Source organism: Manacus vitellinus, unplaced genomic scaffold (genome assembly GCF_001715985.3).
Source record: "Manacus vitellinus isolate BGI_N305 unplaced genomic scaffold, ASM171598v3 scaffold_28_pilon, whole genome shotgun sequence".
Taxonomy (NCBI): Eukaryota; Metazoa; Chordata; class Aves; order Passeriformes; family Pipridae; genus Manacus; species Manacus vitellinus.
Window position 1 is genome coordinate 3,840,314 of NW_021940122.1, and position 69,156 is coordinate 3,909,469.

General features: G+C 38.5%; 2 protein-coding genes across 3 annotated transcripts; both read right to left on the reverse strand.

The window, feature by feature from the left end:
• Positions 1-7,057: 7,057 nt before the first annotated feature.
• On the reverse strand, positions 7,058-41,737 carry F5 (coagulation factor V). 2 transcript variants are annotated; one of them, XM_018074677.3, is made up of 25 exons: positions 41,481-41,737; positions 38,331-38,422; positions 36,846-36,968; positions 35,344-35,556; positions 32,354-32,497; positions 31,201-31,422; positions 30,427-30,592; positions 28,496-28,673; positions 27,673-27,775; positions 27,097-27,308; positions 26,187-26,337; positions 25,277-25,489; positions 21,542-23,471; positions 19,484-19,649; positions 18,052-18,288; positions 17,347-17,557; positions 16,144-16,323; positions 14,958-15,074; positions 14,437-14,508; positions 13,304-13,398; positions 11,881-12,036; positions 10,902-11,046; positions 10,596-10,744; positions 9,640-9,822; positions 7,058-8,863 (listed from the first exon to the last, which is right to left on the reverse strand). In XM_018074677.3, the coding sequence occupies exons 1-25, from the start codon at positions 41,639-41,641 to the stop codon at positions 8,675-8,677; spliced, it is 5,808 nt and encodes a 1,935-aa protein (XP_017930166.2). In that variant the 5' UTR covers positions 41,642-41,737; the 3' UTR covers positions 7,058-8,674. The 2 variants fall into 2 exon arrangements, with proteins under 2 accessions (XP_017930166.2, XP_017930168.2); XM_018074679.2 differs by lacking the exon at positions 38,331-38,422 and having other exon boundaries at positions 41,481-41,564.
• Positions 41,738-48,611: 6,874 nt separating this feature from the next.
• On the reverse strand, positions 48,612-67,325 carry ATG3 (autophagy related 3). The gene is made up of 12 exons (XM_029960633.1): positions 67,239-67,325; positions 66,734-66,775; positions 63,432-63,481; positions 62,240-62,310; positions 60,414-60,521; positions 58,362-58,411; positions 56,330-56,411; positions 55,777-55,811; positions 54,914-55,069; positions 54,146-54,273; positions 50,495-50,563; positions 48,612-48,833 (listed from the first exon to the last, which is right to left on the reverse strand). Exons 1-12 carry the CDS (start codon positions 67,323-67,325, stop codon positions 48,752-48,754), a joined length of 960 nt encoding a protein of 319 aa, XP_029816493.1. The 3' UTR covers positions 48,612-48,751.
• Positions 67,326-69,156: the final 1,831 nt, after the last annotated feature.

Below are 69,156 nucleotides of genomic sequence, written 5' to 3' on the forward strand. Positions count from 1 at the left end.
TTGTGCTCATTCTTCCTTTCCTGGCCCAAGCACGTTCAGCTGCTGACCCCTGCCACATTGTCCTTTAGCATTATAAGAGCTGGAACGGCTTCTGTGGTTTAATGAAGCAGCACCCTATTCATCCAGGAGGAATATTAGACAAGAGGGGAAAATAAAACTATTACATTCAAAGTCATTATCTAAAGCTTTGCCCAGGACTACTATTCTTAAAGTTTTGCCAATATGTTAAACAATTTGCTGTTTTGCTCCTCAATCTATCCCACATTTTCTTTTTATCTACTTGTTTTGCCTTTCCCTGTGCTCCACTCCCTTGATCTCCACCACATTGCTACCACTGCTAGGGCTTCCCACTCTATACCTACAGTTTGTTCTACAAATTGGCTGATGCCATGGAAAATTCACACCAGGGGTCAGGCCTCCCATCTGTGCAATTGCATATCTTGCCTCCTACCTGGAGTCAGTAATCAAGGAAGCAAAATGAAAGCTTTTCAGAGGGCACCTGGCTATACACAGTTGGGTGGGCAAGAATAGGTTCCTCAGTCCCAGAACAGAATTTCTTGAATTGCAGAATATTATTACTATCTCCATCATCATAGCTTAATAAACATAGCGATGAAAGGGTTTAGGGCCATAAGATTACTCAGCTGTCTGTAAAACACAGATAAACATTTTGGTCCTGTATCATTTGGCATCAGTGGTTTGCTGCTTTCTGGCTATCTTCTGGGTCTAGCAAAGTTTCCATTGTTCTGTATGTTCTCTTTTGTAATAAACCTGCAAGGTTTATTAGAAAAAAAATAAAGAAGAAGGAAAAAAAAAGTCAGTGGCCATTTCACTACACTTTAGCTTGAAGCAAAAATCTACATAGAAAGAATCAGCTCCTGTTAATATTGAATCCATCTCAGCCATGTGCAAGGAACTGCTGGTCTCTTAATGTGGCATGGTTAGAGTGAAATGAGCCAAAACGATGACTGATAAACATATAACCCCGGGGAAGTGAACAGAAACACACAGTTCCCTCTCAATTAGCTCTTAGTTAAGCACCTCTGTCCTGCTGGCATGTGACTCAGTAGCAGGTGATAAAGGGATATGGGCTGTTAGCAGGAGGTGTAGAGCATTGCTACTGATCTGGGTCATCATTTCATGCCGAGCAGATGCAGGAGGAAAGAATAAAACCTTGGGGTTCCCATGGTGTGCCCTGCTGAGAGACAGCGGTTCCCACAACTTCCAGGCTCCTCACAGGATCTAATGGGTGACCTTGGTCCCTTCCAAAACAACAATCCCTAGTGTTGTGCCACGGGAGCTCAACTGCTGTTTCCAGGGGATTGGCAAGAGTTGTTACATTCGCTCAGCCCCTTTCCTTGAGGAGATACACAGTCGGTCTGCCAGGCAACCTAGATTTCTCCCCCAAAAACTGCATGAGAAAAAGAAACTGCAAAAATTTTGGTTTAAGTACTCCAGGTTTTCTCAGGGTTTCTTTTGTTCTCAAAAGAACTCACCTTATTTTGTTTTCATGGAATACTTTCAGCCTTTGGAAACAATATAAAATTTGATTCCCTGAATTTTTACTTCTATCTTCCCTAGCCTTCTTCCACATTTTCTCTTTTCATCTCCCCAGTCTACTAGAAAAAATAAGGAAAGGTTAAAGAAGTTTGATAGTAACAACCTCAACATTTCCAATAATTTTTTTCTAAGATGGAAGACACAAGTTGTGAAAAGTAGGGTTTCTTATACTTTCTTTCCTTAATTTTACCTACTCCCTTCCTCTCTCAGCTTCTGGCCCGCAGTGTACTGTGGAGGAATTTACAAAATATATGTGCATGAAAAGTTCTCCTGAAGTTTTATCAAGTTGTTTGGAGAAATGCTTCTGTACGTTAAAACCTGCACTCTTGTGAAGCTGTTGTTCAGAATGCTTTCTCAGTTGGTGAGAGCACTAAGATGGTACAAATATTTCAGGAACTATCCAGAAAGAGGGAGTAAAACAGATTTGTCTTTTGCTGAGCATGGAAAGAATAAAGGCCCACAAATGCGACAAACAGCAGCAACTGCTTTCTTTGTCTTTATTATTTTGGCTGTTGTAATTAATCTGGGGAAGGAGACTTAACTAGTATTTATGTTGGAATGAAACAGAATTAGCAAGAACAAAAAAAAGCCAAATTATTTATGAAATACAGCATGATTAGTTTAGAAAAAGCCTACAGATTACAGTTATCTGTAAGAACAGTAGATTGGATATAACCTTGGAGGCCTGTGCCCTCTACTTCTCCCTGCCAGTTGATCCTTTGATAATACAGAGGCTTTGAACAGGAGACTTACAAATATTATGCAGCCATGAAGGGTCAGCTTAAAAGCTTTGGCATTCATTACTTTATTCTGATAGCATGACTTCATTTCTGTTACTTCCTATTCTGCAAAGGTTTGTTAGTTCCAGACTCCTAAGATGTCACATGTTGAGTAAATATGAGCCCACATTCAAGGCTACCAGCACAGAACATGTATTTCTCTGATATCAGTACCAGTGGAACAAGGCTATTTCACAGGACCTTAGCTAGTAAATTACTGTTTTTAAAAAAGACAACAGAATTGACTCCGCTTCTTGATCCCTTCTTCTTAATTCTTTTAAAATTCCTTCCCCTCTTCAAAAACTAAAGATGTATAAATCCTACTAGGATATTCTTTGAATGCCACAGCTGTTTTGGAGCCATTCTGGAGCCATTCCATCTTTTTGAGAGCAAGAAAAGTCTCAGGGTTATGTTCTAATTTTGTATTGTAGAGAGGTGAAGGGAGGGTCAGCAGTCATTGTCATAAATATATTGCTATAACTGGATCAATTATCCACGCCCTGTAAGAAAATGTCCCTTGCTAAGAGAATGCAACAGATCTCTGTAGCATGGGCAGGGCATATTTTCTGCTTCTATTTTACTATACACTATCTGGAAGTCCAAGATATTTTTGTACTGTAGTTCAACACAAATCCATGCTTTTAATCTTTCTCAGACTTCAGTTTGTACCTGTAGTTCACGCCTTGATGTCCACACATTCCACCCTGTAACTCCTCCAGCTCTGCCTTCATCACCTAGAGTTCCATACACACAAGATCTTGCATTTAACAAGACTGGTAGGCCAAGTATGTCCTTAAACTGTGCAAGGGTGGGGAGGGCTGGGGGGGAAAGCAGCACTGCAGTTTACTGGAACACAGCTGATAGAGAAGACAGCATAAAATTCAAGCTTACCGAGACCTGCAGAAGCATTGGGACAAACAGCAGCCATCAGTATAGGACTCATTAGGAGGCAGTTTGCTATCAAAAGAGACTGGCAGAGAACTTCCTTTCTGCCCCACACTCCATAGCAGGCTCTGCATTGAACACAATGCAGACTGAAGCAAAAAGCCGTTAGAAGTAAGACATTTATGGCTGAGTCTGTGGAATCGCGTGCCACAGGACATCAGAATAACTCCTGAGCTAATATGGATCATGTACAGCACTATACACTTCCATTACAGACATGACATTTTGAAATATTTTGCAGTCAGCTACATGGAGAAATAAAATGGAAAAGCCACTTAAGTCTGCTACAAACGGTGGACAAATTTTTGTGGGAAGTGCTTAAAAGAGATTACAATAGTGGTGTTACAAAGAAAAACAAACACCTAGAAGAAACATATCCTGTACTTTCATTAATGTAGAAGCACATAGGTTGGTCTGAATGACTTGGTGCTTACTGTATCTAGGTCACAGTGGGCTTAACACAGTGTTGCTCCCAGTAGGAATGGTGTTACAGATGTGCTGAGGAACCCTGAGAATGATCCCATGGCCTGTTTTGGAGAGTGCTGTACAAACATTCAAGAAGATGGAGTCGCTACCTGGAGAAGATTATTGTAATTAATGCATGATGCAAGCACTGGGTGTAGCAAACAAATGGAGAATGGGGTACAGTAATGATAGGAAAGTGTAGGTGGATAAACTGGTTATGATGCACAGCTAGCATGAATAAACATAGCAAGAAGAGGATTATTTTATGCTGATTAAGTGGAGTAACTGACTCATACAAACTGGCAATTGGTCACCATAGAACAGTGTTGCATCTCATTTCTATGGTATTTAAGAGTAACATATTGATAAACATAGTCTTCCCTAGCACATATGTGGGTATGGGCATAGCCTCTACCTTCCTTCCTTAGGTATGTATCAAAAAATTCTTTTCCCATCATGGAAGACACCTCATGAGCATCAGTGCTTGTGAAGTTGCAAGCCCTCTTTTTTCCCTTTAGCAGTATCCTAAAATTCTGATCACCCACCAGTGCTCATGGCCATTTCAGGGGTGCTGGAGGATGTTCAAACGGTTGGCTATTTGTCTGGAGTCCCAACCAGATTCCTCCTTGACACTTTTTCTGTAGAGTTCTCCTGGCACTTCACATAGGCATTCTTTTTCCATGCATGCTTGCTGATGTTTCTAATATGGGAAGTGCCCAAATGCCCACATTCACATTTTCACCTGCGTTGATGCACAGCTCAGAAGGTTTCTGAGAGAGTGAACACAGAAACATGATCTGCATTGGCTTTAATCCATGGGTAATATGCGGCTTTATGTCTCTGTTATGCTTTACTATGCCAGTGGTGTGGAGGGAACCATCCAGTTTGCAGACTCCTGGGAACCTTGGTGAAGGTGAGCTGGCTCAGCTTCAGTCCAGCCATTCCTGCAGTGCAGGTGTCATGGTCAGAACCATTCGCAGAAAAACTGCAGAAATGGAGGTGACATCTATTCTATAAGGAAAAGTTGTGCTTACAATTCACATGAGGCTGCCTGTATCAGCTTTACAGGGCAGTCTGTAAAAACCTGTCTGGATACTGGACTAATGCATCAGGATCTGAAGAAATTACAGTGGTGCTGCTGTCAGTAACTACTTTAGAGCTGCTCAACTCTCTTTACACATACTTCCAACTCCTTTCCAATCCAAGTCCAGACATGACCAGTTTCACAATGTCTGTGTGAAGGAGTACAGTCATCACCTCTGGAAAGCAAAAGGAGACACTTGGTGGCACCTTGTGAGTAAAGCACAAGACCAATCACAGCGATCCCTGTGCTTTCATCACCTACAGATGGTCAGCTTTGGGCATCCTGAGTCCTCCTGGAAGTTGGAACAAGCATTAGAGGGCAGCAACTCCATTGTAATGCTGTTGGAGGCCAAAAGCTGTTGACTTTGGCCCTTTGATCAAAGGGCCAGTGTGAAGGCATCCATCCAAATTTGTGAGTGAAGAAATTATTGGCTCTATTACTCTGAACTTTGTCACCACATTTCTCCCTCAGTCCAAAAAAGCTTGTGTTTGCTAACCTTCACGCCGCCATACATATCTTTGAGAAAACTGCAGGAATTCTTACTCTCCTCACATATTTTGCAAATAATCCCGACCTACAAAGGATTTCATGCCACAACGTGTAAAAGGTTCTGTAAGACTGACTGTTTTAACTACGAATTTCCAAAAGCCTTGACAGATTCAATCTAAGCTGTTTGCTTCAGAAAATCAGTAGAAGTTCTTTGTTTTCCAGTCATCTATGGGCTCACTAAACATCACTGTGGTTTGGCAGATCCACTGCAGATATATTTTCACATCTTCCTTGCTGTAAGCACAGACTAAGAATTTGCCCCAACATTTGCATTTGGAAATAGTTTCTGTACATGATCCGGCCAGGATAGAGTTAAATTTCTTCACAGCAGCCTGCATAGTGCCTTGCTTTGCATTTGTGACTAAACAAGCATTGATAACATACCATGTTTTAGCAATTGCTGAACAGTTTGCACAGCAGCAAGGCCTTTTTGTTTTCCCACCCTGCCCCACCAAGTGGGTAGGCTGGGGCTGCACAAGAGGCTGGGAGAGGACACAGCTGGGATATAATATCCCAGATGGTGTGACATTGTGCTCAGCAAGAAATGCTGGGGGAAGGGAGGAGGTGGAAGGGAGGACGTTCAGAGTTACAGTGTTTGTCTTCCCAAGCAAGTGCTAGTGTGCCAAGGCCCTGCTTGCCAGAATGTAGCTGAACACCTGCCTGTTGATGGAAAGTGGCAAATGAATTTGTTATTTTGCTTTGCTTTGCAGCTTTGATTCACTTACTAAACTGCCAAACCACAAGTTTTCTTTCTTTTACCCTTCCAATCCTCTGCAATCCTGTCAGGGGAAAGATATCAGGTGACTGAGTGGGGGCTTAGTTGGCAGCTGGGGTCAATTCACTGCAGTCCTTTCTGGTGTCCAATGTGGAGCAAGAGGACTTTGAGATAAGACTCGTGACCAGAGTGTAGAGGTAGAATTTATAGCTGTTGTTAATTGGCAGGGTTCTGTGCTTGTTTGCCTTACTGTATATTAGAGCCTGGTGCTTGTTAGTAACTGGTTTGGACTTTTGATGTTTATTGTAGCACTTACAATCTTACTCTGCTGTGCCAGAGAACATTTTACTATCAGCGATGGCCACATGCCTGGTTTGGCACAGGGCCCAGGCATCACTGCTCTACCTGGACAGGCTGGAATATCAGTGGTATGGGGTCGATTCTCAGCATAGCAACTCACGAGGTGTTGTGTTTTAGATTTGTGACTAGAATAGTATTAACAACACAGGGGTGTTTTAGCTGGTAGTGAACAGTGTTTGCACAGAGTCAAGGCCTTTGCTTTTTGCCCTCTTTGCCCTGCCAATGCGGAGGCTGGGGGTGGACAAGAGGTTGGGGAGGAGATGCAACCAGGACAGCTGACCCCGGCTAACCAAAGTCCTATCCATTAGTAAGCAGAAGCAGAATCTTCAACTTGTAAAATTGATGCAGATATATTGAGTCATGCTCCTGCAATCAGTTTTGCATTTGTGTGACTTTACATAGACTCATACACACACACACTCACACACACACATATATAAGAACTAATTACTTATTTAGAATATTTATGATCATGGCCTTCTTAAACATAAGTGGTTTCACAGTTTTCACATAAAAACTTGGTTCTGCTGAGGTTAGAAAGCATTTATTAACTGTTTTCTAGGGTAAATTCTCATCCCAAAGTTTACTTTTTTTTTTTTAAGTGACTATGTCTTGGTATTGCAATTTCATGGCAACAAATATAAATTAAGCACTATTACAAAATATTTAGAAACTGATCTTTTAAGAAGAAGCAATTATTCATACAATTTCACTGTTCGAAATTAATTCTAATTAGCACTGAAAATTCCCATCAAGCTGAAAATTTTACTTCCATGATGCAATATTTCACTAAATATTGCCAAAGATCTACTACTGTCAAGGCTAATATACAAAATAAAATGTTGATGCTTTTCATGCTACAATATTATCTTTATTTTCCAGTGGAAAATGACAACAGTTTGTAACGCAGTATAAAAAAAAAGAAAAAAAAGAAAATATTTGTTTAGTTTTTACACTCTTTTCACTCACATTCTAAATCTTCTCTTTGAAATGCCTGGTCTATGAGACAAAAAATTGAAAAACTACTGAAATAACTTGGATAACACCATCCAAGGTTCAAAGACAAACCACTTTGAAAAATCCACCCTGCTGAATGCTACCTAGTGTGTGATAAGTGAAATGCTGCAGTTAAACAATTTACAGAACAGAATCCCAAAACATGACTGAAAGCTTAGCTAGAACTCTGGAATAATGAGTTCATGGACTGTGTATCTACTTTCACCAGATTTAGCCATCCTGGGAAAAATCCATGTAAGCTCTATGCACAAGAGTGAAAACACTGTTAAAGTGTAAGAGAAGGTGAAGATGTTTCTATTACCCAGTTTCATCTGATCCTCCTCTGCCATCCCCAGGTTGTACTGTCACTGAACAGCTACAGTTCTCAAAGCTTTCCTAATCAAGGGAGCCCCTCCTCCCCATGGTCTGTCTGTCTGGGACTGAGTGTCAGGAGCTCTGGATTCTCGCTTTGGTCCTATCATTGCTGTTCCATGACCCGCAAGGTTAAATCACTTCTGTTCTCATTTCTGGGATGGAAAGATACTGCTGATTCTCCCTCCCCTTGCCAGGGCGCTGAAGATGAATTATGTGAAAACCACAGCATTTCAGGTGTGCTGGGTATGCAAGAACCAAATCAATAACGTGAATCCACATTCTTTGAGAAGAGGTTTGGACATGACTCAAATGCTGAGATGTGCTCTACTGTTGTCACAGCGTAGATGACAGACATGTGGAGGTGAGAACACCCCTACAATCATTTCTTACCAAGGCATTGCTGGAATGCAGCACCACACAGCTCCAGATAAGCACTGGTTTTCCCTCTCAGCCCTATGTATGGAGAACATCCACCTGATATAGCTTTCTATTCCTCCTCTGTGCTGCAAAAGCATTATCAAATGGACATAATCAGGGCTCAAGATTAAGGTCAAAGTCTCCATTCCTAGCTCTAGAACTTAATATTAAGTAAAAAGTAAGATAGAGTACTGGTCAGAATGAAGAAGTGATAATACAAATCAGAAGGGACCTTTATTTCTTCCCAGAGAAAAGAAGCTGTTTTCTAAAGTGTGTGTTTGTAGGAATGAAACATCTACCAGAGAAATCTCTTTCAATTCCCGCTGGCAAAACATCAAGGTTCTTTGATGATGTAACATTCAGACTACTATGCATGACTGTTTTAAGGGTTTTTCAAAAAACATGTTCTGCGTGACGACTGCTGAAAGGTTAAGAGCTCCCAGACTCGTCAGTCCTTTTCACAGCCAGACCCCCACCAAAATCACAGCCATAGAGTTCTACCCGAAGGGCAATGCCACGATACCATGTTCTTGGAACAATGCGGATAAACCTGGACAGGATGGGGGGGTTAAAGAAATGCTTGACATGCCCGTTGCTGTTTTCATTACCCAAGAAAACCTGCAAATACATAAACACACAGTCAGTTGAAAGGCAGCGCTTGAAAAAACCCTGTGGTTTTTTTTTTTTTAAATGTTTCCAAGCTGTTGTATTATCCATTGAGGATAGATGGACTGGCTCATTTCTGATTTTACAGAAGACACATCCAGTCTCTTCCTAACATGCTGGGTCAAAAGTAGTTCAGATCAGCAAGATTTGAGTCTGAATGAACAAAAATAGCCTCATTTCCACCCACACCACAAAATTTGCCATTCTAATTTCTAATGGACCCAAAAAGCCAAACTTCCCTTATTTTACCTCTGCCAATAGCCCTTGTGGGTTAGGTTGGTGTGAGGTGACATAGGCAAAAATATAAAGTGCTGTGTCTGCCCTGTGGGTACCTGAAGTTCTCCAGCTCTGTTACAGGAATACTGCTCACTAACATTACTTGACCTTATAAAATCAAGCAGAAATAGAAAAGAGGCCCCGCATTGTTCATTCAAATTAAATGCCCTTGTGCATTCAAATTAAATGTCCTCCTTTACAAACAGTGTCAGCTCCTTTTATCATGTTGACTGCCTTCTCTACAGATATGGCATTCTTTCCTTCTATTATTGTTAATTACAATGACTAAAATCAGATGGATATTGTGACATTAAAATGCTGGGGAGCTGGGGTTACTACAGATAAAGTCCTGTGAGAATATCAATTTGTCTGAGCATTCTGGCTTTGAGCCTTGACACTGTTCAGCATCTAAACCCAAGCAATGATACAATGGCCTGAGCTGAGAATGATACCTTTGCCACTGAGCTTGAACCTTCTGTGTAGGATTTCCACTCTGAGCCTTCATCGCTGTATAGGATAACATAGGTTTTCACAAAGTTTTCAGTAGACATGGACGTGACCCCCTGGGTGGCAATAGCAGTTATCTTCTTAACTGTGAGGAGATCAATTTGCAGCCACTGTTGGTTGTTGTTAAACTATAATTGATAAAGAAGTTTGTATATTAGAAAACATGTCTCTGTCTGTATTTGCTTAAGTGAAAAATCTTGTTTAAAAATAGTTAAAACTGCATCAAAGTGCATCAAAACTGTATCAAAGAAGTGCAGAAGAGTAAAGCTGAGGCAAGTCACAAGCATTCTTGGTGAACCATACAATTGACTTCATCTCTGCAGGAGGTATACTTGCAGTCTTAAGATTTCCACATTAATTTCGAATATATAACAAAAACAACACAGATTTACCTCAAGTATTAAAACGTTACACTTAACACTAATACCAAATGCTTATACAGAACAGTAGCTTCCAGCAAATTTCAAGGTGTTTCGTGAAGAAATGCAGCTCCATTTCGAAGACACAGAAGCTCCCATGCCTTGCCGAAGGTCATCTACCCCCAGATCCACTGCACTGCTTATAAGCCAACCCCAGGAAAGGTTTTTTTAACCCCTTTGAAATGAATATTCAAGTTGCACTCATCTCCTGATATTAAACAGGCTATTCCTGCTTGGAAATGCTGAAGCCTGTGGCCCAGAGCACACCATCCATCTCTCAAAATATGATTTCAATGTTGCTGCCAGAAGTTCAACAAGTTTTCTACTGGAAGAGGTGAATGGGCTTCTTCCCAAAGGATGGCTGTGAAGTAACCCTGTCACGCTTGGCTCTGGACACAGTGAGCAGTAGGTGCAATGGTCACACAGCAGCACAAATTTATTAACTACCTGTCCTGTTGCCATCCCTGCTTTTCACTTGTTACCTTGGCTCGCCAGGCATTCATCTTTCCTTTCTGATTGAGACGAGCAAGTGAAGGGTCCCATGTGTTAAACCAGGATGTCTTAGCAGATGAGGCTGTTATCTGGCTATTCTTGATCTCTCCATTTTCCATTCCAAGTGGCAAAGAGCAACCTGTTGAGAGAAGCACCATGTTATCCTCAGTACATCCAAGTAACCACAACCTAAGCAACAATGTTGGAATTGAGAACACCCCCAGTTTTAGCTTCATTTAAACGATTAGGTAAAAAATTTGTAAGAATGGAAGCGCCAGCACGTGACTCCTTCTTACCATCTACTTCACAGCCCAGAAGCTCCATGCGAAGAGTAGGCCTGTTGTAGACCTCGGTGGGGTAGAGTCTGATGTACCTGGCAATAATAGGGGGATCAATGATGTTCTCTTTCACCTCATAGGCATTGGAATTACCTTCAAAAATCTGTAAAAAAAAAAAATCCACATATAGTTAATTTAATGCAGACAGAAGCTTGGATGCTGAAAGCCTGCTCTGTTACAAATATAGTCTTTTTTATGCCATTAGCCCCACCCACAGTGATGGACCACGCTGTGCTGCAGGGCAACTTGAAATATCTCATGGTCCCATCTTAGCATATTTGGAAGCATCTGAAGGCCTCAGTTTAAATAAACAACCCATTTCTATATAAGTCTGTAAGAAGACATGAGCAAAGAGACAAAAGGAGAGGTAAAAGACGAGAGGTTTTCAATTTGGGAGTTGTACCATAGAAACCTCAGGGTAAACTGAAGGGAGCTGGTGATAGGTAGGGCAGGAGCAGCTGGGCATAAGATGAACCTCTTTCAGGGTACAACCAATTGTACCAATTGCCTTCTGCAGGCAATTCAGATAGCTCAGCATTCAACTGTTGGGACAGAGACAGGGAGGGACAAGAAGGAGGATCTAATCCCAAATGAGGTAGGGCCTGATTTTTAGTTCAGCTTCCTACTTGCTTTAAAAAACCTGACACAGGCTTAGGAAATAAAAGGAGGGAGAGATGCTTGTGAGAAAGCCAGACTCTATACAGTTCAGGTCTCAGGGCCAATCCAAGCCCCAGTCTAGGTGGTTCTTCAGCTTACAATTTGTCTTCTGGTCTGAATTTTATTAGTTTGGTAAATGCTTGGAGCCCCAAGCTGTATTAGTAAGTCTCTGAAGGCCATAATTTTTTCCACTGTCTCTTAACATAAAACAAAACTGTCACCTCACTGCATCATCCAGTGATGCCACAAGGTTGTTGCAACCCCTGTGGCACGGACAGACCTTTTGTACTGGTGAGCTGTCTCCTTTGAAGGTGTTCCAGGTCCGTTTGTCTTTGCTGTAAACAAGAAAAAACTTCTGGATGTACAAGGACCTTAAAAACTGCTTGGCTCCCTGTGTCTGTATCCCAGTTAACAAAACTTGTCTTTGAAAGTCCACCTAGAAACAGCAAACAGCATTTATAAAGTCAATAATGCACAGCAAAATCCGTATCATTCTTCGACATTTACACAATAGCTTTGAGCCTTGCCTTTTAACACCCACAACACTAACATTCTCAAAAGGAGCAACAACCAGGTGCCAGAGTCCAAGTTAATGCTGTCTCACTCTCATTTCATTTGTGTATTTATTCATGTGCGCATTTAATTTCAGAGGCCATTTTACAGGGTTCAGCACAGCACTACAAAGGCATCTCAAAATTATCTGCATGTCTGGGTAGGCAGAATTCCACTAACCCCGTTTTACAGATAGGAAAAAGAGCACAGAGAAATTAAAGGTTCACACTTTCATAAGCCACTTCTACTTTTTGGATATGTAGGCTGTGAAAAGGCATATGACATTCTGAAGTGCTGAAAAGCCACCATTCCAGCTCATATCATATCCAAGCACTTAGCACATAAAAACAAATCAGCAAGATGTTCCTATCAGTAGTGAAACTCATTCTTTGGGATATGTCTCCACATGTCTGCAGTAACCTCAGCTGCTAATTACCATGGCCTGCTATCTTTCTCCTCCCAATGTTATTTCCAGTTCTGCATCAGATCTCCCAACCTTCTCCCCCTACTTGAATCACGTAATTTAGTAGCAAGACAAACACAACAGCCACCTGCTGAACTTAAACTGAAAACACTAGCTTGAGTCTTCCTTTTCTCCCAACTGCCAATTTTAATGAGACTCGTAAGAAATCAACTATTCTCCCTAAATTTGGGTGCAAATTGGCTATCTGGTGCAAAAGTCACCGGGTTGGAAGAAATGATATATTGCTTGAAGTCATAATTATAAACTTATTTCCCTGTGAAGCCAAGGACATAGAAGCACACAAACCAACCAAAAAACTATTTGAAGCAATGCTTGAGAATATTACACTTTAAATGATCACTCAACAAACACATACATATAAATATGTATCGCTAGGTAGGCAGAGAGCAAAAAAAGAGTAGTAGAAAGAATGACTGTTTGCCTACAAAATGGTTACAATATAAATTGTGAGGGTAACTGTCCAGTCAATGGGCCTCAACAGCAGCAGAGACTGTGTTACTGCAGAGAGATGGACAGATATGACATCACCACAGCACCAACTTGTAACACCTTCTCAGTTTTCCCCAGCAGTTTTCTCAGTGACAGCAAGAGCAGCATGACCTTCTAAAATAAACTCTTGGAAAATCAAAGCTCAGTGATGGTCAAGCACATGTTGTACCAACCATACCTGGATCCAAGAGAGTTTTTCTTCCTTCATTATAGTACTCCAAGCATTGTATGTTCCAGAATTGTCTAATCGGGCTAATTTAGGTTCCCAAAAGTCTAGACAGAAAATATGAACAAAGTAAGAAATTTAAGAGAAGCACTGAAGAAAAAAGAAGGCTGTAACTAGCTACTGATCTTGAGTGCTTCATTTTTAACCCCCAATCTGTCTTGGGGAAAAAAACCCCCACCAACCCAGCATCAAGAGATTCAAATCATAATCTAGGATAATTTGGATATGGTCAGCCACTGAAAATCAGCTGTTATCATGCAAAGCTTTATAGCTGGCAGAATGACTTTTAAAATAGCAGCTTTTTATGCAATATACTGTCTGCTGATTTGGAATCAGGGTCTAGAGTTTGCTAAACAAGTTTTGGCTGCCAGCAGGATCAGACACAAGATGTGCTCTACATTCATGGAAGACAGTTCCCCTCTGCATAACAAGGTTTCCATGTTAACAACTGGTATAGAATACATAGACAAAACAGCTTTCAAGCCTTCATAAGACTTTGTCAGGAAACAAAGAAAGAAAACCAAACCCACAGAAAATTAAGTTTTACAAAGTAAATAGTTTATTTGTTATTTCAAGGGAAAGGATGTGTGTTCCTGCATGTGTGTGTAACCTGTACATCCTGATTTGACACTGTCCGTGTAAAATTCTAACAACTTCTCTACCAAATGATCCCACTTTTATACCATGGGCGAACTTGATAAATTAAAGACTCTGTGATTGCTCTGGATGCCAGGGTTCCCAAATCCTTCATAACAGATGTACTTGTCCCTTCACATCTCACCTCACATACAAATCTCAAAAGCTTTTTGAATGCTTGGTGTTCATTTTCAAGCAGGGAACCCACAGGACTCTCAAGCCTGTGATACTGATGGCAGACCTGTGACATTGTTAAAACACAACGATGATGGCTACCTAATACAGCTCACAGTCTCTGCTTCCAGCATTGGAGAGATTTTTAACCTGACAGCTGATTCACTGCTGAACTGATCTTGTAAGAAATATCATGAGATGCTGAAAAAATATGGAACTACACTTTTCTGGAGATATTTAGGAGCATGGAAGGACCTTTTCAAGTATTAACTCACCTATGTGATCTGAAGCTTCAATCTGTGAATCGAGTATAACTCCACTTGCCAGACCCATTGGAATCCTGCACTCTAAAGAGAGCATAGTAAGTTTGTTGTTAAAGAAAATGAGTGATATACCAGTATATATTCTGGTGAAATCAAAGACAACATCACTCAGAACAATTCTTAGTAATACTATGACACCACTCCCTTCCCATAGAAGTCCAAGTTAAGGTCTGCAATTTCTCTCAACAGATTAATCCACTGGTCACTGTGGGGAAACCTTGAATTCAAAGCCAGTACACTAAAGGAGTAAAGCTAGCATGCTAAATAATTCAAAGCTAGTATTGCTAGAAGCTAAAAATTTTTTCTTTGAGAAGAAATTTACAGTAACCACTCCACCCTCTCTCTGAATGCACAGGTAATCTCCTATATTTTTTTGCAGAAAAATCTCCCAAATTTATTTTCAGTGATCCTGAAAGGGTAGAGAAGACTCCATAGCTTGACTCCTCCAGCCAAAAAACACCTTAGTTCAGTACCTTTCTCTATAACCAAATAGGATGTCTGCATTCCTGCTTGCTGATATTCCCCCACTTCAGTGTCTAAAAGCCACCAGCCAGGCCTCTGTGGCTTCATTTCAATTGTTCTAAATGAACCTTAAAAAAAAGGAAGAGAAATGTATCAGAAACATTATATTACAAGGTTGATGTAAGTGAGGCTGAATGTTAAACCAAAGACCATGCTACGACTTAATTCAGAAAATTTAAACACACATCACAGAGAGAGCAAAAACTACCACCATCTCAGTGATTTCTTTTCTTAGTGAGGAAGTTCTAGCTGGAGACTGAGATTAGAATTGAATGATCAGATCAAAACCCAACCTTTGCTGCTGGTGCAAAGTACAAAACCTTGGATGCCTGTCAGATATATCTACATACTAACTACAGTGCTGAGCTGTGTAATGAACAGCGCTATCAAGTTTATTACATAATGCAGAGATGTTAATTCTGTGGTGCTGGTTATAGTTCTCATTCCTGTTGCCCCAGTGGGTTGTTCAAGTGACATAAAGGATAGATGAAAAGAAGCCAAAAGTAGATGGGGGAGAACCAGATCTATAGGCCTTCCCCTCACTTTCTGTATGACCCAGGAGTGCCAAGGATTGAGCAGGAAGCAGATACTGTTTTGGCTGCTTGCTGCACTCTTTAGAAAGCACAGTACATGCCTCCATTGCTTTTCCTATATTCCTAGTTACTGCAGACATGACAGTTCTAGTTCCCATTTAAACAAAAATATGTAGATTTCATAGTGAAAAGCACCACCTTAAAAAATAATGAAATAAAGTAGTGAATAAACTACCAAATGTTCACTAAGCCAAAGTCCTATTATTCCAATCTTGTTTTTTTTTAATTTCCTTGTTGTCTTCTTTTTTTTTAAACTTCTTGTAGCTGGCAATACAGGCTTCATAAATGCTGTTATTGCAGACTTGCACTGCTGACAGCGATGGGGCAAAGGAATATATCCTGTAGCCTAACGAATACTTTTAGCCTATTTCTTTTCTCCCTGGACATAAGAATTCTCCTATGGCTCACATTTGTTCTTTCTGTTCTGTATCACACACCTTGACACTACAAAAAAAGCTCTCACCATAAGGAGACCTTGACATTGGTATGATGAGGACAGACTGCCCTGGTCACTCCACAGAACTTGCTCTGCTCTGATACTTACCTGGAAGGAGTGTGTATGTACCAAGCTGATGCTCTGGCTCTCCCTGTTCTATGAAAGTCTGACCATGAAAATGAACAACATGAATGTCTTTTGGACCACCCATGTTCAGCAAATGCCATCGGACCCGTTCACCTTCGTACATCCTCAAGCCTTGCAAATTGTGGGTAATTCCATTAATGGCTGAAAAAAAAAAATTGTTAGTAAGGAAAACTGCTCACAAAACAGGTCTCAAAGTGCTAGAATGGAATTATTAAAATTAGTGAAATATTTAATGAAGTAATGCATTTGAGAAAAAAGGCACCTTTTCTCCTATTCAAAGTGCAACACACTTTACAGTCTATGTATATTAATTCAGAAAATCCAGTGACCTCTTCAGAGGATTTGAGCTAAGTTTGCTAGCAACACATGGCAGCCAGGAGAACAAAGAGAATTAAATGTCAAATGGGAATATCAGGTCCAAAAGGACAACTTTCCAAAACACGTTCTCCAGCTTGCATACAGGCATACAGATACAACTGACCTCTTTGGTTAATAATTGATTTTACAGACCACATTTTCAAAAGGTAAATTCCACTTGTCAACATGTCCTTTTAAAACATGGTCACTCACAGCACACAAGCATCAGCTTTCCAAAGATGTAAACATAGAGTTTCACTACTGACCATTATTTCACAGAGGAAAAAGTGTTACCTTTGAACATTCAGCCACTCACTTAACTCTACAGCACTAAAATCTCTATAGCCACAGAGAGGTATATTAAGGGTTGTTCTACAGCTGCTTCGAATTCCTCAATAGAACTAGCCAATTTGTCAAATTATTACAATATTTTTAAAAATTTCCTGCAAAATGTTGTCAGGGTATTAGCTTCTGAAAAGAGGAGGCTTTTTCGTTTCTTTTTTCTTATTTTTTTTTTTAATTTTAATATGGGGGTAGATGTATGTAAGTGGAAGAAAGAAGCTTCCTATTGAAAGTTTCAGTCCAATATGTCCTTTCTTCATTTTAATAGAAAATTTTCAGTCATTGCTAACCTTTACATTGCTAAGCCTGACGATTATGGGTACAATGGATAACGACAAAAAACCATTCACATAATTAACGTGTAGGATTTACGCACGTTGAAGAGGACTGAGAGCTGAGACATCTCCCCCAGCATCTTTCTCTCTACCCCAAAAAACTGAATAACTGGAAAAAGGAAATAAGTACCATAAAATTTGTGGCATTGCTGCATTCCTTGTGTCTTCTCACTACAAGGCCTTCTAGCATGTTTGTCGAAGTACCAGCTTTTCTCTTCATCGAAGACCATAAAAAGCAAGAAAAAGTCTCGGGTAGATGTCCCGCTGCTGTTTGATTTGCTGAAGGTTCCTTTTTGACAGATCAGTATCGGCCCAATCAAACCAGAGTGAATATCTTTCTCCTAAAAGGTAATAATACATCCACATTAGATGTAGAAGTGGATTTCCCAAAATGTGTAAAAAATCACATAGCATTCTGCAGGATTGCATCAGACCCTAAAAATCTAAAGCAGACTCCAGAATTGCTGTTGCCTTGTATTTTTACTGTCCCCTGCTCAGTCTACCAGAGTTCCCCAATTTGAATTCCTCAACAGCTTATGTCCTGCTTTAGCTGAGTGTAAGAGATTAAATGTCAGATGGGAACATCAAGCCCAAAAGAAAGGACAGCTATCCAAAGACGTGTTCTGCATCTTGCATTTCTACAGCCATAAAGTAACATCATCTGGAGATATTCAAAACCCGACTGGACACAATCCTGGACAACCTAGTGTAACCGACCCTGCTTGAATTGTGGGAGTGGACTAGATGATCTCTAGTGATCACTTCCAACATAAATGCTTCTGTTATTCTGTGATCAACCCCAGCAACACTACCACTTCTATTTTGATTTCCTTACCATATTTAAATCCGAGTAGTAGATCCATGACCGACAAGCTGCTCCTGACTGCACAGGTCCCGATCGCCTGCTTGCATACCATACATATATGTAGCTGTTATTTGGTTGGACTTCATCATCTTCCTTAAACCAAGCAGTAGATTCGTCATCATAAATGCTTCCCTCAGAGGACTTTTCATAGAGAAGCCCATGAGCATGGAGGGAATATGGTCTGGAAGCCAGATTCTTAAAATGAACCTAAAAAAAAATAAAATAGATACTATTCAGCAAATTCAGGCCTAAAACAAAGTCCCCACAAAATACATTCCCATATCCTCAAACCAAGGTCTAGATTTGTATAATGATTACAGGCTATGTTTTACATGGAAAAGCTGGCAGGGATAGCTTCTGACATTTCCATGCTGAGTCACCATCTTGATGTAGTAGATAATGAAAAATCAGAAAGCACAAGTCTAGCTCCCTGTCTTCCACTGAGTCTAGGCTCCTAGGACTTTTACTGCTGCCCCTCATACCTGGAACGGTTTAGTTACTGCAAGCAGGGAGGCAGGGAGTTCCTACCTCTTATGCTTTGCTGCAGTTGTGCTAAAGAAAGGCACAAATTGGTAACTCTAGGCTCTGTATGTATCATTCTCACTGAAATCAGTGCTTCACACTTGTCCCATAGAAGCACCAGGGTAGGCAGATTATATATTTACCTCTCCCTAGAGAATGACACTCCCAAGCTATAAAAGCCTTTTTCTTTTCTTTCTCGTGTTTTAAATGTAGCTCAGTGTGCTCCTGTTGCACACTACTCCTACTGAAATAAGCAGAAAGCAGTGAGATCTACTCTCCCTATCTAAGTTCATCCCTATGTGTTGAAAGACTGGATGAAGAAGTAGAGAGGGGACTTTTTATAGGAATGTGCTTCCTACTGCACTGTATCACCAGGGATACAGTATCTCTCATCCCTGTTGATTGTACTAGAACTATCCAACCCATTTACAGCAAAGGTTTTAGAGGAAATTATATATTTTTCAAAAAAGTTTATATTAATCTTGAACACAAAATTACTAAGTTCTTTAAAAAAATTAAGAAGTTCTCTTTACATATAAAAAGTAATATTTCCAGTGCAATCTGAGTTTAGAAAACTCATTTTTCATTAACATTAAACCTAAATATCATTTTACATTTGACTGATAAGTCAGTATTTAATGTTGGGAAACATAAGAAAGAAAAACAGAATTTAATTTACTGTGGATAGAAGAGAAAAAGGATGTTTTTAAAGAAACACATCAGAGTGCTTGCAAGTCCACAGTGCAATTTCTAGCTTTGAAAACTGTTTCCCTATCATTATCTTTTAAAAATCTGTTGTTTTTTTAGATCTATTCCATGTCACATTCTAAGACTACCATAAGAATCTTATCCTGCACACACATTCAAAACATTGACTTACTAGGATAACGTCGTCCACTTCAGCTCGGATAACTGGCCCCAGGATGCCAAGGTGTTCTGTGTATTCATCTCCATCCTGAAGAGTCGTAAAGGTGCTGTCTGTATAGCTTTGGAAAATCACCTTATATCTGGTGCCATCTTTACAGGTTTTGTCACTCATCATTGGACTGAAAGGAAATCCTCAATTAAAAACCCACACAGTGAAACAGAAATAATAGCTTTGATGAAACCCGAGAACCAATATGTAGGAACATTTTAGAATATAAAGAATAAACACTCAAATGGCCTCAAGTTGTGCCAAGGGAGGTTTAGATTGGATACTAGGAAAAATTTCTTTACCAAAAGGTAAAATTGTCGAGCCCTGGAACAGGCTGCCCAGGAAAGTGGTTGAGTCACTAGCCCTGGAGGTATTTAAAACACATGCAGATGTGACACTTATTGGACAGAGTTTAGTGGTGGGCTTGGCAATGCTGGGTTAAAGGTTGGACTCTATTATGATCTTAGAGGTTTCTTTCCAACCTAAATGACTCTATGATTCCATGAAATAAGTGTCAGATGATTCTGCAAATCATGACTTGCAATGTTTAAGCAATTCTAGCTCTACAGTTGTATGAGATCCTTCAACAGTTTGGTCAGCTACCACTGAAAGACTCCAACTAGTCTCTGAAAATCCACTGAGCTCTAATTTTCCTTTTATACCAAGAGCCTTAATGTGAATGAGAGCTGAGCTCAGTGTAGTGAGCATACCACCTATATCCTACTGTCTCACAGATGTACCTTCTCTTCAACATACTGAGAAAATATATGCCATGGGCTCTGCTAAATTCACTGGTACTACGCACCTCACACCAGCTGAAGATGAACCTCACCGGAGAGATCTATACAGAGCTTTAAGCATAACATTTTCCTTATTTTGCAAATGCCCAAAGAAACTGTCTGTGGTACTTTTGCAAGTGCCATTTATACAGACTGAGATGAGGCAGGAAAGTGGAGGGAAAATATCCATCAAATAAAATGGAAATACAATTTGAGAAATAATATATGTTTGGAGATTAATTTTGTAAAACGAAAATTTTCTTGCTCCTGTTTTATCTACTTTTGATAAAAATCCAAAGTTGTGGCAGTTTTGGTCTTGTTTATTTCAAGGGCCACAAGACTTAGGATTTTGTTGAAAAGTGACAAGGAATTCTATGCCTTGTAGGGTGAGCACTGATCCTAACTTGTATGAACTAAGATAGTAAATTTTTAGTACAGTGTTTTTCTCAAGTCACATATATTCTTTACTGCGGCATAGTGGTCAGTCTTTCCTGTCAAAATATAAGAAGACCCCTCAACAATAGGGTTTGTGATCCAGTCACCTTCTGATTTCTCTAAACAGCAGGAACAACAATGCAATAATTCATGCAGCTTTGCTTTTATTTTACACCCGGGTGGTTAATCACTTTGCGGATTTCATATACTTTTCAATACTGCAGCCTTGTGAAGCTCTAAAGTGCTTTATCCCGTTTTACAACAGAGAACTGAGACACTAGAACCATTTCCTGCTAGTGCAAGAAACTGTGATTCATCCTGCCTATAAGCTCATCCTGTCTATATCACATCAGTTAGTCCGCTGAATTCCTGGAAAGACTTTGCTCAAGGAGGTCTCTGTCCTGTCTCTAGCACAGGTACCAACAATTCGAGTTGGAACTAAAACAGGTCATTCAAGTAAAACAAAACTAACTGCAAGTTTCCCTCTTACAGTGAATTTTTTAACTTCTGTATTAAAGAGTGATTCTAATGAGTCTATAAAAGGGGGTTAAGAAAACAAAAAACAAAAACCCCAAACAAACAAACAATAGAAGAAGAGTTCTTAGCTATGCTCTTGATTATAATAATATCTATCACATTTCTAGGGGGTCCAAGCCTCCCATGAAAAATTCTTATGATACCACCACTGAAACATTGGAAATCACATGGCACATTACAGATGCTTTTAAGTTTATCAGCATGTGAATCAACATTCTGCTAGTGTGTGTCAGGATGGCGTGCAAAATGAAAACAAGCAATTTAGCCAAACCTTTGTTTATATCCTGCATAGTTCCAGCAGACCTCTTCAGCTGCAATATAGTATCTCCTCTCATTCCCTCTGCTGCGCAGGTAATGCTCGGCAATGTTCTCTGGGTTACGGTGCTCGTTGATATTCAGCTTGGGGTCTGTCATGTATGGGTCATCCACGTTCACATAATGGTACTCGTATTCAACACCTGATGTTTCCTCCCTGTCAGATTCTCCCGTGAGAATCTCGTAGTCTCCATTTTCTTTGGGAAGCCCAATTGTGATCGATGGCCTAAGCTGCCGCGGGGTGAGTGCGGAATTTTGCAGCTCTCTGTGCCTGGCTCTACTCAGATCCATTGCATGGTTGGCCTCACTGGGTGCCCCTGTGGTGTTAGTGGTGTTAGTGCAGCATGGCAGTGCTGTGTGGTTGGTCTCACCCGGAAACATCCCTGCCAAAGAACTGGTGACTGTTTGGGAGTTTTTACTCCTTGGGCCCAGCGAGTGGATCATTTTTGGATCTTCCTTCTTTTTCCTTCGGATCTTGATGGAGGTTCCAGAGGTACTTAAAGTATCATTCTTGTTTTCTTCCTTTCCTTTCTGAGTTGGGTGCATGTGGCTCCCTTTCTGGTTTTCCCCCACTAGATGTGAGAACTCTTGATACTTCTTCATATCCTCCTTATTTATGAATGTTGTACCATTTCTGCCATGATGATTTAACTTACTGCCAACAGATTTATCTAAATTTGCCTCTTCTCCCAGATTACTCTTTGCAGACACCAAATTCCATTCCTCACTAGTCATTTTAGATGAATATTTCCCTACTCTGGGCAGTGATGCTTCTAAGTTCTTCACTACTGCAGGGTTGGAATTAGGGCTTGTATCACCTAAAATATGATCTAAAGATAAAGCATCTGCTAGTTGATCTTTAGATATTCTGGGTTCATAAAGGCTGGATGCATTAGACTCATCTCCTGCTATGAGGTCCAAAGCAAGTGTCAAGTTAACTGCATGCACAGCATTTTCCATCTTGTTTTCCTCCTCTACCAGTTCATCACTATAATCATTCAGAAACTGGGCAGATCCCACCATGGCTATATTGGAGGTGTTCTCTGTGTGATTCACAGAAGGAAGTGCACTAGTCTTGTCAGAAAATGAGACATTTTTATTTCGTACGTGATTTAGAAGGGCATTCATTTTTTGGACAGAGTAAAACTTCATGGCCAATGAGCTTCGTCTTTTCCTGTTAATGTTATAATTTCCTCTTTCTGTGGTTTCCACTTGATGTTCTTCTGAAAAAAATTTACTGTCCTTTCCACCAGCTGGAAGCTCTTCTGCAACATTCATTGGACCTTCCCCATTGCTCAGCAAGTGTTCACCTGCAGACATGTCACCGTGAGCTATTTCATAATTGCTTTGGCTTCTATTCTCAAACACCAAGTCAGCCGTTTCATCACTTGTGGTAGCTAAAAATAAAGCCTCTTCTGCTGCGATTGATGTGTGATTTGACTGGAATGTTTCAGCCTTGATTAGGGGAAGAGGAGTGATATGAGTTTCTAAGAATTTAGAGTTGTGTGTTGATTCACTACTATTTATAGCTGTCAGACCGGAGCCAGCTGCCACCTCAGAACTCGTGGTATCAGTGCCTTCATACTGATCCCAGGCTAGTGCTGTAAGGTTTTCTTTTTCTTCATCATCTGCTGGCTTCCTTGAGCTTCGGATGGCGTAAAGAGAAGCCAGGTATTCCTGATAATCCAAGTCCTCTGGATCTTCCTCTTCTTCTTGCACATCTTCCTCAACTGAGGCAGAAACAGCCTTTTTTTCAGTCTTGATGTGAGTGAAATCCACAACATCAAACGTGTAATCTTCCTCATATTCACATCTGGCATCTCTGAACCTCAGCCGCATGCCGTAACTCATCTCTGAGGTACCCCAGGATGCTAAAAGCCAAGTACCTGCAATGGAAATAAAAGTGTTATGAGAGTGGGTATTGTCTATCATGTAAGTGGCCAAGGCAAGTGGTTGTGTTTGTTTCTACAGCACCTGCTATAGCAGAATGCTAATTTTCATCTGGGGTTTTCATGACCTCTCATTGCAATGAAAAGTAATTAATAAATGTAAATAAATAAGAGCACATATAAATAAATACATACACCTAAGAGATGGAACTCTTCTCCACAGATTGAGCTGTATATAGGACCTGAGTCCAAACATAACCCATGAAAGAGATGGATATGGAAAGAAAGAAATAAAATAAAGGATCTTACATTTAGATCAGCATCTGAGATTGGGACCTCTTGAGATAAAGTTTCAGTTTTATCCTGTCCTTAGTGTTGTATGCACTGCCACACAGACAGAACATTCTAAGCAGAACAAATATATTCTGAGGCAATGCTGAGAAGCATCTCATGCAGTGTTTTAAAAGCTTTTGAATGCATAAAGGATAATCTTTAATAAGTATAAAAAGAAAAAGTAATTTGAATTTCCAATCTGACACAAAACATTAAGTTGCCAAGCTGAGGCATCTTAGATTAACTTAAAGGTTTTATAATTCTTCCAAAACCTAGTCAGAAGTTGTTCTCTATTTGAACCTAGGATCTGCAGAGAAGAAAATACAATGTTTCCCTAAACAACATCAAATCGAGTTCTTTGCTTGATACTATTTGCTTTTGGAATTGACAGAATAGACAGAAATAAGAGACCTTGAGTAAAAGAGTCTTTTTTATTCAAGAGATCACATAAAATTTTTCCTCTATTTATCAGAGTTTAAAGTGGCCTGCATAATTTTCCTGATTTCTAACAGCAGCAAATTTATCAAAGAAAACATGTCCTAGATGGAAAGAATAGATCACATAACAAAATCAAGCAAAGTACAACTTACTACCGGGGAGGTTTCTCTGAAGTCTAATGGAGTTTTAATGATTCCTGAGTCTTGAACAATAAAAAGCACTTAGCATACCATACATTTTTAAGTTATAAGGTCTTGATGCTGTGTGATCACCGAAAACAAGCTTTGAGACCATGGAGAATTTATTATTTAAATAGATAAAATATACAAAAAAATTGGTCTTTTAAATGGGATAAGGATACCTAAACTTTCTGGGATTTTAGATGATCACTAAAATCTCACAAACTTCAATGATGAAGAATCTCTGTCCTTTTGGAGGTAATTCTTAAAGTGTGTACTACATGGGTTCTAGCAACCATTTTTCAAGATATGCTGTTAATCCTAGTTAGATGTTGAGATGTATCCGACAGACCAGTGACTCCGTTCAACCAGGCAGACTTTACTGTTGTTAAATGACCACAAGCCTAAGCTGAGGTGTAGCTATTTTGTCCAGTAATGACTAGCATAATTTGACAGTTTTGGCCCATTTTAGCCTGCTCAGGATAGAAAAGTATGTGGCAAAATTGGAAATCATACAGTGCAGTCGATACTGGATCGCTTTGAAGAAGAATCTTAGAATTGCCTTAAAATGATCATTACTAAGCCCAATACTAATTGTGCAGTGGAAAAAAAAAACAAACTACAAGACAACCAACAAAAAGAGCCTCAGAATAGCATACAATTATGCTGAGTGCTAAGTCTGTGTAGCCAACAAAACTCCCTATACATCAGTTGCAGTGGGGCAATGATTCAACGGTTTCCAGCACTGTGTTCATCTGAAAAGTTTTCTTTCCTGTTTAGGTAAGTCATTATAGATTGGAGATTAAATAATATCTTAGAAGAGCTGTCAAACACTATAGTTCTACCACTTACCACCATTGTCCATTTCCACTGTGACTGATTCTCCACTCATCGGGAAAAGGTTCAATGTATCTTCATATTTCCCTCGATACAGAAAAGAGTGTCCAGAAAGGCGAACAGAGACAATCTCATCATGAGTGCCAACACTGGAAAAGTGCCACTGAACCACAGTATCTTGGCAAAACCCAAGAATTTCACTGCTGTCAGACACATAGCCATTTATTGCTAAAAGGAAAACAAAGTAAAAGTGATCTCAACATTTTCAGAGTAAGACTTTTAAAACCTCCCGTTCTTTGATGTCAGTCCACTGAACTGGACTCACTGGAAAGAGGCTGGCACAGGGATGAAATTGCAGTAGCCTTGATGGAGATTCCATCTCTGGAAATAGTAACTCTAAGGCAACAGGGTGTTGTATTGAAGTTTAATTAACCCTTGCCTTTGCTTCAGGGTCCAGAGCAAGCCTAGTCCCTATTGGCAAGGTGGGAGTTGGCCTCTTCTCACAGACAGCTAGTGATAGGACAAGGGGAAATGGCTTCAAGTTGCACCAGGAGAGGTTCAGGTTGGATATTCAGAAAAATTTCTTTGCTGAAAGAGTGGTTAAGCATTGGAACAGGCTCCCCAGGGAAGTGGTGGAATCGTCCCTGGAAGTGTTCAAAAAACAAGTGGACGTTGCACTTTGTAGTATGGTTTAGTGGGCATGGTGGTATTAGGTCAAAGGTTGGACTTGATGATCTGGGAGATCTTTTCCAACCTTAATAATTCTACGATATTGCATATTTATGTACAGTGTCACCTGGCATGGTTAGAAGTTCCCTGACCCTCTAGAGAATTCCCTGATTACACATACTTCTAAATACAAGCAATCACTGAATGCTCAGATTAATATAAGCTTTCATATTATTCATCTTGATATCCCACTCACTGTGCATTACGTTTGAGTTATAGAACTTGGGATCATCCCTTTTAACACTGGCTGGGTTGCTGCAGTACTCCTCGATGTTATCCTCTAGGTACCAGCTCTTATTTTCATCGAACACAGCAAACATTGCCTGCTGCTCCCCATCTGCCTTTTTCTGAAAGACAATCAATACAGCAGTCAGATTTTATGAGCAGACACATGTATTAAGGACTCAGTCATACAATCTTCCTTACTTACTATGGGAGAAACATAAGCTTCACCAGAGTCGTGGTAAGCATGATCCAAGGGCTGAGGAAAAGGGAGCAGGGGGTCTAAATTTTAAGTTGTGGTGGAGCACTGAGCAAGCCACTTGCACTGGTTATACACAGATGGTTTAAGACTGGGCTCTCTGTAAGAGTACCAGACTTCTGACTTGGTCTGAGCATATACTTTTGACATTTTTTTTCTCCCAAGTGATGTTGATGTCTTTGCCAAGCAACACTTTGATGAATGGCATGAGAACCACTCTCCCAGAACTCTCCCATGCTGTTTGGGTTGTTCTGGGTTAACTGATGTCTGAGATTGTCAGATGCTGTTGAGTTATATTTGTTACAGAAAGGGACCAGGTCTGATCTGAATGTCTTTAGAGTATGAAGATATAATAGCAGCAGGAAAATTTATTATCAAGTCTAGAGATACACTTTCAAGTCAGGCTGACCTTTTGCTGATATGCTGCTCTTGCTAAGAAAAATATAATTCCTGTACTGCTGCAGACAGTTAGAGGACTGTTTCTTTGAGTGATTTCTTCAGGAACCTATTGGTTTAATTGTTCTCTACAGAACAATTCTCTAAGGGAAGCAAAACCAAATTCACTGTAGATCAAATACCATTATTTGAGCCAAATCTGTCTCTCAGAGGTTGCCAAACATGTTACCTGCACACCCTTCTGCGTCAGTGCTTCACTTTTGCAAATCAGCAGTGGGCCAATCAGCCCAGAGGCTATATCTCTCTCAATATTTACAGCACTATGATATAGCCTTGTAATACATTGAGCATCCTGTCGAGTGGGTTGGTCTGTTTTAGAGATTTTCCATTCGTAAGTGAACGTCTTCCCTGGTTCAACTCCTCTACTCTGGGTGCCATTGCCTAAGGAAAAACAAAGAAGAAGAACAATAATAACACAAACTGAGAGCCAGACCTTAATATCAAGCTGCACTTCTAGGTGCAGATAGGCCATTTCAAGCTGCCTTGAGATAACTGAATGAATTTTTTCTCTCTCTAAGATCATGAACAAGAACAGAAAACTAAGACATCATAAAAGGGTATTTGTCTCTGCTTTGCAGAAAATACCTTGGTGTCTCTATAAGGCAACACAACAGGTAAGCAGAGGCAGAGAACAGAACTGAAGTCTCCCAGTCATGCACATTCCTAGACACAGCATCTCCTTCAAAGCAACCAAACCATCCACAACAGTCAGTGACAGGCAAAATATATTTCACAAATTTTTTACTTGTGTGGTCCAGAGGATAATCAGCTCCTTCTGCATTCTTTGAAAGTGTCACTCCATGGAAGTAAATGCTGTAGGGTCGACTGGCCTTATTTTTGAATACAACCTATATTGGTAGGCAAAAATAATAAAAAAAAAAATTAGTATTCAATAAATCCTTGTCTGAATACATAACAAAGTTTCCACTATGGTAGAATTTGCCTGGTTTCAGCCCAGGAAGTGCCAGAAAGGCAAAGGGATGTAATAAATATTGTCTGATAATATAAACCCACAGTCTAAATGATGCTAGTACCCTGCTTCTAGACTTTGTAGACTCCACTGAGTGAAGTTCAGCTGCTTACACTTGGTCTCTGGAAGGTCTAAAAAGAACACTTGTTCTTCCACTTACTAGGCACACACTATCTCTGGAAATACGAAGTTATTGACTACACTTCCTCATAACCTTCAATATGGGAGAAAACAAATTTAAAACCAAATCTTGTCCTCAGTTCCAAGATCCAATGCGGATATGCAAGGAAAAGGCAAAATGTCCTGTCTATTCTTGATGAAAACAGGAGGGGAAAAAAAAGAAAAAAAGGAAAAACCCCCAAAATGAATGAAGCATGTTTATGTTGTTAAAATAAAGCACAAACATGGAAAATATAGAAGGAATGCCAAAAAATGCAAGCTAAACACTGCCACTTGTGATCATACCTTTTAATAGGGCAAATATTTATAACATTTGCTGTTTTTGACAAACAATACAAATCTAACTGGTTCTTTTGTATTTCTGCCCCAATGAAAATTATGCCACAGTATAAATAATATCTGCATTTATGTTACTTACTTTGACTTTGTCATTAAGTTGAGCTCTGATAACAGGGCCCAAGATCCCAGTTTCCTTTGGGCGGGGATTTTCCAGACGTTTTGTGAAGGTGGCATCGGTGTATTGCCTAAAAATAGCCTTTTTATACCTTTTACCTATGAGATTTGAGAAGTTGTCCAAGTGTTGTGTTTTATAGTGTCTTAAAAATAAAGGAAAAGACAAATGATTAACAAAACTTGAATAGTAACATCTTTTAGAATACAAAATTAGTACTCAAGTAACTGGTAGAAGCTTCACTGCTTGAAAAAAAAATCCAAACCCCAAACTGACCTAACGCTCTTCACCCCAAATTCTAACCTAAATTAGGTAAGAAGAATCTTGGACCATTACTTGTGTTCCAGTATCACATATGACCAATTAGTATCAGAGTTTACATTTAATTTAACAGGGTATACATGCAAGAAAGAAACAAACTGAAGCAGCAGATACATTTTCAAGGTAAGACAACAGAAATTACTGTTCTCCTTTTACAAAAGCATAGTTGAGCATAGAAAAAAATAAACAATTTGCTTACAGTAGCAAAGTCTCCAGGTGAAATAGGAACAGATAATCTTAATGCCAGTCAAGCACTATACAGTCAGCAGTGTTACACTGAGGTTTAAAACATTGTTTTAATGCTGAGAGCAAAACTAGGATAAATACTGGGAAGTTACACAGAGTAACATGTTCATCATCACTTGCACTCCAAAAAAGGTTAATAAACAGGGATAAATTCTGTAGTTTTGAACAAAGGGGGGAAAATCAGAGCACTAAGGTGGTTAAGTAACTGTGTGACTAGCAGGAAAGATGTAAAAGTTTGTTCCATACAGTCCAAGAGCAAATAAGGGAAGCAAATCATGCCAAAGGAGGAGGAATTATGTGAACTCTATATTTCTAAGGACGTATAGGAGACTATAACCCTTACAGAATAAGGAATTTGTCTTGTTCTGCTTGATCCTTAAAGGTTCTTATGAATACCAGCTTGTAAAGGCTTGTAAAGACACAAATGGCACTGGGGAATTGACAGACTGCAAATTTAACCTTACAGTGCACTGGTAGCACTGTATACTAAAACATCATGTATGTTACAGAATTCCTTCTATTTATCTGAAGCTGAACAAAATAGCCCAATATGCTTACTTATTATGACTTCTACTACATCTACATTGATGCCATGCAAAGTTCATTTATAGAGAGATACCTCTTTTTCCCGGTCCCTAAACACTTTATTGCACTGAACTTCTAAAAACTTTTAATCTCCAGAAATATTCCCTCCCTCCCTCCCTTTCCTTTCCTCTTAAGGATTATTTATTTCAGCAGAATTCATGTTAAAAAGTATTTTAGAAAATAGGCTTATATGCTACTTTGGGTAATTCCTAGAGTCATATTCCTATTTTGGGCTCCCTTTGAGAGACAAAAGGAGGTGTCCACTTTTGGGTTCCTCAGCTAAGAAAGTCATTGACACTGGTGGCAGTCTAGTGGAGGGCCACTATGGTGATCAGAGAGACAGAGCACTTGATATACAAGCAAAATCCAGATTTATTCAGTTGTGTGAAGACAGTTAAGGGAGCATCTTATTTTTATCTTCAACTATCAAATGGAGTATTATAGAGAAAGTAGGACCAGACTCTTCTCAGAGCTGCATACCTAAGAGATGAGACACAATGGACACAAAGTGCAACATGAGAAAGGCTGATTAGATATAAGGAAAAACTCTTTCACTGTGAGGTTGCAAAGGTGCCAAGAAAAACTGAGGGGTCCGTGTCCTTGGAGACAATGAAAATGCAACTGGATAAGGTCCTGTGCAACTGGATCCAACTTTGCTGTTGGATCCCCAGAGGCCCTCTCCAACCTGAATTATCCTGTGATTTCATGTTAATATTCCATATTATGTTCACAAAGTATTACTTTACCTATCAAGGCTGGCTGGAATAGTTGGGGCATAATCCCAAGTAACTTCTTCTGCAGCAATGAAATATTCCCAGTTTTTGACCATAAGACGTTCTTTATAGGAGAGCTGACTCCTCTTCACCTCTTTGTCCCCACAGTCTCTTACAGTGAGGTAACCATGCATTCCAGCTAATTGAGAAGAAACAGTACCACAGTGATTTCCCATTTGATGAGCTCTTACCACTCCAACTGTGTTTCTCATTCCTTTAGCTAAGGCTGCCAGTAAGCCTTTGTTCATTTGACTGCCATCTTTTTGGGCCTGAAAGCTACATTTTCCTGTTCCCCCCCCCTAACCCAAACACATCTTCAGCTCTTATAAGACAGACATTTCTCTCATATTTTAAAACACTATTGCTGAAAGATACCACTTTCAGATGATAATAGCAAATATTTTCATCAGATTGAGTTGCCCTTAGCTGAAATTACTCAGTTTCTCAGGAAACAGGTGGTTCCTTACTCATTTTATAATGGTGCTTATCTGAACAGCTCACAGAGACTTAGATGCTGGAGTATTGATTCACTGTTGCTCTGTGACCTGCACACAGCAGGTAAGTCTTTTAGTTCATCATGCATTTTTAATTTCAACAAAATGCCCTGTTCTCCAGTGCTTTCTTAGTGAAATTACAAAACCCCCTGAAACAGATTAACTGTACTGTTGCAAAACAGTAGAAGCTATTTGGGACATGAACAAGAGAAGGACAACTCTACAGGTGCCTAATAAATAGATGTTCCCTTGCCTTGCAGGTGCTTTTGGACAAGAGAAGATATGAGCCACCTTCCTTCCTCAGTCACTGTCATGTTTACTGTGGTTGATGCTCCTCCCACCAGGTTAATGGTAGAAACTCGGTGATGTCTTTGCTCCATGGACTGGCCATTGATATGAATGGAGAAAATTTCTGGCTTGGAACTCATTCCTATCAAGTGCCAGCTAATGTTGTCATAAGCACAAGCCTCTAAATCTGAAAGAGACACAAAAATAGCATTCAGAATACAGGAAAATCATTCAAGTCCCCTATGCACACTAAGTTTGAAGTGAATCTTCACTCAAAACGCTAAAAAAAAAAAAAAGAAATCTGACTCCTGGGATCACTGTTTGCAACAAGATGAAGTTTCAGAAGGTTGTAAATGGAACAGATACCAAAATGTTGTATGTTAGTGAAAGATAGGTGTTTACATCTTATCTGGAAGTGACCACCTAACTTACAGCGAGGTGGCACAAAAGGAGTGCCCTCTTTTGGAAAGCTGATCTGTCCTTGTTTGGGGGGTGAGAGGAGGAGCAGGGCAGGGAAAGAGACGAACAAAGCAAGGATCCAAGCTAACATGGTATCTAGTGACAGTAACTATCCTAATCAATATTTGCTTAAAAAACCCACTTAAGACACCCTTTTGTATTTGCTCAATGGATGGGAGAGAGATATGAAAGTAGTTCCTTAGAAGAACAAGGGAAAAACACTAGCAATAAAATAGCCCCATTACCACCTTCCTGGTCTTCTCACTTACTGGTAATTGACTTTCTACTTCCAGGAAGTTCTTCACCTAGTATGTTCTATATGCTGTAAAACAAACCACTTAACCACATTACTCTCCCCCCATCAGCTGAGTAAAAAATTGAGGGAATTTTATTTCTTTTTAGAGTTAATAATCCTGTTCTTCAAGCAGAATACTTCTAAGAAGTAATCTTATTGTTCCTATCAGCAATTTGTCATGACTTCCTTCCAGCAACACAGCTTTTATTCTAGAATTTAGATGCTCACAGATACATTCTAAAAAAAGGCTATAGCCTTTTTCTACCATTTTTCCACATTCCTATTTACATGCATGAAAAGCAAATAAAAGTAATATTAAATGTTCATCAATGTTAATTTCATTTCACACAAGCCTGAACAGTACCTGGTAATGTTCCATCAGTATAGCCATTAATTGTGTACTTGACTGATGCTGATCTTTGCCAACTCTTGTTTTCATCAAACACACCAAACATCAGTACATACTCCCTGTCAAAAAGTTTCTGTGACCCATCCTCATTTAGGCTTCCTATGAAGGAGAAACAACAGGTTTCAATTTGAAGCAGAAGTAAAGCAGTTTTCACATCCATGCAGTTGCATTCATGTACATTTAATAGCTTGTTCCCCTGTTACCATGTAATGGCAGAGCCTGACCAAAATAAGACTTTGAGAACACTCATAACATGATTTTATTTCTGAAAGTACTTTTGGGTTGGGTAACCACAAAATCAAAAGTCTGTAATATCCCAGAAGAGATAAACACCATGCAATGAATTGTGTCAGACAATTCTGGCAACGTGTTGTAGGGATTGCCTTAATGAATGGGAGTGCCAAACACCTTCTGTTCACAATCAGGTGCTGCCCTCCCTTTTGAGACTGTGAGGCACAGAGAACGATGGCAGAGTCACCAGCAGTGTGACCAGTACCTTTTCAAGAACTACACTGAGGTAATCGGCACTTTTAAAAAGCTTAAAACTCACCAAACAACATTTACATACAAAAGACTTCAACAGATACTGCTGAAATGGATCAGGTACAATAAATTGTCCAGTTGATTTTGTGATACAGGTGCAAATTCTATCAAGAAGCAGAATTCATTCTGGACATGTCACACAGAACTGGTGTTATTTTACTGATCTTTCTGTGGATTGCTCACATCAAAAACTTCCATTTGCTACTTTCAGTACATAATCTGGTCCATCTGCACTGCAGGGACTAAAAATTTGGGAACTTGTTGATAATTCTGCTTAGGAAAAGAGGCAGTGGAAGCAATTATCTTTAATACAATCCCTTTTATTTATGAGAGGCTACAAAGTCCTGTTTTCTTTCACAAAAGAAGTCTCAAATTAACAGAGGAATTTATTTACTTGTCATGCAAAGAACATTCAGGCAGCGCTTTAACTCAAAAGTCCACTTCTTACAACCTTCACCACCTATGCTGCTCTTAATGTGTCCAGATGTGATGAGCTGACTGCAATGAGCAGCCAAACACACGCACAGCCACTTCAATGCCTTCCCATCCTCAATAGGACAGGAGAGAAAACAGGAAGAACAAAAATTAGTAAACTCATGGGATCAATGAAGATAGTTCAAAGGTGAAGGAAAGATGGATAAAAAACAGCAACACAGAAGAAATCACTCATTATCTCCCACAAGCTGACCGACGCCCAGCCAGTCTCTCAGGAACAACCACCCTGGAAGTCAACAAGTCAACACGCCCCCCTTCTCCCCACATTGCTGCTTCTTCCTCCACCTCCATTTTTTATTGGATAATGATGTTGTATGGTAGAAAATATCCTTTTGGCCTATTTGGTTCACCTGTCCAGATGGGTCCCCTCTCAACCTCTTGTCCATCCCCAGCCAACTAACTGGGGAGGTCTGAGCAGGAAAAAGAGAAAGCCTTGACACCGCGCAAGCTCTGCTCAGCAATAGCCCTAGCATGGGTGGGTATATTATTAATGCTATTTAGCCACAAATCCAAAACACAGCACCATATTTGCTGCTGTGAAGAAAATTACCTCCATACCAGGCAGAACAAACACACAGATATATTGCACACCTGCCATATACAGGGCCCAGTTAAAGCAACTGTGTTCAGAAATCTTAAAAATGTGCATAGTGAGCTGTTTGTCTTTGCTCTAGCTAGAAACATATGGTCAAATTGGTTTTAAGGTACTGGTCACCCAAACATATTCAAATTCATATCCAGCAGAAGCCCACAATATATGCATGAATTCGAGAAGCCTGAAAAGGAAATAATTTCAAAGTAATTGTCCAGATTAGCTCCACCGGAATACCATGAAATGCATATAATCACAGAAACACAGAGAAAAAAATGAAACCCTAAGAAATTAGGAAAATAACAAGTCCTAGATAATACTAAAAGCACCAATTCTCAAAAAAAAAAAACAAAACAACAAACAAACCAGAAGGAAGATAATTAATAGTAATGCCACTCCTTTAAGGTGATATAATGGGTATCTATCAGTCAAGAGAGTGTTCTTGTGTAACCCCACACCAAACTAATTTTATGTTTACTTTCAGGAAAACTTTGAGGTCCAAGTCCATGCAGTCTACAGTCTATACAAAATTTTTGACTCAAACTGCAGGAAGAGGATCGAGCCAAATAACTCACAGTGCTTTCACTATAACAAGGATATACAACTTGGAAAAACTTATAATTTAAGGGACTAGCAAGAAGTTTAAGTAGCTTACAGGATGGCGTACTGTTTCAAATGTCCCTCAAACCAGTGGTATGTATCTAGCAGCTATTTACAAATCCTACAAGATACCAGATTAGTGGAGATGGAATTCAATGGTTCAGACTGCTAAAATCTAAAGTCTCTGATTGCATGCAAAAACAATTTTAAGACTTGTAATCTGTTCAAATTTGTCCATATTTTCAAATGACTAGCAAAAGACATATTGCTCTGCAATTTTAAGCTCTTACAGAAGAGAGAATGCTCCAGGCTCTTGATCAGATAGCCTTTAAAAGACAAGGGTAAAACTATTATTTCTTGCCTTATTCTCTGAAGTGGCTGAGTCATTTTGAATGAAGTTTTAAAAAGTATATATTCTAAGACAGGCAATTTGAGGTCATATATTTAGCAGTTAAGCAACTGAAAATGCAATCAATACAGGCAAATGTATCTATTTAATAATGCTCTCTGCACATCCTATAATTATAGGATGCATGAAAGCTGGCATTTAAAAACTTTAATATCTAAAAGAATGATGTTAAAACCCATTTATTTTACACTGAATGCAAAAATGTGAAAAAGAAAATAATGTATCTTCCCTCAATATCATACAGCCTTAACTTTGTTAAGAAATGAAACTGTATTACCTCATGGTAGTCTTAAAGCATTTCATTACCTTTCTTACAGATAAGCAGTGCTCCAATCAAACCAGAGTTAAAATCCATTGCCATGTTCACATGAGAATAATAAGCATAAGTAAGACAAGGAAGGTCAGCTTCTCTTGGACCAACTTCTTCTGATATATCCCACACATATGTATAGACCTGGCCTGGAAGTACAGCATCATCTCGTTTTTCTGCAGATGATGTTCTGTCATCATACAGGGAGCCTGCCAAGAAAAGAGTCAGTAGGGTGGCATGAAGACAAAGAGCAATTAAAACAGCTGGAATATCCTCCTACAATCAGTTCCAAAAGCTTTGTGTCTTGCCTATGTGATACTTCAGCTTCAAACAGATAACTCATGATTCCACTCACAGTGGGGAGAGTAGCATGGGGAGAGTAGCTACCCCACCATCCTGATGGATAAAAGATTTCCTAGAACTGTCACCACTGTCAAAAGGTTGGGCTCTTCATTAGTCTGACTAGGCTTAGGATGGCATGAAGCTTCAGCCTCTGCCCACTGATGCTCTGCAGAGGAATGCTGCTCACTTTGTCACCTTCCTAACTGTCATAAAGCCACTGTGTGGGCTGGCATTGCCTTGCTGCCTTAGGCCTTTTGTACACTGCATTTCCAGATAATGAGCAGTAATGGTTCATATCTGTTCCTGCCATATCCAACAGATTTGCAATATTACAAAGGGGAGCCAGAGAATCAAAATCCTAGGTGCAAGAGGCACATTAATAAGTCAAACTGAACCACCTATCACTTCCCATGAGATGTTCAACTCTCTGAGATGGGGTTGCAAAACTCTTTTTGTACCCACACAGCAAACAAAGCCTTGAATAAATTTGTAAACTGCAGGTCAGAGCTCTGCCTCAGTACCCAGGGCAGGGCAATCCAAGAAGCACGAGCAATCAAACTTGCTTTGTGCTGGTGCAGACATTTTACTGTTAATTTAGTCATAGTTTATGATCTCTTTTTGCTCGTCTCATGAGGGTTCCAGGAGCAAAACACCACAAAGCTGAGCATTAAATGCTGAGTATCACAGCAGCATGATCAGCATTGTTAAATGCCTTTACCAATAATGCCTTGACGTATACTATTGAAAGGGATTTGGAAAAGGTTTTTACACCTGTATTTAAGAGTTTACATGTCCCAAAATAAAATATTTTGCAATTACATGGGGGTGCACCAGATGACCTCCAGAAGTACCTTCCAACCTTAACCACTCTGCGATTCTGTGGAACAGTGTCAGCACACAGGCAGCTGGTCAGGAGACTGCACATGTCAGGTGACACTAATATTCCTAGACACTAATATTCCTGGACAGTGTATTATTAGATTCTAATAATACACTGATGAACAAGAAAGGAGCTAACAATGGATGTGATGTTTCAATCCAGGATCAACACATATTTGTGCTACATGTATCCTCTAACATCTGTCTGGACCTCTCTCAATATTTCATGCAGTACTTTACAAGTAAATGAACAAAACACAGTTTTTACAGCATTTACCTTCTTCATGTTTGCTGTAAACTAGGCCTTGGGGATGAATACTGACTGGTTTGTCAGCCATATTTTTAAGGTGAACTACTAGAGTATCTCCCACTTCAGCACGCAGAGTTGGTCCCAGAAGTCCTGTAGTTATTTAAGACAGAGGAAAATATGAGCAAAGCATTATGGTTAGTGTAACAAAGAATTCTCTCCCCCATTAAGAAATATCAGCTCTCAAAGTATAAGTTGCAAAATTGATACAAAGAATGTAATATCACTGCAATGAAGATTTACCCGTAAAAAGGCATATGGGGATTTAAATCCTGCAGCTCTTAGCTAGGAATGTTATAAATTATATATCTTGTAACTTGCAGTTAAAAATCACAGGAAATAATAGATTGGGGGGAGGAGGGAAGTTATTTCCAGATACAAAAAAATTATCAAAAGATTCATGTTGAGGTTCATTAGAAATTTATAGCTATTCTTCATATACAATTTAATTAAACAGTTTTAGGAAGACAGATGTTTTACAGTTTAAGACTTTAGAGAAAGGCATTCAAGCACATTTCTCTGAGTAGTACTCTCAATGCCAGAAGTCACAGAACAAAAAGATCTTTCCATCCCAAAATGTTATCCAAATAAATAATCAGATCCATGTTGCAAATTTCTTGAGGCATTTCCTGCAAAAGGTTTCAAGAGGAGCTTTTATCCCTACTCCCCATGTTGCAAAAATAAGCAATGGATGAAACTGCTATGACAACTTGTGGCTTATTAGGCTCTTTTCTTGTAAACTATTTTGTAAATTAGAAAGAAGCGGATTTGGAAAACACGGGAGAACAAACAAAACTGAAAGAAATCAGATAATAGACTAGGTCTTTCAGGGCAACTTGTCATAATTTCATATCAGCAACCTCACACACATTTACTTTGAAATCTAAATCTGAACGTACAACATCTGAAATTATTTTATCTATTAATATGAAACCCAGACAGACTACATAAGCATTCTGCCTAAGTACACAAGTACCATACTTATGTATGGCATGAGTATGAGAACTTGCTTCCATCCACTTAAAGCATCTGCAAGCAGTAACAGACACAAAGGCAAGGGGACATCTTTCACACTCATCCTTAGAGTTTTTCCTTTTCACTGATCTCTCAGAAACATACTTAGCCTCAGGCCTTGGGCTCTTTCCATGTGAATTTACAGTGACACCATTGTGACAGTGCCATACAAATCTAAATGCATATGGGAAGTCTCATCAGATGCTGAAAACAAAGGGAGCAACTTTGTACACTGCAATTAATTTGCAGACAGTCACAGCCTCTGAGAGTCCAGCCTCTCTATGGCCTTTGAAAGCCTCGTGCACTGTGGAGACCTCATCCTCTGTGCTTATTTGGTTTATGTGCAAACAATGGACACAGAAATACAACCTTGCATAGCTTGTCACTGGATTTAAAACAAGCAACAAACAAAAATACTCAGAACATTTCCTTCCTGTTTACCTGCAAATGTATTTGCTGGTTTTTCTTTTTTAAAATCCCCTTCATATTCTCTGTAAGAAATTTTCTTAAACACAGGATGTGGGTGTTCCAATCTGAAACCAAAAGAGTTACAAAAAAAAACTTTGAAAGGACAAAGATTCTAAGAGATGCCATTGCTGCTTAATGGATATTCTCAGAAAATGAAGCCTGGAATTACATTTAATCACTTGCACATTTTGCTGAAGGCAAATCACACAGTCTAACTCTTTGTAGTGTCTTCTTCCTTCTTACTCTATTGAAACTATGATGTTCCTGAGCTAGATCATTTCATATGGGACATTCAATTACAGTACCTAGCACAGTTCACCCCTGATTTTGCTGGTGGTTTCTGTAGGTCTTCTTGATTCTGGGATGAAGATGTCTTTGTTTTGTCCAAGGCACAGATGAAGATGTCTCGACCATGCTTAAACTAGCAAGCATCTGACAAAACACAGTGAAAGAAACCTGACTTTCTTTTTACTCAGCCCCATGCTTGAACTTCAAGACTCACCAGAAGGATTCTACAACAGCATTAATAGCAAGCTCCTGTCACAGCAATGACCTTGGAGGCAAGCACAAAATTCTCCTCTGACAACAATTAAGGATCTCACAGCAAGTTAGAAAATGAGAAACGCTGCAAGTGCCCTTAGTCTTCTTACATAAATAATTTGGCACCCAGTAGACCACACAATGTTTTCTTAGAAAATATTTAAGCAAACAGAAGGAAACCAGCACACCAAACTTTTGTAATGGAAATAATGATGAGAAGAGGGCTGGAGGGATAATAGCCTTTCACATTTATTGGTTGATTTATTTTAGTATGTATGATGACTGAATCCAACAGTAATTCCACTTGCTTTCTTTGCAATGCCCTTTCAGTCACATTTGACAGTAGGGAGTTGATGGTCTGCTCAAGCATGGAGAGGCTGAGCAGAGATATCACAGGGAGTTCACTTCAGTGACATCCAGGGTCCATAAGGGGGAGATCTCTTTTTGAGAGATCTTCTGTAAATTCCTCTGTGACACTCACTCGCAATAGCAGAATCAGGCAGAAGCAGGTCGTGTTTCAATCCATTCCCCACTTGTTAGTCACTGATAAAACTTTGTTTAACTGTTTAAAGAGAAGGACCTGATCCATAACCTACACTGACAAGTGCTGCCCTAACGTGGCAATGTTCAATAGGATATGCATGTAAGACCAAGGGGTGAAAGAGGAAATTTATCAGTGCTAATTGTACAGCTAGAAGGAACAAAATACATAGCTCACTAACACTTCAGAAATCTCAGACTGCAGGCATAGTTACATAACTTTTAGGAACTGCAGCAGCAACACTGCATTCACAGAATAATACATTTTCACTTTGCTCTTAAGTGCCTTATAAATATCACTTGTACATAGTAACAAACCTCTACGAAGGTAAGACCAACACTCAGAGAAGTTAGGTATCCTTTTCTAGTCTATATGATTAGAAAATTAAGAAAATAGTTCAGGAAGAATCCATTTTCTTTTCAGCCTCTCTTCAGTTATTTAGAACTAAAAGCAGCAAAGTGTCAGGTTCTTACCACTGTATTTAGACATTCAGTTTGCACTGAAACCAGCACAAGTTACAAATCCTTTGGAATCCAAGCCATTAGTTTTTTCTCAGTGAGTATCTTTGTATTGGGTTTTTTGGGGGGACGTTGCTGGGGGCTTTTTTGTTTGTTTGTTTGCTTTGGTTTTAAGTTAAATTTCTATAAGCTCTACAAAATTCATTGGTCATTTGGGATGGGACTTGCTCTAAATATTTATGACAGATAACTCAATAGGCTTTGTGTATGAAATATTCCTGAGTTACCCCAGAGTACTTCAACTGAGGTTTGAGACAGTCTTGTGAGTCTGTACTGCATGAAACAGTCTATCCACAACGTGACATTTAACGAAACAGCAGCTGATGCTTATATTGATGCACCCAGTGCAGAAGGGAATGAAGTTCTAACTAGTAAGTTCACATGCCCAGGTCAATACTTAAAAGATATTTGGCTTCATGTTCCTACATTTAAATCCCATTTTCTTCTGTCTTGCCAGTTTGACATTATGCTTATACCAGCTGTATTTAATTTCCAAGTGGGGTTTTAGAAATCACAGAAACTTTGTTTTAATTAAGTCTTGAGAAAAAGAACAGTTATAAAGTCACAGTCTGAACTGGAAATATCTTTTCCGTATTATCCCCAAACACAATACATGTTTAGAAGAAAAAAAATTACAAATGCAAAAAATAAAGAAAACAAGTAATTCATCGATATATATAAAAAAGCACCAGCATCCAAATATACTTTCAATGTAGGAGAACAAGTAATTTTAAATTAATTTTAATATTTAATTTTTAGTAATTTTTTTGCCTAATTTAAGCAGAATTCTAAATTACATCCACATTCTGTACTCTGCAGCATTGTACTTGCAGTGTTTATAATCCTAAGGATAATAGTGGTAAAACAAATAACATATTTTATATGCTTGATTGGTGTATGCAGGTAGGCTGGCCATTCTGCAATGCCCTCTGAAAAAAAATGAAATTAGTAGTTTCACTTAAAGTATAGCAATGCTTGATCCTTTACTCGGCAGAACTCAGGACGTACATTTCACAAAACTACTGAACAAGTCAGAAACCACATAGCTAGTTCCAAAGTTCATCAGGCTTTGATTTAAGTGAAAGTGACAGTATCCAAACTGGAACATATTTATTCCTTCAGCAAATTCTAAAACATGACAATTTTTGAAATCTTACAAACCATGGCTCAACTTAACATTGCTCAAAATCCATATACCTAAAATAAATACCTTAGAAAACCATGAACAACAAGCATTGACCTACACAGAAGATGACAAAAGCAAGACCTGGAACATATTTAACAAAAGCACTCTGAAAATATAAAAATAATTCTATCCACTAATGAAACAAATAAAAAGGAGCTTTTAATACTTCACTGGCTCTAGTTCAGATCATGCTGTTTAAAGCAAACCAAGCTCCTCTGAATTCAACAGGCTCTAAAGTCCTCCTGGGCTCTAGAATTCCACAGGAGACGGGAGACACAAACCACTTTTCAGTCACAAGGGAGGACTAGTTTTATCCTTCTTATTCTGTACTTTGTTACCTGGACTTTTCCTCAGACTCCAGTTTGTAGGTCCAGCTAGTGATCTGAGCAGCTATATAGTGCTCCCTGACCTTCACAGCTCCCGCCACACGTTTCTCTGAGTCTGGCCACCACGAACCCAGCACAAGCAAGAGAAACAGACCCATGCAGTGCAGTGTCATGGTACAGATGCCTGTTGATGCTGCTCTGGAGGACAAGGCAGAAACTGCTGCTTTTATTGCTGTTGCTGCTTCTAACTTCCCCTCAGAAATGAAATAATTATGATGCAAGAGGGTAACAGCATTTGCTACGCTCAGGTCATTGCTCTTCACCTCCTCCTCCCCTTACTGACAGGGATCCAAAAGAGATAAAAAACTGTTTGAACTACCTTCCTTCCCCTCCTCCACATCACCTTCAGCAAGGGACAAGCACCAAGGAGGAGCAGCCAAAGCCCCACTACAGACTGTGGTTGGGTCACTGTGTACTGAAGCAGCAGGATATCAGAGGCAGAAGACAATTATTTGGATTACTTCAATTACAGGATGTTTGACTTGCATGGTTAGGAAGAAGGGGGGGCATACTTTCTGTCTTCCCAGAAAACAGAAACCCAGTACATGGCTGGCACTGATGGAAATTTCCCAGGTAGATGCTACGCTTCCTAAGAAATAATTCCCAGTTTAAAAGCAAAATGCTGAGGCATTAGGTGTGGGAACTACAAGTGGGTGCAGAGCTAAATCTAGTTCACGTCACCATGTACTGCATAGTAGCAAGCCAGTAACCTTTCCAAACATGTTGTCAGCTTCAGTCTGGTTCCCACTACACTCCCAAATACCTCATGTAATGGGTAACGAATGGGTTTCTCAGTGGCAGCTAACAGGTCAGCCTGGAGACTTTTCATCTAGTCTTGACTACGGTCTGTTGACATTTATCTAATGAGAAATCATTAGGAAAATACCTTTCGATAAGCTCATCACTGATGTCACAAAAAATGTTTCCCTGTTTTTGCCAGTGCTGAGAAGTTTGTCAAAACAAGAAATGTGTTGATCATGTTTCCTGCACGCTCAATTACTCAAAAAAATTAAAATCCCTATCTATTTTTTTCATGGACAGAAGATGAAAACAACTTTTTCAATAATGTTTTGCTAATGTTTTCATGAAAAAATTACCTAAACCCTCAAATCAAAATAATTCTACTCCAGAACTAGACAAAAAGGACAACATTTTCTCAGAGTACTTCTAAAGAAAACTTGACCAATTCTTGATATATTGTTTAAAAGCAGAATAGCCTAACTAGCAGCTTGGTTAATTCTATCCAAACTGTATGATACTATATGGCCTTATAAAAAATAGGGAAGATGGTTGGGAAAAAAAAAAAATGATGAAGACAAATAGCTAAATGCTCCCTACCAAACTTCAGGGTCATTTCATACTTAAACCTGAAAGCAATTATGATCACTTAGACAGCATAAGACTACAGACATGGTGGTATATTTTTCACTTTAAGCAAGTCTTCCTGTGATTCTGTTTAATGAACTGTTTGCATTTGAAATTTCCACTATAAGAAGATTTCTAATAATTCTTCCCTGTAATAAAAATCTAAAATATTGCAGGCTAGAAATTAATACCCAGAATACCTGTTTAATCCCCCTTGCTTTGTGTCTGTGAGCTGGGCATCATTAAAGCTGACATCAATTTGTTATTTCTCTTTCATCAATTTCTATGAATTTGGGAGTTTTATTTTTAAATTTCTTAGTCCATGAATAATGCAGTACCAATCTAAAGGTAAAAGTAATTACTTTTTTACGTGTGACTGATAATACTGACAGTTTTAAAGAACAGTATAACATTAGATTAGATATACTTTCCATTAAGCTAATTGATTACCATGTATTACCCTTTTTCAACGCTTTAAGAACAAGCAGTCCAACAATGGCTACTTCCTTATTTTCTCCTCTTCCCATGCTCCTAGTATCAATATGAAATTCAGCTGACTGAAATCATCTGGTTCAGTCTTGTTTGGTTTTTTTTATTTTATTTAAGCTACTATATCACATTGTCTCTAGGCTTTAGGAAGTTTCATAGTGTTCTGAAAATCATTATTAATAATCCAGAGACTTTTTTCCCTTCTACCTGACCACTAATTTCTAATATCTGCAATTATATCCTCTTGTCTGATGTGGTGAAAGTCTAATACATACATATAATTTTTTTATTTAGCATTGGTTACCTGCAAGCTAATACTATTAGTCACAGGACAAGTGACTACAGAAGATGTTAGTCAGGCTGAAGTCTTCCAAGATAATGCAATTTTATTGGCTACTCATATATTTAGTTGTTATCTTTTTTTCTACTTCACGACATTGCACATGTTGCAAACTTCATATTTTATCCTCACTGCCTACCCACATGTTCAAATGTAAATTACATTTCACCAGCAACATCAAAAGATCATGTCATCAAAAGCCATGCACAGAGGAGTGTGGGTCTAGTCCAGGCTGGCAAGACAATCTCTGCAGCACAATGAGCAATGCTGTTCCCAAAACAAAGCAGTACCTTTGGGATGTACAGAAATGCCAAATGAAAACAAAGCATGGAAAGAGAAGCATAAGCAATACCTTTTAACACTAAAAGTGGGTCTGCATCTTCTAACTGGGTGAGATTACTGTCTGTTCTGACACCTAGTAATTATAAACTCGATTCTTGTTATGCTACATGTGAAAGCATACCAGAAGAGGATGCTCCAAGTCCTGCTCTAAAGCTGACCTGTAAAATTAACTGGCATTTCCAGTTTTGCACCCAGAACAGCCTAGACTGAGCCCGAGAAATTAAGAATAGATCTTTCCAAAGAGTGGAAGAGTAGTGATATACAACTTTCTGCAAATTATACATTATGACCCACGACAAACTTGGGTCTACTTCATCACAAACACTGTCCTAAGTGCCAGCGGGCACTCATATCCTGATGGCTGCCATCAGTTTTCACAATTGTATTACAGTGATGAGGAGGGAGATAGAGATCATATAGGGAGGGAAGAAAAGGTTGTAAAACAATTCTGGAATTGGTTGCTAATAATGCCCCAGCAGAGATCTATCTCTGTGTCTCTCATCCAAACACATGAACCAATGCACAGTGGTCCAGCGAGCGCACTTTGTTTAGTGCAGAGTGGACGGATTTCATGGGCAAACAAGGAGTTAATTATTGATCAGCAGTGCTCCTGAAGTAGGTAAAAGACAGAGGGGGCACTTACCAAATCTTCCAGGCAGAATTGGGAACAGAAACCATCTTCACTTCTGCAAGTAGGCCCTAAAGCCAAGAAAGGTTAATCTGTGAAATAGCTCATTTTAGAAGTTTAAAGTAGGTGTGCTGTGCCAAAAACCACATGAGTAGGCAAAAAGAAAAGATGGCAGAGAAACTGTGGCTTTCTTTCAGATAGCAACTTATACAAAAGGAAGATGTGTATGTGTTTTGGTGACAGCCCTCACAAGAACACATTCTGTTAAGGGAAGGCAGGCTGTGTGACTTCTGTGTTCATAAACACACTAGAAGGTAGTAAGAACTCAGAAGGGTGTTTCATATTTCCCTGGCACTACAGGGTTCAAGAAGACAGATAATCATGTTGATTTAAACCTAAATACATTCACAAGTTTTAAACCTGTATTTTTTCCTAGGAGAAAAGCACGTGTCCTTTGTTAGAACTGAGTGTTTCTTCAGTCAATGTTTGCCAAAACCAATTATTTAGCAGGACTCAAAACTATTTGCATAGAAATGCTGAATTCAATGCAGTTTCAGAGAAAAAGAAATATGTTTATTTTCTAAGTACTATAAAACATAATTTCAGTGCTTTAACAAATTTGTCTAAGACCATTGACTCATGGTCTGAAAAAAAAAATCCTTTTAATGGACAAAAAGAGAAGAGGATACACTAGCTTCCTGTCTTCAAAAACTTCAACACATTAATGATGTGTTGTTCAAAATTTTGGACTGATTCAAACAAAATATTTTTTTTTCCCTCTGTGTGTTTAATTTTCGTCAGAAAATTTCCAGTTTGGCTCGAGAAAGAATTTTGCTCCTACTCAATGTTTGTGTTCTCTCTGTTCCAGTTTGTCTTCTTTACTAAGAGATTTCTGTATTTGCCCAGGCTTACAACTGATATGCAACACGGGAGCAGTTGCCTTCATGCTAAGTCAGTCTAGCAGCATATTCAACTTGGATTTCTTTCTGTAGAGAATAACAACAGTAAGGGTATCAGTGCAACAGTTTGCAACTAGGAAGATTTGCATATTTTTATCATAAAACCTTGCTGCAAATGAAACTGGATTATCAAAAACAAAAAGAGAGCCTCTTATCAAGTTGTATACATACCTACTTCCAACAATAGGTACGATATTCTGGACTAATTAAATTTTTCTTCTTTCATATAGTTGAATCTTCCACATCCAGGTTTGGGTTGGTTTGTTTGGGTTTTTTTTTCAAATAGTAGACTTCGAACACTTCTAAGAAGTTAGTAGCAGAGAAAGTTATTTTCCAATAGAAAAGCAGATAGGTGTGTTTCTTTCTGAAACATGAAATCAGTAAGCTTTTAGCATAAGACAGTAAATTGTATCTGTCCCTACAGACTTCACCACACAGACAAATTCAGGGCAGTCTAGTTCTCCAGCAGTGGCTCAGGCTGTTTGATAAACAAGCTGGTTAAACAAGCTCCATTTTCCCATATGTAAAAATGCAGCCACAGAAGGACAAAGTTGAAATTACCCTGTTTGTTTAAACAGTATTTCCACCCTCCATTATTTATAGCTTAGACTTCGATTAGACTTTTAGAAGACTAAATACAGGACTGAACTTCCCACATATTGCTTGGAATTTACTGCTTTGTTGTTTTTTCTCTTCTACAATTGTTTTTTATTGTGAGCAAGTATTTTTTGGTATTTTAAAAGCATTTCATGTAAATTGAGGACTAGGTATCTGAAGTTTGACCATAGAGCTTGTGATGTTTATTATTTTATACTTCTGTGAGGTTACCCCCTTTGCACCACAACCCATTCCTTGTGCATAACTTTCAGATTCAGTACAATCAAAATTTCACCCACATCTTTGCTGCATGCAGCACCTGTAAAGGGGAATGTACTCCAAGTTCAAGATCAAGAGACAGAGATCTAGAAGGCAAATAGAACCACAAGAGCTGTAAGATATGCAGTAGGAAAGTGGACTGCAGCACAGCAGAACTTCTCAAAAGCTATTCTGATGCATAGACAAAATTCAGACCATTAATGACCATGTAGGATTGACAGAAGCTATAACTGAGGTTTACTACGTTTGCATATGTTTATAGCAGTTCCTTCAGCAGCAATATTCAGTTCTATCAGGAATTTTAAGTATTAGTCCCAAAAGAAGAGGAGGACTAAGGTACAGTACAATTGCTGAAAGTGTACCCAGGTCAAATTTGCTTGCTCAGGTACAGCCACTTTGATATGCAGCCAAGCAGAGCACCACATATGAGTCACCAAGCTTTGGGTTTTGTAACAGCAGACATTTCTGTGCTAAGAATGCTGTCAGGCATTAAATATCATGGTGCTGATGGAAGACATTGGCTAGTTCTCTTCAGTTCTGCTGCGCCTCTGTTGTTCTGCTTGGGTCAGAGAAAAAGACCTTCATTGGTTTATACTTTTTCTTAAAAGAAAAATAAAATAATCACACCACTTACTTCCATCAACAGCCTAACAAGGAAGAATGTGATATTTGACAACCTACTGGAGATTGGTGAAACTAATTCACCTTCCTAAAGACGAATAGACACCTTTTAGGAGAAGGATGTTTCAAAAGATTCTGACGCAGCAGAGGAAAAAAATATACATCATCATTATTAGTTATTTTAAGTCCTACTCCCTCTCTTTGCTCCCCTCCAAACTCCCCTCTTTATTGGGTGGAGGACAGCTACTTCCTTTGTTACCAGAAAGCCCAAAACATCTTTGACATTAGTCTGATAGGAAAAATCCTATGGCATGACTCAGTGGGTGTGGTTAAGTTTTAACAGGTTTCAGCTCACTTACATAGACATTGCCTAAGATATAGTCCAAAAAAGAGGAAGTGAAGATAGATATCAAAAGAGGAAAGCCAGTTTAAGCATAGAATGCAGAACTGATTACAGGCTCTCATGTAAGTAAGAGTATGGTACAGAGGACAGCCAAAACAGGGACCAGTTGTGCCAGGGCAGGGACCAAACTTCCTACCCACAACAGCAAATTCAGTCCACTGCAGACACCTAACTTCTGATTACCGTGCAGAACACAAGGCGGATGTTTGGGAGACAAAGATGCTGTCCTAAAAGCCAGTTTAAGTGAACCTAATGAGTATAAATATATACACATACGTATAGTGAGAGATGATGATCCTATCCTCCCATTTTCATTAATAAAAACCTTAACATTTTACAGTGCAGAAAGTGGCTGCTGAAGCCTGGACACATCTGCAATATCTGAATTCATAAATAACTCGGTTTATGTTTACTCCAAAGAGGAAACCATGCTATTAGACTACCAATTAGTGCCGGTGAGGCACACAAATAATCAAGATTGAACCTTGTTCTGCCACTGCAACCCTCTCCCTTTACCCTCAAGCTGTAATTTCATCAATAAGGCTATTCTTGGCTTTATTAGAAGACGAACAGACTACATACCAATATTCCTGCTTTGTCTCCCAAAACATTCCATCTCAAAACACTAGTCTTGCTCAAGTGTAAATCTAAACCAACTTTCAAAGATTGGTTAGTTACAGTTATTTTAGTTTAAGATGTAGTCAAACTTTCCTAACAAGACAATCACTCATTTTGTTCAGCTATCAAAATCCTCCTCCACATAGAGGAAACATACCACTCATAGGCAGGGAATAAACCCACATAACTCTAAGTGAATTTAAATAGGAGAGGAAAAAAAAAAAAGAAAATTCACATTTTCAGGAATCAGCAATGAAGCTAAAAGTATTAGGCTTCTACTATAAAAGTAGATTTCAGTTTCCAACATACACAAAAATAGTCTTCTGATGAAAGGAAATTGAAGGAATCATGGAGAAAAAAAATCCCACTTCTTAGTGCAGTGTCTGTATTGGAATGAATGTGATTTATTTATATTACACACAAAGATTTTTATTAAAAAGGCTGGTAATGGAACATTTTATTTTAATGCATCAAGTTGATAAAAGATTAGTTACAGAAATTGTGTATAATGTTGTGTAAGTCACATGGATGGGTTATTTAAAAAAAGATTTTATAATTAGAGGAGTACATCTCTTATTTTAGTTACATTGTAAAGTGCCTCGTGTAGTCATATTCTATTGTTGGAATGACAGCCTGTACAAATTTCAAGAAAATAAGAAGGTACCTGAGTTTCATATTAAGGAAAATGTACAATAGCTAGAAATCCTGTAAAACGAAGCAGAATTCACATTCAGTGATCAGCTCAACAGTATTTCTTGCTAATAGGAAAATAACACCTAGCAATTATGCAGTTAGAGACTGGAAAATTATACAGCAGAATTCTGGTAATGACATCCAATGCTTGACCAAACATACAGATCTTCCTGTTTTAAGTTAAGAGAGGGAAACAGGAGCGATTTTCAATAAATCTTGCAGACACCACACAAACATTTACGATACTATTTACATACTTAGTATTTGTAAACAAATGCCAAGGTGAATTCCACCCAGCAAGGCTAATCCCTAGCTACCCTCCTGTAGTGGCAGGCAAAGCAGGATCCTCCTCAGTGTTTCAGTGGCTCAGAAAAAGAAATTGGTTTTCCTGTTCCGAACCATCCTTTGAAAGAGGTCCTTCCTGTTAATGAGTGCAGAGATTAGCCTTACTATGCTGAGCAGTCTGCCTTTGTAGAGGAGAGTTCCCTTGTATATATCACCTTCAAATGCATGTTGGGCCTGACTTTGCAGTCTGGAGTATGTTAGATAATTATAATCTAAAGTGTCTCTCCATGAGGGAATGAGGCAGTCAGGGAACTGCAGAATTAAAATAAATCACAACTTTCAATTGACTATTAAGTTGCATTGGTACTGGATATAAGTAAACTCTACTATTTTGATGTATCAGTCTCATGGACCATTTCTTCACAAACACATAACGACGAGAGAAATCGCACATTAAAAATGCCTCAATTTGTTAAGTAATAATAAAAAAAGTAATCAAAACCTTGAAAATAAGCTATTTGTAACTGTTGAGGAGTAGGGGACTTGAACTACCTTGCCAGATAGTTATTTTCCAGTTCAGTTTCAGCTGATTGCTGCACAAATTGAGCAAGTCTCAACTTATACAGTAAATAGGAATTTTACCAATTCAAGACCTATAACTGCTCAGTAATTCCTCCTTTCTTGCCTTACAGCAGCAAAGAACACTATTCTGAAAGGACACACTTGCTTCTAACATGGAGGTTACTTCAGCCAGAAAGCATAGTATCATTTACTACAAAGCATAACTAAGATGAGCCAGCTTGCTGAAAGAAAATTCTACTGGTGAAGCATTTGATATTGATGTACAGAATGGTTTCAGTAATTTTCATTGCCTTTTTGTCAGCTAAATGTTTTACCAAGTTACTGCTCACGTGCAGAGTAAAAAATAATGGGACCTCTACATCTTTCAGAAATGAATTTCAGATTCAAAGGTAATACAAAGTTGTTCCAAGGAGCGATTATACTCCAGATGGAGTCTGTGAATCTCCAGTCTCACCCTCCTACACTGGGATCTCTGTTTCATGCTCACAGCTCCCTCCTTCACATCCCTACAAACAAGGGCTCAATTCTGTCCCTCCAATCCTACGTACTTTCCCCATTGCTCCTGCCATACACCACTCCCGGCCCCCCAGCTACTTAACAGAGTGTTTGTACAATGGAGCTCATCTGAGAACTCTAGCAAGTGCCACCCCAAGCAGTTGTTCACTGCTTTCACACACAACTGCATTCCAGTTTAGGAACCTTGAGGTGACAGCTCCTTACACTGGAGAAATCTCCAAGAATCAGTGTAGTAACAAAAAAGGATACATATGAACTCCAAGTTCTCCCCCACCTTCTGCAACAGTCTCAATTATTTTCTTCATGACTTCTGCATGCCTGAAAAACAGATCAGAAAATATTTTAAGGAAAAAGTAATACCCCCTTCCTCTCAGTAAGATTAGGTTCTCCGCAAATCAAATAATTATGGACTGTTAGTTTCAGAAACAGCAAGAGGAAATTTTCAGTTTACTGAGAAAATAAAATCCCAACAGTAACTGAAAGATAATACTAAGTGACGAATGTAACATTATCTTTAAAACTCCTTAAGGAAAGTAAAAAATGTTCCATGCCACAATGGAGACTGAGTGCCATAATGAGTCAATACATACTGTTTGAAGCTAGTATAATTTTTAACTGCTAAATTCCAAGAAAGCCATCAGGTAAGCCCCCAGAAGGTAATTGTGACCAGCAGGAAGCCACCAGAAGTTCCTAAATTCCTCCTGAAGAAGATGCCTAGAAACGGCTGCAACATTCTTGGCTGCCTCTGCTGCACTCAAATTTGTAAAGCTTAAGAGGTTTCAAACACTAAAACAAGTCATAGTTTCCTAGGCAGGTTAAACTAACCCTGTATAAATTCAGAACTGCTGCTCTAGGACTGCTTTATGATATGGAGATTTTCTCTGGTGGTAACTTGGGTTCTATAGCAAATCAACAGTTTCTAAGGTACTTTATTCTCTCTTGTGACTGTTATTGTAAAGCACTACAGAGGAGGATAAATATTTCCTCAGGTCACCAAGTTTTTACATTCTCATCAGTGACATACCCAACCTACTATGCAACACACAATATTTATGTACAAAGCTATGTACAGGGCTATGGACATCCACATCCACAGCACTGCAGGTTAGTGAGCAGCAGTAGTTTGAAATGCCCATCCTAAAACAACCTACGTGCCGACTGACAACAAGTCGAGCGGTAAGTAGAGTTTGCATAACTTTCTGACCATGCTTTGATATCAGTGTGTCAATTTAAATAGCTCACCAGCAACTGGCACTTAGTAGTTACTCTGTAGTTAATTGTGCTGCCAGCAACTGCAAATAAGGAAGGAAGCTGTTGCAAAGCTACGGAGACACATTGTAAACAGGAACATGCAAGTCCAGGGAAATACTAAAGGTCAGCATTTGTCATTTGCTCTTCATCTTTGCAAATCAACTAATCCTCACAGTGGATTCCAATTCTGGATCCCCACGATGTCTGAGTGGAACACATGCCCTTTCAGGTGCCAAGGCCAGTTGCTTCTATACAGGAACTTGGTCACTGCCAAAACTAAAGTTTTGACCTTATCCATAACTGTGGACTATTTTTTTCCTGATGGCACAGAATATAGGTCACCCTGAAGCTATTAGAAGTCTCTAAGAGCATACTGGCTCAATTCACTGCTCCTTACAGTTGCCTCTAGTCACCTCCTTACAGATATTTAGAGTACATAAGAAGGAAAAAGAGTTGAGAAGGCTATCACCATTTAGTCTGAAATGGAGAAAAATAAGCCCTCGGAATCAGTGCAAGTAATTACAGTTAAATTGTAAATGTTTAGTAGTAACTTGTTTAATAGTCCCTTCATAACACCCACATAAAAAGCTGAGAATTGTGATTAAAGCAGCTTACAGCAATTAATGAGGAAGTTAACTATGTTCCTCCCAGTACCATAAAAATGCTGACAAGAAATAAAACTTCCAGCAGAGCTGCAAGATGAACAATTTTAACTAACTACTTAAAATAGAAGCTATGTCAAGCAGCTGCCAACAGCATCCAACTGCTGTTTCTTTCCTTTCTCTGACGCATGACATGAGGATATTCACGTCACAAGAAACGGATAAGTTAGTTTAGTATCATACAAATATCTTACATTACACAATTCTTGTAACATGATGGGAAGCAACAGTGGTAGCTAAACACTGGTATTTCCTAGTTGAATTAAAGACAATAGTTTCAGCTACTATTTTTTACCTCGAAAACCCAGACCTTCTTAGCTGTTAGCCTTACCAAATTAAAAAAATAGAATAGCTCACTTTGGAGAGTAAGAGAACATATACTTAAAACCTTCATTTTGGATACACTGTTGGCCTCTTTCTTCACAGTTTCAAGATTACCTTTTCAAATCTTTCAAATGTTAAGCAGTTGCTGGTCAACTAGATTCCTATTTGAGAAGAACTAGACACAATGTTTCCTCCACATTTAAGATGAGCAGCAAATCTGTCTCACTTCATTATAAATCATCTCTTTCATTCTTAAAATTGAAACAAGGTTCATGATGCAAACCATTTCTTCAAGTGTAGATGTGGATTACATAACAAAGGAACTGGCACTTCACTGGCTTCAGGGGAAGAAGTGAAAACATGACCACAGAGCTCTCACCCATGAAGAGACTCAACTCAAATTCACAGATTAACATTACATTGCTTCTTACTCTGCAAAGGTATTAGCAAAGTTACGCAGAGGCCACAGGCCAATATAAAACCCACACTTCTACCCAGTCAGTGAGGGTGGTCATGCCCAAATATCTGGTCATTATGTTTCTTCTGAGAGTGCCCTCCCAGCCTGCATCCATCAACAGAAGCTTCTTCCCAACCAATTTATTAGCAGGGCTTCCAGAAAACACAAACTTTACTAAGGCCATGAATATATATCCTCATAATAAGATCAAAAGTAGCCATAAAATACTTCTTGCAAAGTTCCCTTGCTCTCTCAAAAGAATGGTATACCCTTCCCAAGACTGATGATCAAATAATGGCTTTGAGTCAGCAAAACCTACCATAAGTTTGTCAAGAACAAGCTGATTATTTGACACCTCAACTAGTGATAAAGACCCCTGATGTGTTTCTTTTAGTCAAAGGAAATTAAAAGACTTAAAGGGGCAATCTGAACTTTTTTTTAAAAAACATACGCAATATTACAAAGGGTGTCTTTTTTTAAAATGAGATAAAAGCCCAAACTCGTATCTCCAAGAACTTAATACTGTCAAGAAGCTGAGGAGTTACACTGTCTAAGATATTGGCTTTGTACCACTAAGACACCTAAAAGGATGCTGGAGCCTATTGCTAAGACAGAATGCACTTTTCAAAGACCTAGAAAAAAATACCTATGCAGCAAGTGAAACTACAGGCTCCCTCTGTCTTTGGTGAGAAATGTAGAAAATTCAACAGAAAACACCCTAAAAACACAAGTGTGTTTTGTTTGTGTGGCAATCAGAGGATCCCTACTTATAAGTGCAAAATTTCAAGGACTTCTGGGGGAGCAGAAGATAGTTAACATAAAATAAGAAATTGTTATTTCATGTTCAGATAGCTTTTTCTGCTGCCAAAGTACACATACTTCGACCCTCCCCAAAAAACAGCTGCAAGGACAGAACTTTATAGAGTTCTAGTAGTCTGCCATCTTCTGGAGTCTGTAGGGAAGCTGAGTAAAAGCAAGTTGATCAGAAAAAAGACAGCACTAACTGCTGAACACACTTGCTGCAGTGAGTACTGGAATGAATTCCAAGAATTGCCAAACCCTTCCTTTCATACTGCCTCAGGAAATAACAGACCACTATGGCAGCCAACTGTGGAGGATGTCCAGAGAACCTGAACAAAATCCTTAATAAGGACACTGAAGTGCTTTGTGTCTGCCTGCTGAATCAGACCAGAAACAAAGATTTACCTGCATGGATGAACTGAGCACATGGGAGGTGGAGGAAGATGAGGATGGTTTTCGATGGTCACTGTTTTCTTGACGTGATCTTGACTAATATCTTCATACATGTGCTCTACTGTTAAAGGCTGCCGTTGCTATAGAGGCAAAAGGAACAGGAAAACAAAAGCATTAATAACAAAAAATCTTGCTCTTTTCTAACATCATTAACAGGTGACGCACCATAAATTATAAGCACCTTAAACTTAACAGTTCTGAAGGTACACAAAATCCGTACGCTATAGAACTAGTGCTGCACAGCTTTTTTTTTTTAATATACCAGGTGAATGATAAAGTCAATATGTTTGACAACCAGTTAGGTTCCCACCTAGGTATTTGAGCCGTAAGCTCTAACCAACTTTAACTCAAGAAATTTAGTCATTAAAGGGAAGAAAGATTCATCTAATCCTTTCCCTCTGAAGATGATGGAAACACATACCCACTTACTTGACTGAGTTTACCGGGGTTATTACCAGCTCTACAGTGATAACAGAAACTCCAGTGACAGAGCACAATTTGCCTCCTTCCAAATGTGCTCAGTTACCAAGTGCACTTTTCATATAAGTTGTTTCTACTTCCTGCAAGTACCATAAGTCCTGCCTACAAGCCTGTTTAATCACTTTCTCACCATTCTTTCCTTTAAATTTCTACTATGAATAAGCAACAAAATAGCCTTGCTATTTGACACAGTGAGTCTAATTTTACAGAAGTAGGGAAAAAAACCCAACTGAACTATACCTCATCATATCCAAACAACCAGAGCCTTGGAGTTTGGTAATATTTGTCATAAGTGATGTAGAGGTCATAGGTTCTGGTCTGTAGAATAGCATCTTCCCCTCCAACATCAACTTTAGCTTTGTTAGCTTCTACAATCTGTCTTGTGTCAAGTGTTGCCTGTTTCAAGATAAAAATGAGAAGATTAGTAGAGTCTTGTTTGAGTTCTCTCCTTTCCCATCCCAAGTAGTTATGTAAAGCTGTAGAACCTTTATGAATGTTCTTAAGTGAGCATTAAAAAAACTCTGGGCTTTTGGGATTTGTTTTTATCTTTAAATTATGAGTATCAGTTTCTCTCCCACCAAGTATTTTTGGTTTTATTTTTCATGGGGTTTTTTACTTTTCAAAAAAGGTCTGATTTCTTAAGGAAGTATGTAACTACCTTGTTACATCCCCCTACCTTCTTTCACAAGTAACAGACAATTCCAATGAAATTCAGAAGGAAGAGGTCTCAGTTTATGCAGGTTCATGAAGAACTTAGGATAGTACCACTGTTTTCTCTCCTGACAGTCTGATGCATTAGTGGAATCTACTGAACCTACAAGCCACTCATCCTCCATATGTAAGCCTCAAGAACAACCACTGCATTTTTTACTTCTCATGAATACAGCACTGTGTGAGCAGAGCAAAATGGATTAGCAAAACCAACCAAAATTTCTCTGATTGGAATCTTTGAGAACCCAAGGGTTTAGGTTACTGCAGTAGGTTGTCTGGAGATAAATCCACAAGAAACCAGGCTCAGTAATCCCACTACTCATACGTTTGTTATTTCATTCATTTGCTTGTGCTTATATTGTAACAGACAAGATAGAGAACTGTTCACTCACATCATCTGTCTCCAATAGCCCACTTTCTTCATACTCTGAAAAGAAGACCCATAAAATTCTATGTTCAGCTCATAGCTAGTCATCATATTTGTCATTCATAAACAACTCCTTTAAAAAAATCTACATGTATCTAAAGATGTTTTATTCACGTAGACTTCCCAATCCCCAAACCAGACTATTCCTTTTTTCATAAAACTTTGATCAAGACTACAGTAAACAGGTGATGAGCAATCCTTCAGTGGTTTTATACAGGCAGATTGAGTTTAAGTGTAGATATGAAGTTGGAAGGAAGCTGTGCTAAATCCCTAATTTATACTTGCTTGGATCTGTTCTGCTACACAGATTAACTTCCCAGTCACTGACATTCACACAGGTGTTGGCACACAAGTCAGAGTAAACATGCATCAATAAGACCATACAAAAGATGTTAAAGAGCATATGCCTGCTGAACGTTCCAGCATGCATCCCATGAAAATAAAGAGTGATTCTTAGAGAGTACTGCTTTACTTAAAGGCCTGAAATAAAGCACGTCCCACCCAATTTAAGGAAATACCTTCCATGTCTGCAGCTTCTCCTTCATCTTCCTCATCATCATCTTCACAAGATGCTGAACACTCTGGTATTTTTAAATTATCCTTAAGAAGTTAAATTGAAAACACTGCTTTAAAGACTGTTGCATCTATACAGCTTATAGCCCCAGCAAATTTAAGGTGTAAGTCCAGTCAATACATTTGGTGAACCAGAAGAATAATTTCTGCAATATTAAGAAATACTACACTAGACTCAAATATTTGCTTATTAACTCATCTTAGTTTCAAAGTCCTAGTATGACATTAAAGATCCACTTAAAAAGTTCTCCTTTGACTTTGCAATCTGGAATGATTTAATTCCTAAGCAGAGTGAACATGGTGTTAAACAGTTAAAAGACCTCAAATGAAAGGCAATGAGTTAACAGCTAAGATTAAACATGTAGGTTAAGATTTTTTAAGTCCTAACCCATGTCCAACTGTGCAGCAGTTATCATAAAATATCCCAATGAAGGGACTCATAAGGATGATTAAGTCCAATTCCCTGCTCCTTGCCCGAATACATAAAACTAAATCATATGACTAAAAGTGTCATCCATTTCCACAAATGTCCAGCTCCATAATTGTTTCTAAAACACAAGAGAGTCCCAAAAGAGATCATGTTTTGATATCATAGTCCAAGGAAACATAAGTCCAACAGAAATGAATACAGCACAAGCCCACAGACAACTTTTTCTATGGGGCCTTGCACAGCATTTGAATCCAACAGACAACTCTGGTGAAATTCAGAAGGCAGAGGTTTCAATTTACACAGGTTTCAAGAAGACTTGAATACTCAAAATAATTATTATAATTAGAAGCTGTTCTAATTGCAAGCATCAGGTGGTTGTTTTTTTAATTTAAAAAACAGGAAACACCACAGCTAGTAAGAAACTAAGTTACAACGTGCATTGTCAGACAGAACATTAGCAGAAAAGGGCTGTTCCCCTGGACTGGACCCATGGTCCAAGCAAGCAAGTTTTTTTTACATACAATAGATTAGAAGTGAAATCCAATTCAAAACACACAAGAGCAGTTATAAATCACAGTAACATTCTGCAAGTATTGTGTTTGGCAGAAAACAGTGATCAACTTTAGCTATTCTTTAGTGTTTCTTTCACCCTTATGTTACTGACTCAAAAAAGCAGTATTTTTATGACATTTAGCACAGTCTCACTTGAATTACACATACTTCACAGTTCATCATACCAATAGCATTTTGAGCTGTTTACAATTGTGTGCTAGCACTGGGCAGTCCATTCTCTTTCCCTCTGATTTTTAGAATCCAAAGCCTAGTGCTTGGACGGTTTAGCAAACTCTCGCAGCACAGAGTTAGAATTCCACTTTAACAACCAACTCATCTTTAAAAGCATTTTGTGTCTGTGACTCTCTCCACATTTCTTAAACATGTTAGCCAATACATTCTCACTTCAAGTACTTCCAACCGTTCTCAGTTTCCTGAAGACTTCAATTTCGGATTTTTCTCCTGCTGCAGTGACTTTTTGGAAACACATGCAGAAACTGATGACTTTGTAAGATGTATACATTTAAACAGCTTTAGTACTTATAAACCAGAAGCATAAGCCTGTCAAACAGGACCAAATGTGTTAAAACGCTGCTTGCAGTAGTTAAAGATTACAAAGAAATACTTTATATCCCTACACTATTTTTCCATATAAAAATTTCTTTACATCGGATCTCCAAACAGTAGTCTCTTGAAGTGCAAATGTGCTGTATCAGTGTAAACAGAACTTCATTTTCAGTTTGTAGAAGCCTACCTAAGGACATTCTAAAAAGACAAATACCTCAGTAAACACAGTAATAAGGAAATGCACATGCTTATAAGGCACATGCCTGCAGACTAATGCCACGGGCTATGAAGGTCAATGTATATCTGCAAGACAACTAGTGACAAAGTACATTTTAATCTTTCACAGGGAGGACTAGATTGCTACAGGTAAAACTTCTATTACCTTTAGGTCCTGTAATAAAGCAACAAGAAAATTTAGAAACAAGTACCTTACTGTCTAGTGTGATCTCCTTAACTGCTTCTGTTGCGCCCACTATACCTGTTAATTGAACAAGAAGTCAGCGTTAAAAAAGCTTGTTTCTCTGTTAGAGAATAGAATAGAATAGAAAGAGGGTGCAAAGATTTCAGAAAGGAGCATACCATCTTTCCAAGTTACCTCTCACAACAATTTTGTTAATTAGAAGGCTGTTCATTTGGTATTGGTAATGTGCTTAGTGCTGGACATCCAAAAGCAAACCATACCAGTAACACGGAGTACCACAGCACAGCTGTGGCATGTCATACAAAATTTATTGATGGACTTTAATTTTAAGGTACTTTTGCATAAAAGTGAGTTCAGGATAGGCACTCCCATCACAATAATGGATCTCAACTTCATGAGAAAGGCACGCATTTTTGAGTATTTCTGAGTATCTTGAAAGCAATGACAAAGCACAATGTAGAACACTCAATGCTTTTAGCTGAGAGGAAGTGAGAGTAAAAACCATCCCAAGTCCCAACAGTGTCTACTCTTGAGTTCCTCCCCATTAGCTTTATAGTTTCACTGCAGTTCTCACCCAGTACTTTTTGGGATACACGCCAAAATTCTGCTTTGACAGAGTAAACTTATCTAATTAACTCTTTAACTCAAAATAAGTTACATCACTGTGGAGAATGAACCTGGAATCACATAACTGCTCATCAGAAATAACTATTTAAAGATCAGAAATGCCAGTTGAATGCTGCTTGGAAATAATACATTTCTAGTGGCTGTATGATCATCTGAACAAATTTTTTCCTACCACAAGTGGTACTATCAAAGACATCTATACAGATGGGCAGAACCAGACTTTGTTTTTATCTCATTTGACAGCATTTGGAGACCTGGCCAGGTGTAAACAGTGTGTTACAGTTGTGCTACCACAGCATGGTGCCCAAACCAGTCAGTCCTAAAAAGAAAAACTTGGCATAGAAGTCTACTCACAGCAGGGATGGAGACTACATCCTTAATTCAAGGACATGACAAAGATATTCCAAACCATTTCTTTGGTGTGGGGTGTTCGATTATGAACTGTGATGCATTTAAGAACTGCCAATGATGAAAAATATATGTCCAGAGAAACAAAAGGCATCATCTCCCACCCTTTTTCTCCCCACCCTGATTGAACTATTCAGCGAACTTTTTCCATATTACAGCAGAAAATTTACAGCAAAGAAAGTAAAAACTGAGAGGAGTAACTTCTGGGTTTGGAAATGGTGGACAAAACATCAGTGAAGGACAGAATTTTATTAACTCATTATAGAACATCAAGAAACAAGACTAAAACTAATATAATTTCTAATTCTTAGAAAAGAGCAAAAGGATTTATAAGAGGCTGCTAGAAAAGCCAGTGAGATAGATTCACGTAAGCAGTAATTTTTAGACTTCTTTATCAACACAAGCTTATCTAAGGACTTATGATAAAAAGCATCATCTCCCACACATCTCTCTACTTAATAATATTTTCTTTCTTTTTAGTACTACACCCACTTCCTCTACTTACATCAGATACTAAGATAGCTATTTTCTAATGATTCCTCCTTTCAGCTCAATCCAACAATTCAACAGAATGAGAAACACTAAAATAATTAAGTCAGTTGAGGTCATCATTAAGACACAGATCTCAACGTGCTTCACATGCAATCTTAACCTAAAAATAAAGAAATATTTCCATATTCTTCAAATACTTTAAACCACCATTATCTTCACAGGATTCCCTTACTCAGGAATGAGCCACTACACAGATCATTTGTTAAAATAAGTTCCTAGAACTGTAATATGAGAATACTGAAATTATTGCCAACACCTCTGAAAAGTAGCCTGTTTCAGGTATATACAGCCACAGAGTTAAACAGCTGAGCATTCATGTACCAATCAAGTGGTTAACTGACAGCATAACTTACTTCTCCTAGACTAGATATTAGTACACAGTCATCTGTATATAAGAAAAATTTTACTTTCAGAGAGTGGAAACTGAAAATCAGATTACCAAACACAAAGCCTGAGGCAAGACTTTGAGTACCTGCATTGTGAAAAGTGTCCACCCATCCCCCATCACCATCATCTTCTTCTATAATTGCTTCCTGCTCATCTGAGTATTCCATCTGCTTACACCTTTTATAGCACGGCACTGCAAAAGATTGCAAAACAAAATGAATGCAGTCAATCTTATACAAAACCAGACTGGAGCAAGAAATTATCCCACAAGGCCTTCTGAAATGTGGCAGTCTCTCATATATCCTTATTTAGGGAGTCCTAAACCTATACTTCAAATGCAAAAGCCTGAACTTGCAAAATTGATGTGCTGTACCAGATGTTTTATTTCATGTAAAATACAACAACTGCAGTAGCCTTGAAAGTTCATTCTTCTGTTACCCACGAGAGCCCTCTCACCCAAACTCTTAAGGATTAGAAAAGAATTAACTTCTAATTTGCTAACAACTGGAGACAATCTATTACTTTCGTTCACATTGGTAAACAACTTTTGGTTTAAGCACAATTTTGCCTGGATTTGCATCAGTTTTCCAAATTATTTGTCTTTAGAATTCTGCTAAAAGTTTGCACTGGCTATTTATGCAATATATTAGGTATGTTTAATTCTAAATTAACATCTAGAATTTTAGAAGGTTAGAATTAATGTGCTAGTTAGAGTAACTTCAGTCATATGTGTTACAGAGCCATTCAAGTACAGATTTAGACAAAGTTTTCAGAAAATAGTCAAAGAAAGAATGTGTATCTGATTAAGGCAAAACAGACATTTTCCAGCAGCATAAATAAAGATTATGTAGAAAATGCTCTTCTTCTACCAATGTGGAGAAAAACAAATCTGCCGCATGAAGTGCAGATTTTGAAAGCTGCTGTTTGATCTTTCAGAGGAGGAGGAGAGGGGTGTGAAAGCCACAGTGAAGTCTTCCAAAGAGTTTCAAAATGAGGTCAGTAGGATGGTCCCCAGCCTCACCCATAGCCCACAACTTTTACTCAGGTGGTAGGACAATGTGACACCATCAACAGGAAACACATTATTTTGAAATGTGATCTAGAAAGATCAGAGTAATGAGGGAGACCCCAGAAGTGACAGGAAAAGAGAAACAGTAGATCACTTGGCCATCCAACCATCAGGACCATCTTATGAAAGTCTGTCCACCACTACTGTAATAATTTTCCCAACAGTGCATTGAAAGGCTCCAAAAGCCAGTAACTGAAATTCAAGCACAGAATATAACCCATTGCAGGTAAAAATTTCCTCAGGCTGTTCTCAGTACTAGGGGTTCATCTAATGGCATTCACACATTTTGATACAAGATCTTTTGAGAAAATTATTTCCTCGTAGTTGTGCCAAGATGTTAGCCTTCTTATCCATTAAAAAGGTAATCACCACAAGTAATATACATACACAACTTTGAAGCTGATATAACTTTATTTAAAATTGCTTTTATATGATTGCTATTGACAGAGACAGTGACATTAACTACATATCTGAACTAGAAGTATCAGTGTCCCCATGAAAGACATTTTGAGAACTCTTCAATAGCCTCAGTTTGCAAAAGAAAGAGGAAAATAAACACATTTTCCTTTCAGATACTGAATATGAGTTGAAGGATAGGAGAAAGGAAGACAGATAGAGGTTTATAATGTTTGAACTTCATTTTTACTCCATCAAGGCAAGCTCTGTTATTCATATAAGCTCCACTAACAAGCAGCCTAAGTGCAGGAAAAACTTTAATTGCAAAGTCAGAGCACCCAAAGTGCAAGGTATTTGCTTCCCTTAGCAATACAGACAACAAGTAGATAGCACAGTCAACCATTCCATCAATCCTAAGAACACTTATATTTAAACTTCAGCCTTACCATTTTTAGTTACCAAAAACTGTTTGTCTGTTGGCAGATAAGCCTTGACTTTTAGTTCTTCTCCTGAAGCCCTGTAAAATGAAGTGCACCATTTGAGAACTTGATGATCTGCAAACAAAAGAACCCTTCTATTTTCAGCGTGTATCAGGAACATTTTATATAATCCTCTTGACCTACTCTAAGAATCTGTTTGCTATGACTTGACTCTTCCCTATACACAGACTTTGATATAGATATGGGGTTAAGAACCTTGGCCACCCGTAAACTGGTCTGGGATCAAAACTATTTTCTGCCTCAAAAACTACTTTTACCTTGAGATGGTCAAGCAAAGATGGGTTGACAAAATAGTCTATTCTACATAAAATTTTCTAGGATTAGCGACAACATAGTCGCAAATGTCTGAAGAAAGAAACTTCAGAAAAAGCAAGAAATAGACCTCTATAAATATAAAATCTGTCCATAGTCACTAGTGCTCAAGTAATCTTTTTTAATTTCACATGACTCAAGCATTTGCCTTCACCTTTCATGGTTTTTGGTTTGAAATAAGAGTTCTAAATAGTTCATTCCAAACATCTGGCACATAGGCCAGACTCAACATCATATTTTCTCCGAAGGAGATGGCAAAGGGGCAAGAAACTATGATTCAAGCATAATAATTCCTCCTTCAGCAATTCATGGCCTAGTATAGAGCCAAGACCTTGATGATACCAACTGCACAGACAATGCTCATTCAGGAACTGATTAGTTTCATAATGAAAGACAGTAGTAAAATGTGAGGAAGCACCTTATTTGCACCCTTATTGTACATGAAACATATTGCACATGGGATACATAAGGGATTTCGAAGGACAAGCACTGCACAAAGTGTTCTGCTTCAGGCCAACTTTAACATATTTAATTAATAAATGCTTGTCTAAAATAGACCATTTACAACTACTTCCAAGCAATTCCAGTTGCATATGGCCTTTGCTTTCTCAATCACCAAGACAAATTCAGGGAGACTTGTTGTTGCTGCAGGTAAGCACAAAAACCATTCACAGTATTTAACAACTTATGTCCTCTAAAACCTTAGAAAGACAAATGAAACAAACAAAAAAATCCCAAACAAATCCTCATTCAACTACTGCTACACAGCAGTAAGCAAGTCCAGGTAGGGACACCAGCTTTCTATAATCCTTTCAATTTTACTTACCATTGCCAAGTAGGACAGTGGTGAACTAAGTGATCTCCAGCTGCGACAAACTGTTAAGGCAGGAAAAAAATTAAAGTACTGTTAAATATGGCATGAGAAAATCTGCAATTTTCCTCAATATTAATATTTTAGTTGTACATTCTTTTGATAGATTAATTATGTAACTAACAACTGTTTATATCAGTTGGATACTTTATTTTAACTCCATTTCTCAGCTAACCATGAAAATGCGAAGACTAAATCAACTTCACCCGAACAAAAGGTGTACAAAGCCCCACAGCAAATTCAGTTAGTTTCAAAAGCTGTGGTATTGCCTACCAGTACAGTAAGAAGCAAAAAAGTTTCTGGACCTGGTAATACTGTATACTTTGTGATAAAGAAACTTTTTCTTTGCCACTCTTCAAAGTTTTACAAAGACAACAGAGCTTAATGTAAAAAACATGTTTAATTCTCTTTCCCTGTTCAAAACAATGCTGCAGCAAGAAGAAACCCAAGAACAACATCAGTTCATTGAATCAATGAGAGAACTGCACAAAAGAATAAACAGTATGCATTTTAATAATACCATCACTATAATAGTTGATCGCTGACGTTAACTAAATATGGATTACCAAGTACTCAGTACACTGAAAAAAATTACATATAACTTTGTTCTGAAGAAATAGTTTTTAAAAATATTCACCCTGCTTGTTCTTAGTATGAGAGATAAAGGCTTTTATAAAATCTCATTACTATTTCAAAGTGATACTGTCATATTAGACTTGCCAGCACCAGACTTGTGTACAAACTCAAATATCACTCAGCAAAGTCTAACCCACCAGGTTTGTTTTTTGCACATATAAACTGAGGAAGGCAAGCCTGCACTTAGGAGAAGTGCTTTTTTGTGGTCCTTGCAGCAGTTAGGTTTCAATATGAGGTGCACAGCTATTGCTATAGTTGCTCTCTTGTCCTAAAATGCCAGTTTATAAGAACACCCTTCCCAGCTGAGCAGCTGCTGCTGCAGTGACACAACAGGCCTGCAGCGTGTCACAGCCATTTTCTCACATGTCCTCCAAAGCCAGGCAGGTCAGTTTAGGGAAAACACCACAGCACTGCCCGGGGATTAACAGATTTAATCTTTGCGGAAGTGCTTCCCTTTCACCTATTTTTTTAACAAAAGCCTCTAGCAAAAGGGAAATATTGGCTTTAAAGAAAACAGTAATCCTTCCCAATACATATGGAAATTTTAAAACTCATTACCCTTTGCATAACAAATAACAAATGAAACTCCAAAATTATTTAAAGTTCTCTGTTCGAGGAACTGGAGCTCTATTTGTGACTCCAATGTTGAAATATATTATTAAAATTAAAGATGAAAAAACACAAAACATTGTTTATGGGTCTAACAGATATAAAACCCTAAAACAACACTTGAAATTCCATTTACATTTTTTTCAGCTTAGGCAGCAAAATTATTTAGCTGGTTTCACTTTCTGTTTCTAAGCACTGACACTATCTCATTCCTGAATCAATATTGCAAAGTGGAAGGAGATCAATTTTAGGACATCTTATTTCTAGTCCTGGAAAGAAAGATTTTTTAAAGATTTGCCTGTATTTACATATATGATTAAAACAGGTGTCAACTTTTGGAGGCATTAACTAGTAAGAACTCATAACAGGCAAGAATTTTTTGCAGTTAAATCAAGTACACAGATATATGAAAAGAGGGAGTAGGTGTTGAGTTTGATTAATGAGTCATCTTTAGCCTCATTGCTAATTGATTCATCTTCAGAGGCAAGCCACAGGAACCTCACAAAAATCTATAAAACAGTTAGTATCCCAGACTAAAATACAGCTAAAATTACCCTAGAAATCCAAACTCATTCAAAGATAACACCCTAGCTCCATTATCGATGATTTTCAATCCTTCTTTAGCAATCATTACTATACAAAGACCAAAATCATCATGGAAGATGAAAGACTGCCAAAGGGACAATCAGCAGATCCACACTCCAGCTTCATCTAAATTTAAAAAAAAATTATTCTTGCTATATGACTGGTTCCCTTGACTACTGTTTTGAAGGATCCAATTTATTCATCCCAGCAGCATCTATTTTGACACAGAGAACACATACTATTCACAGTCATACTGGTGTTTAAACACTGCAAATAGTGTAATACAATATAGTGTGGTTCTTGCTACATTCTATAGAAAATACCTTTTCTTTCAGTACTCCTGCAAAGTTTTCTCCCATAAATCAAGAAGGGATTAAGTATTAGCAGAACATTTTCCTAGACTTTGTGTTATTCTTGTTTGTATATAATGAAGCTCATGTATTATTATTAAATATATATATGATACATAAATATTTATATATACACACATAAATATGGTTATCAGAACAAGAGAACATATTGCTAAGCCTGTTTGTCTGCGTGGTACTCTTCTGGGTCACAGAAAGCAGCAGTGCTTGCTTGCCAGAAAACAGAGCAGAAAACTGCAAGGTACCAATGACAGAAAAGATACTTCTGTCCACATTATCCACCTGCATCAGTCATCATTTGTTCCATTTTTTTCCACCTCATCTTCACATTTCTGCATTCTGTTTCATTTTTCTTTCATTCTACACAAAAATCTTAACATTGTTTTCTTAGACCTCTGTAAAGACAATGTATTTGTAGATCAGTAGTATTTTAATAAGAGAAAAAGCAGAACGGGGAAATCAAAATACAATCAGTGTTTTTACTAGTCCAGAAAAAAATCCCTTTTGTTTCTCTTTGCATCAGAGTCCTTAAAAAAATACAACTGCTTGGCAGCAATGCAAGATAGCCTGAAGTAGCCTATAGAGAAGAGGAGGGAAAAATAATAATCACTGGATACTTGGTGTGGACAAGTATACGTAATGATCTGGACAGAGCCCTGGAAGGAACCAAAAGTGAGGTAAGCAAAGACTGTTCCAAAGATAAAGGTTCCTCTTTGAGTTGCTCAGGGGAAAGACTTTTTAAATCAATATATTCCTGCTTTAGTCCTGAACTCCCATGAGAAATGGAGCTGCTGACCCAGCTTCCTTTCAATCTTTTCACAACGTAACAGAGGAAAAAAGCACCCTACATTCAGATGTCAAGTGTCATCTCAAGAGGAATTATGTTGATATACTTCATCTGTAGAGTAAGAAGGCGATTTACAAGTTTCTCTTCATGAAAATTGTTTCAAGAGGCAACAATTATTTGGCAAAGACATGAACTGTTTGAGATGAACATTTCATTTTGTGTAAAAGATTTACCATTACTTTCAAAATACTTTGTTATTTCTAAACACTTACTTCTTCAGGTGTAATTACTCCAGTTTCCTTAAACTTGGACTCCTGCAATAAAAAGAAAAAAGTTTAGAAATTTTGAGAACTGCTGACGAATCAACCTACCCAACTTTGCTGGAAAGACAAACACCTGCTCTTGTCTTGCAAATAGCTCTGTCCAAAGATCCATGGATCAGCCTGGAGGCAACCTCTGCCAGGGCTGATAGGCAGCTTCCTTATTCTACACTGTAAGGTTCACTAAAATTAATTGTTGCAGAATGTGAGGTATTATAAAAATGATCACATATACAAAATTTTTGCTACCAACAATTATACCAATAATGAAGAGAAGATCCCCAGCAAGCAATATTATATTTGCCAGTAAGAGACAGAGAATCAGTGATTCTCAGTCAGGACTCTGAAGTTCTAGGCACTGAACAGTACTGCAGTGCATTAATACAAGGTTTTGCAGTTAAAAAAGGTCATGAAGCGAATGACCAAAATGACTTTTCTCTGGGCTAGAAAAACTTACACAGAAAGACTCAGTTATTAATTTTCTTTTAATACCCATTTCTTTGCCTTCACTTCGGTAAGAGCTTTGATTTTTGCATATTGTCATAGGGGTTTTTTATGGATGAAAGAATAGATAGCAACTAGACACACGACTTAGTTCTGCATGGAGAAATAAAGTACTTTTGCATTAAAGGTGACACGTACGAAGGTTAAGAATAAAACATCTTTTATCATATTCAAATCTAGAGGAAATGTATTTTGTTTTGACTTCTGGTGGCATGTTTGTTTTCTTCAGAAAAGTCTCAAGTACCAAGGAAATCTACTGTTCCCCAGCATCAGAGCAACCCAAAAAGGGCTTTTGAAAAAGAATATAATTTCTAACATGGCACAGTTGATTTCTTGCCCTAAAGAACTTTTTTTTCCTATCAAGACTAAAAGCAGCAACTGAAAATATCTTGATTTTGGCCACAACTTCACCTTATTCAAAAAGTCAGAAAACACTAAAGAAAACCAGCCACTGCTTAACTTGGTTATTCTTGTTCCTTCACCCTGGTGTGTGATATCACACATGCTGTGTAAAATGAAACGAGCACACCTGTTTCATACAGTACTGGACACTGTCTTTCTCCCTCATTTCTAAAGAAGATACATTTGAGAACAAGATCAAGATAGGCAAAACTGCAGCTGTACAAACATCATAACATCATTATGTGCTGGCTGACAGAAATCAAAGCAATTTGAATTGCTGTAAGACCCAGAACCCTCAATAACATGTTGTGCAACACAGCAGTGGAGACAACTTACTATTTAACCTCAAAACGAACCATAAGGCAACATGCACAGACTTGTGTCTCTGGAATTGCAGAGAGAAAACATGTAAAATATCCATTCTCTGTTCCCTGAGGGTAAATCACTTTTTCCTCTCTGTGCATTCTGTGGTATATAAGCTAGTGAGAGACGTAGGTCTAGCTTCTTTCTAAAGTTACCAAGCTGGAGTATTTTTATTATTATGAGTTGATATAATACTATAACCTCCCATTCCTGGGAGGTTCTACTCCTGCTTCCTCTCAGTAGTTCATGAGGACACAAGAATTCCTCCACTATTACATGAGCTGTGCAACAACAACTGTACTACAATAAACAAGTCACTTCACCTTTACAGGCCACAACTTCACTGCAGCCCACACGTGTCACATTGGTGGGCAACTCTAAAAGAGTTGAGTAACCAGAGAAGAGCACTCTACATACCACAGAGGGACAAGTTCAATTAATAATTGAGTATCACTGCTTTCTGCCCAAAAATCTCAGAGTACAAAGCACATAAAAGGTCAAACCATAAAGCCACAGGCAGAGAGACTGCTGTCATAAACAAGTACAGGAGAAGTATTTTTTCAAAAACATTTGAAAATGTGGAAATCAGTAGTGAGAAAGCTGCTGGTTGTCATACACAAAGTTGGGGTTTATATAAAACATTATTTGTAAATAGGAGTCAGAAAGTGGGATGCAGTCTAACAACTGCAGAAAATCACAAACTGTCTCTACCTAAACAAGCAATAACAAGAATTATAACAGATGTGCTGCCCAGCTTTACAAGCAGACTATTATAAGAAACAAATGGCTCATTTCTACCATTCACAGTTACTGTAACACACAGAGGCTTGTAGCAACACAGCAATTCCGACACAGAAATAAGATATACTGCATAATTTAACATCTGCTCACACAACTAAGTAATTTGTTTTGTTTTGTTTGTTTGTTTGTTTTTTTTATGTCAGCTGAAGAAGTCGCCCTCTTACCCAAAATAACCATTGCAACGCATTCCCGAAACCAGGCTCCAGCCTGGCTGTACGCTTGCATTTCAATTCCTGGTCACGCAACTAGTTAAAGTTTTGCCACTTTTACAGAAACCAGCAGCAAATAAGTCATTCCTTGAGAAG

Excerpts from the sequence above, each read along its gene's own strand:
- F5 (XM_018074677.3), bottom strand. The coding sequence starts at position 41,641 with ATGACACTGCACTGCATGGGTCTGTTTCTCTTGCTTGTGCTGGGTTCG. Across the intron at positions 23,472-25,276 it reads AGTGGAAATGGACAATGGTG|GTACTTGGCTTTTAGCATCC; the intron begins GTAAGTGGTAGA and ends TTTCCATTGCAG. Across the intron at positions 17,558-18,051 it reads ACTACTCGGATTTAAATATG|GAGAAAGATATTCACTCTGG; the intron begins GTAAGGAAATCA and ends ATTACCTTTTAG.
- ATG3 (XM_029960633.1), bottom strand. The coding sequence starts at position 67,325 with ATGACAATATGCAAAAATCAAAGCTCTTACCGAAGTGAAGGCAAAGAA. Across the intron at positions 60,522-62,239 it reads GTTTTTGGTAACTAAAAATG|TGCCGTGCTATAAAAGGTGT; the intron begins GTAAGGCTGAAG and ends AATCTTTTGCAG. Across the intron at positions 58,412-60,413 it reads GGACACTTTTCACAATGCAG|GTATAGTGGGCGCAACAGAA; the intron begins GTACTCAAAGTC and ends TTCAATTAACAG.